The sequence below is a fragment of the Cololabis saira genome, chromosome 18 (assembly GCF_033807715.1).
Source record: "Cololabis saira isolate AMF1-May2022 chromosome 18, fColSai1.1, whole genome shotgun sequence".
Taxonomy (NCBI): Eukaryota; Metazoa; Chordata; class Actinopteri; order Beloniformes; family Belonidae; genus Cololabis; species Cololabis saira.
Window position 1 is genome coordinate 25231404 of NC_084604.1, and position 51952 is coordinate 25283355.

Sequence of the window (51952 nt, forward strand, 5' to 3'; positions counted from 1 at the left end):
AATGGCAAAATAACCAGCAGGGGGCAACATAAGCGCAAGGAAGTGGTTTGGGGGTGTGACCCAAAACCACAGGGGGAGCTGTCAACAACACTTTTCTTTTATTCAAACTTCAGTCCAAATAAGTAAACGAAATGTGACTACCATGACAATAGACGTCTGACCGACAATCACAATCACAATGAAAACTACATAAGGCTGATTTGATTTAGTCTGAGGTAAGATAGTTTATATAATTTGGAAGAAAAAGCTGGAAAATTAATTTGATGACAAACTAAAACAAAAAGTCAAATCATTATGATCATTTTTAGTATATTCATCATCATTCTTATTGTCACTGGTAGAATTTGTTGTACTCATAGTAGTTGAACTAACAAACACACACACACACACACACACACACATATATATATATATATATATATATATATATATATATATATTTATATATATATATATATATATATATATATATATATATATATATATATATATATATATATATATATACGTATAAATATATGTATGTATGTGTGTATATATATAAATACATATATACATATATATATATATATATATATATATATATATATATATATATATATATATATATGTATATATGTATATACACACATACATACATATATTTATACGTGGTGAGGTTAGTTCCCCTCTATATATATATATATATATATATATATATATATATATATATATATATATATATATATATATATATGTTTATGTATATGTCTGTGTGTTTTGTTTTGTTTTTTCTTCTCGGATGGTATTGTTCTGCTCTGCTATGTATCTCAGTTATGACATTAGGCCGTCAGTGTGGGACCTGACTACCTTTATTATTTATCTCAGTTATTATGACATTAGGCCGTCAGTGTGGGACCTGACTACCTTTATTATTTATCTCAGTTATGACATTAGGCCGTCAGTGTGGGACCTGACTACCTTTCCGGTTTCTCGCAGGTCACTCCCTCCTCCTCCGGCAGCAGCAGCAGCAGCTCTGTACGCGCTTCAAATTTGGGAGTCGCTCCGAACTTGTCCCGTTTCTTTCGTTGTTTTCCACCAGATTGTTTGGGTTTTTTTTAAAGCGATAAACAGGTTTTAATATTTTAGAAGTGTCCGCACAGGGGCGGCTCTCCAACGGGAAGAATTCTTGTGTTTTTTACGCCTTCAGTTCAAGAGCAGCGGGGGAGAAATGTCCAGCTGAGAACTAGAAATCTTGAAATCCACGGGGCCTGTTGTTCTAATGATTGATCAATGCTGCCACAATGGCGTCAAAGGTAGGCCTGTTGACTTTTCTTAGCTTTTTAGAAGTGTCAAATCGCTTGTGTGGTTTCCTTTGGCTTCTCAACATGGGTGTTTTTTTCCAATATCTCTGGAACCAATGGACTCGCACAGTCAGAGTTGTAGTTTCCGACTTTTAAAGTGAACATTTCAGTCGGTGAGCTAAACACGAAGAGTAAAATACATTTGCATAGTTTGCCGTGGAGGCGTCTAGTGGTTGCTTACGGTAAATGTGTTCGGGTTAAGTGTGAAATCATTGTTTTTGTTAGACACGGAAAATGTGCCTCATTAGGAAAGTGTCTTGTGACATTTTACTACCTCCCCAGTGCGGGTCATTTTTACAACAGTGGAATTCTGGGAAATGTAGTCTTTGGCATGCAGTGCTGGAAAAAGAACCTGGCGATAGATGTGTCTTGTAAAAATTATAATGATGCACTGTAAAAAATATTCTGTTAAATGTTTGAATCATGTTATTAAAATGTCGTTTCAGTAATAGCCAACATTTTTAAATGGAATAGATGTAATCTCCCTAAAGTAGAAGTCATTAAGTGGAATAGTTCATTTCATAATGACAGCAGATTGGTACAATTGCTACATTTCAAAAAAGTCTTTAATTTAATGTTGTTGCTGAGAAATGTGGATCCTTAATTGTATTTTTTTCAAATAGTAATATAATATAGCATGTAAGTATCCCCATCTATGCCTGTAGTAGTAGTAGTAGTAGTAGTAGTAGTAGTAGTTATAACAATATTTCTTCCTCCTCCTTTTTCGAGCATGACACATTTTCTATAATATTTATGAATAGTCGTCTACTTTGTTTATAATGGTACATTTATTATTTAGTGCTTATTATTGTTCTTTTTAATTTTATTGATTTATTGTTCTGCTGTTTTATTTATTTATTCGTTTTTTTGTGCTTATGTTCCAAATAAAATATATCAATCAACAATATAATACAACAATATTCATTTTTTTCTTTTTCCTTTTTGTGTTTTGAACAGGACTCAAAATGCTCCATCATATCTTTTGTCTATTTACTGTTTGCTACTATTTAAATCTGGGTACAATTCTCTGTCTGGCATGTTCAAACTTGGCCAATAAAGCTGATTCTGATTCTGATTCTTGCATAACATTCTGACATGTACACAACAGTAAGTTCAGTTACATTAGTGCTCCGATGAGCTAGCAGGCATACATTTCTTCGACTTTTTTCAGGTCATATTTTTTTCATTTTGTCTGTTTTTTTTGCACTTAGTTTTGCCCTTTTATTTGATTAAAAATTGTTTATTCTTACTGATTGTGCAAATCACCTTAACAGTGAAGCTTTGATATCAAATAATATACACATGATGTTTTAGTGATGCCAGTTTGGAGGCAGGTTCCACTATTTTAGCAATTTATATATGCAGTACAGACCAAAAGTTTGGACACACCTCTCATTCAGACAAATGGGGAAGTGTGTCCAAACTTATGGTCTGTAATGTATATATTTGTGAAAATATTGCAGTACTTGCATAGCCCAGCTAAATTGTGTGTGTGTGTGTGTGTGTGTGTGTGTGTGTGTGTGTGTGTGTGTGTGTGTGTGTGTGTGTGTGTGTGTGTGTGTGTGTGTGTGTGTGTGTGTGTGTGTGTGTGTGTGTGTGTGTGTGTGTGTGTGTGTGTGTGTTTGTGTTGCTTCTGGACAGGACAATGAACAGTGGATATTTATACATACAACAGACCACTGTTTATTTGCCTGGCCATGAGGACAATTGTGATTGTTATATTGTTATAAACTTTGAAGTTTGATTTTCGGCTCTAATAGTTCCATGTTTGGAACTATTGGATATATTGAAACATATTTATAAGCAACACTATTATTATTTTTTTTTTACCATTAGTTAAGGTCATAAACGTGAGAGTATTATAACCTATTTGAAAAGTAATGAAGTAAAACGTGAAGAAAATGGATCTGGCCACAGATTCCAATCATTTCCAAATCAATATTATGCAGTGCAGCTCTTAGACGAAGAGAAGAGATAGTTGGTTGTTGTGTCTGCGTTTGATTTTCAGTACAGATGTTCTCAGTACCACATGGTGACTGAATGAAATTGCCGATATCACATCTGGGCATGTTTAAAGAAATAGAACCAGCGTGTCTATTTTATTGTTTACAGTTGTTAACTGCAATGTTCTGCTCAGTAAAGGATACACAAGTTATTGTATTATATTCCTTGTACCTAACGAGAAGTATCCAGATGATCCTGTTTATTTATTTTATGTAGTCCCTCTATTAAAACATGTTTCAGCTCCTTTGACTCCTGGGATGTGGGAAATCTGTTTTCACTTCATCTCTCTGGTAAATGACCAAGTTTGTGATGAATAGTGTTTAAGAGATACACAACATTTTTTTTTTTTTATCGCTAGCTCTTATGTGGGTTGTGTATATACTATAATGGGGCCCTGGGGGCAGGACGGATTTATATAGTGGGTCAGTGTGGATGGACGTCTAGGCTCGTGTTTTAAACTCAATCAGGTAATGCCTTGAATCTGGCCGTGCTGTGCTTCTTGAAGCTACGTAATTGTGACCCTCAAGGCCCAGAAGAACTAGTTGGGCTGGTTTCGTAGTGCCCTACTTTCACTTTAAAACTGTTTGATTGCTACAGGTGTGACTGTGTGTGTGTATGTGTGTGTGAGTGTGGACATACATGTCTGTTTTAAAAAAAAAAAAAAAAATCTTTTTCCATAACTCATCCAGTTAGGCTTACTGTCTCCTCTGATTTGTTTTCAGGCACAGGTTTTATATGACTTCACAGCTGAGGCTGGAAACAATGAGCTGACAGTGAGAGAAGGCGAGACAGTTACCATCACGAATCAGGTAAGCAATACTACAATTTCCATGACTTTCCCCTGTAGGTTCCCGGATTTTAGACGCTCAGAGGTTTCAGAGGGTTATGACGTTTTCCATATCATTTCTTCTAGTGTTTAAATACCTTTTTAGTTAACTTGTTTACATTAAGGTTGCCTGTGACATATGGGCGTCAGTTTTGTCACAACTTCCACTGGTGAAATTGTTTATGTAGTAACTGCTGATATTTGTGCCTTAAATTATTACTGAAACCAAGGTGTCTGCTTGAATGTCAGTAAACGTTTATGAAGCTGCTCCTTTGACTGTTGTAAAGATATACTCTCGTAAAGCCTGAAATCACAAGATCTGATGCTGTATTTCAGCTGTGTGCGCCACGTATATTTAAAAAGAAAGGAAGGACAAGAGGGAAAAACACTGAGTAAACATTATGTCATTGAGACGGTTGCCAGAAGTTCAAAGGTCACTGACTGTGTACTGACCTAAATAGTTCTCTAATCTAAGTCTGTCAGGAACTACTCTTTTGAGTTTTCCTAGTCAAATAAATGTTCTGTGGAGGAACTTGAATGAGTAGAAAATAACTTTATTGATTGTTGATCAACCTTGTTTTATATCCTAACCCAAACTCCTTACTTCTAGGTGCAAGTTAAATCTGTCTAGCTTGAGTTTTGAATACTTTGTTTTTATATTCTATAGCCCAGAAGACCAGGATCAGGCATCACTCAAATATAGTCAACAGAAAAAACAGGAACAATCGGATTTAGGCCTCAGTTTTCTGCACAGTGAAGTTTAAGGTGATTATTATTAGTATTATAGTGCAGAGCAGTTCTCTTTTAATGCAGCTTTTGCTAAGTTTCCCTTCCAGTGTTTTGTGTTTGTGAGTCTCTCCTGCCCTGTGCCAGCCCAAACCATTCATGCTGATATTTTCCTTGGTCTTGCGTCATTTCAGGGCATCGGAGGAGGCTGGATCGAAGCACAGAACTCCAGAGGGGAGATCGGACTGGTGCCTGAAGATTACATCGAAGTAAGTTAGACAGGATAAGCAGTCGTATTAGGTGTGAATGTTAATTCAGCAGACATCTCGCCAGATGCAGTGTTTTAAAGTACATTTTTGTACATTTTCTTGTCAACGGGGCCTTAAAAAGGTACTTTTTGCTCATTCTCTAGAGGGATTTATCTGGTATCTTCCTGCTCAAAAGTAAACTCACAACAGGATGTCCCTCTGTCAGGAGTATTTGCTGATTATGGTGTTTTTGTGTGTATGTGAGGGGGTGTCCAGTAACTCTGACTTCATGAAGTGGATATGATTCACCGGAAAGTCATGCAGAAAGAGTGTGATTAAAAGTGAACTCTGCGTTTTTAACAGTCTTGCCTCTCTTCAAACACTCGGGGAAGCAGCTGAAAATATAACGTTTGTGCGTGCAGCAAAAAGAGACTGGTGCCGGTACAGTCAGCGTGCTTAACTTTGCAAACAAGTTCATGTGAACGAGTGAACCTGCTTGACCTTAAGTTACCGTCCCAGCTGCCCTCAGAGTTTGTTTTTTTTTTTTTGTCTTTTTTATGTGTAAGCGGTAAAGCATATGTGAGAAAGTCACCAAATTGTGCTGTCACAATACGCTTGGAGAGCCAGGAGGTGTCTGCCAAGAAGACGGTCACATTACCACAGGAGAATGCAGCTTCAGAAATCATTATATCACGGTGGAATATCTGGATTTGCTCACTTAACGTGACTTTTTTATGTATTATTTGTCTTCTGTCCTTTCATTTGCAGTTCAGTAAGCAGTTTCCCGTTTCCTTCCACGGAGCAGGGACCACAGCACCTAGTTCAAATGCAGGAAATGTTGGATCAGCGGACCTGTCTTTCTTCGACGCATATGCACCTGCATCAGCACCTGCACAAAACCAGGTAATGTATTTAACTATTGATGGTCCAGGCTCTGCTTTGGTTTCTCAGAATTCATATGTCCGGAACCAAGCAGCAGTGAGTGTTAATGAATACAACAGTGTCAAACCCAGCACACCTGTTGTCTTGATCCTCCTGTTTATAAATACATAATGGGTTGATGTTGCAGAAGAAGCAGAAAGCAGAAGTTAGCATCAGCGAAGTTACACTGACGTTTGTGACATTGGTGTGGGCCACAGATGCAGAAGTGAGAGCAGCTGGTGCGGGAGATATATACCACACTCATGCCATTTTTAAAAGTGCTGCAAGGTGTTTGCTTTAGTCATAAAGAATGAATAGGAATTCAGTTAAGTGAAATGTTCTCTCCTCAGCAGACAGGAAGTTCCCAAAAAGAAAACGAGCGCACTGCTGGATCAGTACATTTGTTGCTCAGTACGTTTCCGAGTCGAGGCAGGAACTGTGTCAGCGATCATCTGCCGTGCCCTTTAACTCTTATTCACCCGCATCCCAGCACATCCACATCAGCAACTTTAACCCAACCGCTGCTCAGTGTTTACCTCCACTGCTGACGCATAGTGATGATGTCACCTTCTTTTCCCTCAAGGTGGATACTGGGGACTTGAGTCCCCAGCCCGACACCCCCGATACCCCAGTTTCCCCCTTCCTTTCGTCCCCTGAGGAGGTAATTGCCACTTGGGGTGTGGTGGGTGTGTCCAGGAGGCATGTACCCAAGCCTTTCATGCCCACAGCTGTTTTCAGCAAAAAGCCTTCTAATTCCTCCTCTGCCTGCAGAAAGCATGATCTCACCATCTCCGTTCACCTCCACAGACACACGAGATGCTCACAGATCACACCAATCAGCAACCATCCCCTCAATCCCACAGCAGATTCATTGAATCAACACCAAAGTGGAAAAAGATCAATAATCCTTATTTAGTCTCTCACCTACAGTATACGGTTAGCTCCAGAGGTATTTGGACAGTGACTTCAGTAAATATATATGATTTCTACCGTTTTACACCATCCTGATAGATTTCAAATAAAACAATCAAAGTATAAAGTTTCGGCTTTAATTTAAGAGGTTTCACAAAAAAAATATTGCATTTACTGTTGATGAATTGTAGCCATTATAAAGAAAATATGTCCATCTTCAAGGGTTCAGTAGTATTTATACAAGGAGTCATAACTGAAAATATGACCGTGATTGACCGTTTCTTTAAGTTCTCTCTACTTCTGTAAGCAGTCAAACCAAAAGACACCAGTGAGCTGGCTCCATTGGCAGCCAAAAATGCCCCTTACCATGACACTGCCTCTACTGTGCATTACACATGATGCTTTGCTGTTCCTATATCAATAATCCTATGGGTGGGGTTGGCGAAAGGGCCTTTCTGTGTGGAGTTTGCATGTTCTCCCCGTGTTCCCTTGGGTAACTAATGTGAGCTACCCTCACAAAAACATGCAACAGTCCTGGGCTATACATGCCCCCTCTGGCCAACCGGGGCGCCAGATGGGGTGGGGAGGATCTGGCCTGCTCACTCCTCAGGTTAAGAAGAAGAATTGAGCTCAACCTCCCGGGGTTGGTAGAGGGTGGGCAATGCTGACTAAAGCCGGGCATACACTGCGATTATCGGCTCGTTCTGAGCCGATTTTCCAGTCGTGCGACTATTTTTTGGATCGGGCCGGATTTCGACCCAATCGTTGGTCATGCCTCGTGCAGTATATGTGGGGTAACGACGAGAGATTAACACCTCACGATGAGCTCCCGATCACAAATCGTGTGCTTGCAAGAAAATCAAACGTGTTTGAAATCCTGGTCGCTCCTCGTGAAGGAATCGCACAGTTGAAGCAGCTGCGACCCGATTTGCCTCATCCTTTCGCAGATAGCATGCGCAATCTCTGATGTCACGTCAAAAACTATTATTTGTAGTTTAAAGTGTTGCAAATTCACATTACAAATCATGTTTTAATAGCAGAAAAAAAAGGCCGCATTTCCCAAGTCTGCCCAACCATACGCATGCGGCGACCCGTACGCGGCGACCCGTACGGGGCGCGTCGCCGCGTACCCTACGCCGTAGGCTCTGCGTTGGTGTAACGCGGAACCATAAATCAGCCTTCAGTGTGTGCTCTGTCTGCTGTTCTGAACACTCCTTTCTCTGTTGTGCTCATTTTGCTGGGACGCCGGATCCCTCCGCCGACACAACTTTTGCGGTATGCGTTCATTTTTGTGTCTAAAAATGATGCGCAGTGCCCACCCAATCAGAAATGGTACAGATATTTGGGGATTTTTTAAATATATATATATATATATATATATATATATATATAAAAATAAAATTATAAAAAAATTAAGGATCCCCATAACCTTTGATTGGGTGGGCAGAGCCCACCCCTGCCCCAAAACCGGCCTCGAGTTCCAGTACACAGAAGTCCGACGGGAGGTGATCGTATAGTGTGAGCAGACGGGTCGCATCCGAGCATCGGGTCGTACAGTGTGAGACCATTAATTGTGGGCTCTGAACTTTTGAACTCCGCGATCTAGTCGTGCAGTGTGAGATGGGGCAGTCTCAAACGATTTAAAATATTGCACAGTGTATGCCCAGCTTTAGGTAGGAGATAAAATGGGGGGAAAAAAAAAAAAAAGGTAAATGTGAAACTTATGTGAAACCTCTTGAATAAAAGCTGAAATTCTATACTAGGACCATTTTAATTCAAATCCATTGTGATTGTGTAAAAAGGCAAAATTTGAAAAATAAATAAATACAAATAAATAGCGCCACTGACCAAATACTTCTGGATCAAACTGTTGTTTTCTAATTTCACTAATAAATCATTTAACTGGACCGCTCACATGTATTCCAAACGATTTTCCCAAATATAATGAACATCAGTTCATTATATCAATGATATATAAATAAATGATTATTTTTAAACTGATGTTTTGTAAAGTTAAATAAAAGTTATGCAACACTGCTGAACAAAATAATGTGCTACGGAAGTGATGTTTCAGACTACATGATTGTGTTTATGACAGAATTGCAGCAGTTTGCTTTGAAACCTCTAATTCTCCATTCAAGCCGCTCAGGGTTCGTTTAGCTGTAATCTAATTTGAGCCCAGAAAAGAGAAACACACTTTGTTGCATGCATGTGCATGCAAATTCAACAAGCATGGAATGTAGTACCATTGTGAGCTCCTGAGCGCTGCATAGAAACATTAACGTAAATGGGAGTAGTTGTTTTGCAAGCATGTGTTTTAGACTCAGCGTTTGGTATTATTTAGATGAAACCTGATCCATAAAGCAGCATTTACAAACTACAGTGTTCCCATGGGGTTCATTTAGCTTTCAGCAGATTCTTTGCTAGACGGCAGGTCTGCGTTACATATTTGGAAAAGCATGATGTTTTAAAACTGCTGTCAGTTTCTCCTTAAACAGAATCTCTGCCTCTCACTCCGACGGTACAGTCCACCCTTTCATCTCTCACGGTTTGGCTTCCCATCTCTTCCAGGCCAGTAACGGTAATGATCCCTGGTCGGCGTGGAATGCAGACCCTTCGGGAGGCTCAAACAACAACAACTGGGCTTCTAACCCGGAGGGCACCCAGACTGGGAAGAGTGCTCCCGACCCCTGGGGCTCGGTGTCACAGGGCCAGTCTCAGGGGTACCAGGGCCCAGGTAAAACCATCATTTCTTTTTAAAAGTTACAGCTCTGTTGTACTTGAAGTAATGCTGGAGTTAGCTAAACTTATAAGGTGGTAAATCAATAAATGTCTAGAGGAAGCAATAATTCAGCCGTGCAGATGTAATATTTTCAGGTATTTCTATTCTTGTCCAACACCTGGTATAACTTTGATATGCATACCATTCTGTACCTACCGGTAGTATAAAGTATCACAAGATAAAATCACTGCTTACGTCCATCTTCATTTATTGCGGTTTGTATCTGGATTATATGTTTGGAGTGTAAAACTTCGTTAAGGAGAAAAATGATGGGAGATAAAGCAGTTTAGAGTGAGACCAGATTATGTTATAATATATGTATGTATATATGTTATAATGTAAGCACTTGGAGCAATCGACCTACATTCAAATAAAGTGCTATTTATTTATACACAATGGTGGTGACCAGGAGTTCTGCCTGAACTTTTTATACACTATTTGTACACTTATAAAGTAAAAATCCTCTTACTTTCTTTCTGTATAAGTCGAAAAATTATCCACACCACATGTTAATTGCCCCAAGTGCTCATTTTAGTTGCCATTTTGCTACAAACATATTCTTTTCTCACTCAAAACTGCTTCGATTCACTTTATCTTGGTTCCTAACAAAGGTTTACACTCATTGGTACCTACTATTACACCAAGGTTGTTGTTTTTTCTTTGAACTCAGGAATCACTTTGGCCGCTGCAGCTCACTCCTAGTTTACTATTATGTTTAACGTGCTAATTCAGTTCAATAATTTCTGAAAATGAAATTAAAAACAGTTTAGATCGTGGCGTCCCCATTTGGATTTAGGAGCAGGACAGTGATCTGTTTTGGACTTTTAAAGTCATTACGATCACATACTGGCCGCAGTTTGGAGGTCTTTACTCATTTTTTCATTCAAACTGAGCAGGTCAGCCTCAAATTATAGTTTAACATGTTCAGATTTTTTGGCTTGTGAGTTGGTTTTGTATACAAATATTGCAGAGGTTTTGTGTGTGCTTATTTCAGTTTTTTTTTATTATTATTATCAACGTTGCTGCATCACAAAGCAAAACATTCAGAAGAATGTTTGAGCTTTTTTTGTGCCAGAGTCCAGTTCTCCAAATGTTGAGTTTAAGGTCTCTGCCGGAGCGAAAATAAGAGGAAAGAGGAAATCCTGAGTTGTCGGTTGTGCAAACACGACGAACGATTTAGCCATGAGACAGAAGGTGTATTTAGATGTATCGAAGAATGCACGACTGTCTTTCTTCTTTAATCTTTCAAACATGTTTAACTGCAAGTGCATTTTAGATTGTGCAGATTTTCCCTCTAAGTAGAACACAAAGAGCAATATAAGAGATGATTTATTCATTTAATGAAAGACGAGACAAATGCTCTAACTTGTCATTCATGCTAAGTTGATGACTCCTCCAGGCTTTCACAGAAGTGGCTTTACTCCTTGGGTTTTCAGTTTTTCTCGGTTCTTTCTCCATTGAGATGCTCCAGCAAGTGGACGGGACCATCAAGTCATAAATCTGTTTTTGCCAGACTGTGGAAAAGTTAGCCTCACTCATGACTCAGACGGACAAATTACTTGTCCTGGATTTTAAATTCTCCATTCGCTTTTGTAAAAGGAGAACACGTGAAATAAACTGCAAGTACCCAAAAAAATTAACAGATTTTTTTCCCCCCTTTCTTTCTCTTTTGCCAAAGGCATCTGCCCATATCCTTACCTTATTGATTACACAGGTATAAGTCTGTCTCCTGCTGGAAGCTTCTGTGCGTGCGTGTGCGTGTGTGTGAGTGTGCGTTTGTGGACTGGCAATAAGCGGTTGCGACATGTGAAACTTTCTGCAGCAGAGATGATTCACATTCTTTTCAGAAGCATGCGTTTGATGTTGGATATTAACACTAAATTAACCGTGCTGTAATACGAGTGTGCACTTCCTTATGGATTTTTAGAGACTTGTTTTTGTTTAACAGCATGTTTACTCTAAGCAGACAGAAAGGTGCAGGGATAAAGCCTCAAATGCTTTCTTTGGGCTCATACAGTTCTTTGGGCAGATAAATCCAAGCTCAGCTTCGGTGGACTGGCAATGTTTGGACAAGTCCGGATCAGCTTGTTTAATACTTGTTTATTTAGAGGCTCTTTAATACTAAATGGTACTTTTGCATCTGAATTCGGACGAGAGTAATGCAGCAAGCCACTTATATGCATGCGTGGAAATGTATTTCTTATTTTTCTTAGGCTCAATTCAGACTTAAAGGTTAGATTTGTACTTTTTCAAAATATTTTTTAATCAAGCTAGCAACTGTAGTGTGCTGTAAAGCAAGCTTTGATGTCAACTATTCACAATTTTGATTCAACACCTAATGTGTGGCAGACAAAATATAACCAAGGACAAATGTAACCCATCATGAAACAGATAAGGAGTGTTGTATCTGAGGTTGGTGAAGCTAGAGTGTCTTTAAAGGTAGGGTAAGCAATTATTTTTGGAGGATTTCTGTAGGAGGAGACCTGTTGATGTTTGATTTAAAAACAAAAAACAGAAAGTTAGCTCATCCTTCTCCTTCCCTGCATTGCTCTCCAAGGAAACACGCCCCATCATGAAGATGAACACTCCCTCTGCCAGTGATTGGTTGTAGCAATGTTTATGAGTACTGGCAGTCGTCACCATTTTTGCTTTTAGTTTGTTTTCAGAGCTAGGACTGTGTACCTCATAAGGTGTGCAGCTTGATATTCAGTGAATGTGACCTTTAATGCACGTCAACAAGATTTGCATTTTGCTATAAGTTAAAGTTGCATGCCTTCAAAGTGCCAATACGTCCATGAACTCTTGTAAAAACCTAATTATTTTATATACATATATATTTATATCTAGAAGGATTGTAGCCTCTCATTTACTTTTACATCTTAGGACAAAACAGTGTTTTAGTTAAAACCAAGCTTCTGCATCTCACACCAATCACACGTCTTTTCTCACCACATCACATGAGGTAGTGAGTTGTGTATCTGGGGAAAAAATGGGTTAAAAAGTGTTTCTTCACCCAAGGCTCAGTTTAAGATGATGGAAGGAAAGGCTTAACATACAGACTTTTACCCCAACTCCTCCAGTCTTTCCCTGTTTTAGATGGAAACATCAACAGACACTAACTTAAATGGCTAGGAACTTTCTCTAGGCGTAATGAACAACCTTTTTATTGTGACTGTGATTGGAAACTAAAATCTCGTGGATCTTTCTTCAGGGGCCGAGGATGATGAGTGGGAAGATGAGTGGGATGACATGAAGTCCACTGGTGGTTACCCAGAATCCGAATCTGGAGAGGGTGGAGCAATGCAGAGAGGTGGAGCACATGGGTCCTCAATGAAAATATCCCTAAACAAGTAAGAGTTAAAAACTTGGTAACCTCTGCATGGCAATTTCAATTAAATTCAATTCAAAGTCTTTATTTTCGAACATGATAGTGTAAGGTAACAGACATGTTTGAACATTTGAACAATGGATAGGGGAGAGACACCTTTTTTTTGTGGTAGCAGCAGCAGTCATGACATGTTCGAAAAGGGATAAGAAAAAGTAAAAGACCTATCAACTCCTACCCCTTGAACTCAATACTATTCATTCAGATGGAAAAGGACAATTTAGAAAACAGATGTACTTATTTCGTGCAAGATTCAAAGAAATTGATGTGGAAACTGCATTTGTTTTTGAGCAGGTTTCCAGGGTTCTCCAAGTCCGGTCCAGAACTCTACCTCCTTTGCAAGCAGCTTGTAAAAGGCAAAGAAAAGCTCTCAATTTATGTGAGTAATCTCAATTGTGCACACAAGTGATCTACACTATTGTACATCATGTTTTTGTATATCATCAGTGGTGCGCTAACGTAATCATCATTTTAGATTCAGATTCAGATGACTTTATGAATCCCTTTGGGAGGTTCCCTCGGGGAAATTGACAATAAGATTGATGAGATTTTATTGAAATTATTGAGGTTTTATGTCATACCTCCTTTACATTACTGAGTATCATTATCACAGTTGCATATTTTACCTTTTAAACATCCTACTTTACACAAATTACAGACTTTGAGTGTTGTAAACCTTTGCTTTTCATGTTCAGGTGGGAGAGGTTGGTCCAGTGTGGTCTTACCCAGAAAGCCAGCTAGACTGCGTTGTAGCTGATCCCAAGAAAGGCTCCAAATTGTACGGTCTTAAGAGCTACATTGAATACCAAATAACACCCAATGTAAGTATGCAGAAGATTTTCCAAACGGATCCGGACTGGTGTCCGAAAGCCGCTTGACAATTAATATGATCATCCCTTTTAATTTAAGCTTTAAATTATTTCAGTTTATCCGTAGTTTCCATGACCATGTTCTTGCTTTGCAGACCACGAACCGGCCAGTCAATCACAGATACAAGCACTTTGATTGGCTGTACGAGAGGCTCCTGGACAAGTTTGGCTCGGCCATCCCCATCCCGTCTCTACCAGACAAACAGGTGACAGGTGAGCGGCTGACTCTTACATCATATGAAAACGGTTGGTCAGTGTGTCACGCTCGACTGAACGACTGAAAAAAAGTAATTTTCCCGTTCAAGGACGTTTCGAGGAAGAGTTTATTAAGATGCGTATGGAGCGGCTGCAGGGCTGGATGACCAGGATGTGCAGGCATCCCATCGTTTCCAGCAGTGACGTGTTTCAGCTCTTCCTCACATACAGGGATGAGAAGGTAAAATCAACGTATTAAGAAATATTTGATTTAAAAAAAAATATATAATTTTTTGCTTGTAACAGTCATTTATTGTTTATATGAGATGATTATTGAGTGATTGTTGCAGGACTGGAAGATGGGGAAACGAAAAGCAGAAAAAGACGAAACAGTCGGCGTGATGATCTTCGCCACGATAGAGCCCGAAGCTGCAGATCTGGATCTTGTAGAAGTGTAAGTCAAATTCAGCTTTGCAAATAACAAGAGATAGTTTGGGATTGATTTTGCTGAATGCTCAGTGCATTTGTTTCCTTCTCCCAGGGAACAGAAGTGCGAACAGTTCAGCAGGTTTACCAAATCCATGGACGACGGCGTGAAGGAAATCCTCACAGTGGGAAACGAGCACTGGAAGAGATGCACGGGACGTATGTTCACACTGCTCTGGCGCTTAATAAGCGTTTACCTGACATAGGCCACACCTCCACTTTAATCTGTAATGATTGTTTATTATTAAAATCCAGTAAATTGTTTTGTCAACGTGGAGGGATTCCCGCTGTCTTTGCATGTATATTGATTTCATCTCTTCAACAGCGCTGCCAAAAGAGTACCAGAGAATCGGAAAAGCTTTCCAAAACCTCTCCTCTGTCTTCACCAGCAGTGGATACCAAGGTATGAACCACCAGCGCGACAGAAAGCGCACACTTCCAGTTCTCTCGTCTCACTCCAACGTCTTCGGTTACAACTTCCAAAGATTGCTTTAACGCATGCAACGTTCATAATGGGGAAAGCAGAAATAGTTGTTATGCAATCGTTTATTATGTGTGAATGTGTTCTGAGACAAAACGGTGCACAGGTGCTGCTTGGAAGCGCATCGTAACCTCTTCTCTGCTGTAGGTGAGGCCACTCTGACTGACGCTTTGACAGCAGCGGGGAAGACGTACGAAGAGATAGCCGGGCTGGTGGCAGAGCAGGTATTCTCTCACGCTGTTAAACGACTGTAATAATGATGCTCCTCGAGAAGTTGCAGAATCAGGCTGCTTCCGTAGCTCATCTGTCAGAGCGTGCAAATGCAGACTGAAATGGTTGTTGCAGTTGGCCAGATCTCTGGTCTGTGATGACCTTGTTCTTTCTCTCTTCTGCTTTCCTGCCTGCATCAGTCTCTGAAAAATGAATAACAAAAGGCCATCATTAGTTCTCATCATGCCATGATTCAGAAAAGTACACCAGGAATCTTGGAGACTTGTTCTGTGATGGAGGGTGTGGACCAGAACTGTTACACTTCTGCTTATTTCAAGGTTTTGCTATCGCCAGCGTCAGTTCACACAATCTCAATATATCAGTGAACATTTCCTGATTAAAGCTCATGTTTATGTCCCCGTTGTCGTTAGTTGGTGTCATCTTTAACCCAGCATCCTGTACGCGAAGGATGCATCTGTAAAGGCACACACTGAGGACAAATGTATTTTGCAGCTTTTCCTAAGATGTGACACTTAATTTGTTTGTTTTTTTACTTTTCTGTGTAATAAAGTCAGTTCTTGGCTTTTTTTTGATGCCCCAGCAGCTTCCAGAGGGACAGTTCATCTGGTAAGCTGCGGATGATTTTTGCCAGTGCTCTTTTAGATTCGTTGGCTGTAGTTTAGTGACACCTGTAATACAGTTTAGTGTTGAAGAGAGATAATGCCTGGACATGGATTCATCTCAGGACCCAGAAGGCTGAAGCAGTGCAGTCTATCTGTTGTGTTGTCTACAGAGGCTGTTGTCAGCTTTGCCTAACAGGGTCAAGGATAAGGAAAGAATGTGAGCGAAGCAGCCTCGTGTACGCATACCCCACTTAATATTTACTTTTTATTCAGTGGGTGTTTTTATTCCACTGACACTCTGCTCAGCTCTTGAATCTTCATTTGAATCCATGGTCTTGTTATTCCAGTGACTTTAAAGTTGACCCTGTATTTTCTATAATCAAACTATATTTCCTGCTCTGTAGTTAAGATTAGCCAGTTTAGCCCCAGTTTTAGCTATCTGTTATTGACCTTTTTCCTTTTATCATTTGTCTCCTCCTGTTTGTCTTGTCTATGTGCAGCCTAGAAAAGACCTGCACTTCCTCATGGAGACCAACAATGAATATAAAGGCCTTCTTGGATGTTTCCCAGACACTATCGGAGTCCATAAGGTACATCCTCTTCTGGTGACTAAAAATATCAGGAGAGTTGTTTTCAAGGACGCGCTTATTAGAAAATATGATTTGATATTGGTATGTTAATTAATTATCAATAGCATAAACAATAAAAAGATGATCTGTTGATAAAACATTTGGCAATGACGTGACTATATTATGGAAATACGTTTTCCAGGGTTTGTATAACTGAATGTTCTCACTCTGACCATCTTAAATACTTGTGTGTGTATATGTGTGTGTATATGTGTGTGTGTGTGTATATATATATATATATATATATATATATAATCAGTACAGACCAAAGTGTATCTGAGTTGAGAAAGAACTTAATCAACTAATCACCTGCTGTGCCACTGGTTGCTATGTTGATTCTTGTCACAACAGGCGTAGAGAAGAGCGAGTTAAGATGGTCTGGGAGAAGTGGGTGGAGGAAAACCAAGCAAAGAGCCTTTAAAACTTCTTAAATCTCCCAAGAAACTAATTTCAGTGAAAAATAAAAGTAAACAAGCATATTTATGTAAATGACACTGATGTATTTGTGTGTTTTATAGACATTAGCTCAAGTTTAAAACACCTCCTGTTTCAGAGCTTTTATGTAAGCTTAAAAAAAAACAACGTATTCAGTGTTTTGGTTAGAGTACTTTTGTAAAAAAAATGTTTTTCTTTTAGGCCTCAAATTTGACACAAGCATTTCATAACACATCTATCTTAAACTAAAACCAATCCAGGAAACTAAAACACTTCCAAAGTCTGAATTGAAGCAGCAGGAGCTGCAAGAATGTTGTTGTTTTCGTTTCGTGTTGAGACAACAAATGAGGAAGTATAGGAACAGTGAATTGTGCGGCTTTTTCTTACACTTGGGTACTTGGGTACAGAAGATTGTTGCGGGTTTCGGTTCACTAATGATTGAAGAATTGCGTAAACCCCTCAAAAGAGGCACAAGGTTTGGCTGTAATCTAACGGTAGACTCCGGGGCTGTTATGTCACAGGCAGCCATAGACAAGGTGAAGGAGGCTGACAAGCTGGTGGCTACCAACAAAATTACCCCTCAGGACAAAGTGACCATGGCGAAACGCGCCAGCACCATGTCTTACGCATTGCAAGGTACCACACTGTCTTGATCAAAAAGGAATGTCAACCTTACAGTTCATCAAAGCACGCTGTCTCACCTCCCTGGTTTCCTCTCCCTTCTGGCACAGCGGAGATGAACCACTTCCATAGCAACCGTATCTATGACTACAACAGGGTCATGCAGTTGTACTTGGAGGAGCAAGTGAAGTTTTACGAGACGGTAAAGGCATCTTTATTGACCATTATGTCACACTAAATCTGAGTCAATGGCAGTTCGTGTTTTCAGTTCTTCCTTAGATAGAAAGTTAAATGGATGTTAAACTGTCACATGATCACTGTCCACTGTTGTATTTACGGGCGCTTTTCTTCCTGACCCCCCAGATTGCTGCAAAGCTGAGACAAGCACACAGTCAGTTCACTACAATGTGAAGGCAGTCTCGCACTACAAGATGGGAGGATAAACCAGATCAGCATCTTTTTTTTTTTTCCTTCTTCTTCTTCTTTTGCTTATGTTGCATTCTTTACTATACTTTTAATTTAAATTTCGCTTTTTTCACTTTCTGACCTTATTTCTTATTCCACTGCCCGTCCCAACAGCCCCAGCTTATGGTAGTTGTTTCGTCCGTTGCTCTCGCAGGTTCATGCACACATATGTGTGTGAGAGCTGAAAAGGCTGGCCACTAGTGGTTTTCAGGAACAGCAACACGTGATGCTTGATTTACATCCAGCCTTTCCTCTGTCCAAGGTCCACCGCTTGTAACACAGGAAGTTACCATCCTCGTAGCACTCGGAGCAGCCAGGATTTGGTTCATTGCAGGAGTTAAACTGTGGTGCATCTTTTACAGATGATTGTTTTAAAGCAATACTCTGCAGTTTTTCAGTCTTGCATGTAAAAAAAAAAAAATGGTTCCGCAAATACGGAAGCGCTGTAATCTGCACGGCAGCGTCGCGATGCGCTCACACCACAAAACCAAAGCTGTATTCTGCTTTATCATTAGGAGCAGCCAGGGAGTTCATTTGTAAAAGAATAAAAGCTTTACTGTCTACGTCTCAGCAATTAACAGATTTATTTGACAGTGTATTTTTTATCTTTTTGGCTTCTATAAACACTATTAATGTTCACCGGCTTTGTGAGTAGAAGCAGAGTTTCATTCCTCCCGAGGTTTTGGTCTTGGAGGAGTAGTCGGAGGCGGAGTGTGTCCACTGCTGGCAGTGCCTTAACACCTCTTCATGCTGCACTTCCTCAAAAAAGCTAACACAGGAAGCTCCACCTTTTTCCTGGCTGATCCACATTCGTTTGCCTCTTTTGAAAAACTAGCAAAACCTTAGATTTGCCCCCACCACCACCCCCCGCCATGTCCACATGCCATGAAACTGCAGTTTACATATCGGGGGACAAATACAGAGTGAGAGAATAAGAACCCGGTTTGTTTGTTTCTTCTGAAAGTCGATAAATCAAATCTCTCTCTTGTGCGCACACAAAGATTTATTATTTTTTCTTTGACATGAAGTTGTAACTACGAGTGTTGACAGTCGTGCATTATGACATATATGAAGTTTTCTTTCTTCCTTTTTTTCACTGCCCAGTTTTCAATCAGCCTCTAATCTTTTTCACTCTTCGTTTTTTCTTATCACTTGATACATAAAAATATATATAATTATATATATATATATAAATACATATAAAAAATTATTCTATTTGACCTATTAGGTGCTTCTTGTCATTAAGATAATGTTTTATGTATAGAAGTATTTGCTATATGACACCATTTGAAAGAGAAGCACAGAAATTTGTTTGATTTATTAAACAATGATTTGTATTCACGGCTGGTGTCGTGTGGTTTTTGTCTGTGAATGGGCGTGTGAATTTGAATGAATCCTCACGTTGTTTCCTATACGACGCTCGGCGCTGCTTCCCTCACATTGAGGCCTTCATTCACTCCAGCAGATTCTTGCGAGGAATGAAAATGAGTCGGCAGCTTGTGTGAACAGTGCGCTATGTGCAGTCCCGCAGTGGGGGAAGTGAAAGAGGCCATTTACACCACGCTCGGGCTGCAGCTGGACGTTCAGGCCGCAGATGAAGATAGCTTATCTGACTCGGAAAAACTTTCCTTGTCCGTCAGCTGCTTTCGAGTTCATGTAGCTGTTGTGTTCGTTGCTTCACTGGAGCATGAAATGTTTTTGTTTCCCACGCTCATTTGCAATAAACAACTGTTTAAAAAGAAAAAATGAAGCGATTTGGTAAATGCAGTTTGAAATTGAATAGATGCAATCCTGCACAGACTTTCATGTTGGCCTGCTGTTAACTTTGCCTCAGCTCTTGCCAAGTGTATTTGCACAAGCTTGCCAGCTTGCTAAAGGTCTTTGGAAACCCCTGTGTGACGTTATGAGCACACAAGCAACACTTGGTAAATTGCACACAATCACTGATTTTTTTGATTTTTTTTTTTTCACTGAAATGCCGTCTTCCGAACAGGTAAATATCATATCTAAACATGCGTTTATTCAAAGAGCAAATCTCTGCTATTATTAGAAACTGGTGAAGTTCCAACTGTAAGTTTATATGTATCATGAATAGAAATATCAGGTCAAAATCTTTTTTTTTTCTCTCTCTCTCTTTTAGCAGAATGAAAATGGTGCACATTTTTCAATTTGATGATCAAACTTCTGCCAGCTTGAATATTGTTTAACTTCAGTTTGTTGAAGGCATGACAGTTGCAATTACTTTGTTTTTGTATCCATTTAATCTTCTTTGGGAGAGACCGTGATGGATAGTATTTAACATGATCCCATCAGGAACAGCCAGAGTTGGAGGTTAACTAAGAGACTGAGATGGTTTGGACATATAAAGAGGTGGAATACTGAATATTTTGGTAAAAGGATACTGGAGATGGTGCTGCCAGGCTAGAAAAACCGGGCGAAGACCAAAGAGCACTGCTGCTGTGACAGAGTAAAATGGAAACAGATTTTCTGCTGTGGTGACCTTCTACAAGGAAAATCTGAAACATTTAACTTTTCCACAACAAGCTTTGGTGCTCGTCTGTCATGTTGGAACACCGAACCCTCCCAGCTGTCTTAATTGTTTGATGTTAAGTACAGCTCTGGATCAACGCTGCTTCTTTTCCAGTCTGCCCACATTCGCATCCGTCAGTCCCACTGGTGCTAAAGTTGGCTGCCACGATTAAAGAGCTCATGCAAGGGATCCGTTCAGTATTTCAGTCTTTGTGTCATCTGACCACAAGAATCTCCCCATAGAAATCTTTTTCCTTGTCCATGTGGTCTACTGCAAACACAAATGGAGCCTGAATGTGTAAATGTTGGCACAGCCTCTTCAGTTCATGGTGCTGCAAAAGGTGCTTGACTGTAGACGATGTTACTGGTGTTCCAGCACGTTCCAGGTCTTGGCAAACCTGTGCTTCGGTTGTTCCTCACCATTCAGACTTATTGCCTCTAGCTTTAAAGTTATGGGTGGTACTTATTGCAGCAGAGCAGGTTGGTGGTTAGCACTGTTGGGGCATGTGGAGTATGTGTTTGTGGGTTTTCTCAAGGTACTCTGGTTTCCTTTCACAATACAAGAACATGTGTCATAGACTTATTGGTGATTTCTAAATTGCCCAAATGAATGAATGTGCATGTGTGGGGTTGTTTGCTTATATGTGGCCCTGTCATAGACTGACAGGTGACTTTGAAATCTGCCAAGAAATGTCTCCAGGTGTTATTCCTGAGTTGTGAAAAAATGTTTTGATCGCTTTTTTTTCTTCTCAAATCTGCACCAAGGCGTCTTGGACTATTCTATTGTCATGTGTTACTCTGTCAAAGTAATCTTAAACAGTTATGTTGACAAAGAATTAACTATAACTTACCAGCTTTAATCGTCATGAGCATCACTGCCATAATCGTCTTTGATTAATGAAAAAAATCAGCTTGTGTACCAAATCCCCACGTTTTTGTTTTCATGTTAAAGATACAAGTAGAGTCTGGAAATAGAAAAGATGGATTTGTAGAAATCATGAAGAGCCCTATTTTTCCATGAGTGAATGACACCTTCCAGGTGGACCTAAATGAAATCCTACATGGGTTCAAACATAAGTGCATTCTCATAAATCCCAGCTTAAAAACTTTTTATTTCAATAGCTTAAGTTACTGTATATTCATTGCTGGATCAGCTTCAGAGAGACTGCAACTGAGAGGAGTAACCATAGACGGAAAGAAACGCACGTGTCATAAATAAAGAGTATGAGATGGGGATTCATCATTTTTGCTTGAAACTTGCCCAAACTGTGGGTTGCTTCATCCAAATCATGCAATTTCCTTTTCTTGGCTGGTTTGCAAAAAGTCACAAATAGTATCAAACTAAAGTACAAAAAAAAATAGTATAAAATATGTCGTATTTCGAGTGTCCATTTGCATTTGTTTATAGTTTGAAAACAGCAAAAGAGGTTCCACATGCATAGTCTTGTCTTTTTGTCATTGACTGGAAATCCTCAGCACCGTGATTCTCCAGTTGCTACACAGGAAGTCTTGTCATGTGCAGCGAGAGATGCAAGTTCTTGCATCCAGACTGTCGTCCTGGTGACCGCAGTTCAGGGTGACAGATGTGTTTGGAAGCTCCGAGGTCGGATCATCATGCTGACTTTGCGTAGGGAGTAATAATCCGAGTCTTTCCAGGAGTACCAAACGATCCCATCGGGACCAAGCGGGCCCCTCCCTTTTGGCGTGTAATGGCCTCCCTGGAGGATAAAGACGATGTAAACAGTTGTGCTTTTTAAAGCTGCAGTATGAAGAGTGACCTATGTTGTCCTTACCCTGTAGTAGACGCCATTGAGGTTGGCATAGAAGCACTGGTTGTACCACCAGCCGCCGTGCGAGATCTCAGCACAGATGTTGCCACTGTCTGGTGTGCTGAAGCTCTGCTTGTCATGATACCAGCTGAAAGAGTCCTGCACTGTACCGCTGAAGCCTGACACGTGAAGGCGGTACTGATGCTCCTCATCCTCCACGCTGAACATGTAGATTAACAGAGAACAAATAATTAGCTAAAAGACACTGGACGATTGGCAGCAATCAGCTCTAAAAGTTGGTGTTTGTCACCTGCATGCGTTAATGGCACCGACCTGAAGCTCTGGTAGAGGGCGTATTTGTGCTGGATGCTCCAGTCCTCCAGGTCGATGCGGAGGACGTAGTCTCCCTGAGTGCTCAGGTCGTGTATGTGGTTGTTGCCCAGCCAAAATTCTGAATGTAAGTCACCGAATCCATCTCTGTAGTCCCTCCAGCTGCGGTCAAAACTCACTGAGCCGTCAACTCGCCGCTGGATCACGGTCCAGCCACCACCTGAGGTGAAGAGAAAGCTTCGTATGAAGTACTGCTCGGAACTTCACTCAGTCTTAGACGTCATGAAGAGACAGAAACCATGGTACTCTGTCAACGTTTATCAAGTCCTCAGCTGGTTTCATTATCCTTAAATGTCAGCAGTTTTCATCTAGTCAGTATTTTCCGCACTATAAGGCGCACTGTATTATAAGGCGCACCTTCAATGAATTACGCACTTTAAAACTTTTTCCACATATAAGGCCCACCGCATTATAAGGCGCACTAAATATATGGTAAAATACCGTACTATAGTGGCTGGGGTTGAGTTACGTATCTACCTGATGGAGCTGTGCTACAGGAAATGCTACAAAATCCTACAGCAAATGCAAAAAAAAAAACAAGAAGAAAAGTACCGTATGTCAAACTTTATTAACAAAATAAAAACCAGCTTTGCTCCGTCTCGTCAAAGTCGCCATTATGCGAGTCAGCGTCGCTGCTGTTGTCTTGAACGTCTGTGACGATTCCTGACGTTTTTAGCGCCGTTACTTCGGCGACACCAACTACATTACCCATAATCCCCCTGACTACAGTAACAAAAATTACCGTAATGATCATATACAAGGCGCACTGCATTATAAGGCGCACTGCCAGTTTTTGAGAAAATTAAAGGCTTTTAGGTGCGCCTTATACTGCGGAAAATACGGCAGTTTTAATCAGCAGAAAGTAAGAACAATCTCTTTGGGGCTCCGCAAGGATCAGTTCAAGAGTCATTAATCTTTAAGCTTTCAAGCTCCTACATGGTATTACCAGGAATTGTAGTATATTTGTCTATTCGTATGCTGTTGATAAACAGTAAAAGGGCTTTAAAAAGTGTCAAAGTGACATTGATACCAATTTCTGGATGTCCAGATACTTTTAATACCTGAAAGGAGATACAGCTCAAATCCCAGTGCCAACATCACAACTACCTTCGATCCCCTAAAAGACATATCTAACGCTAAACTGAATTCCAGTTTGAAAAGCTACATTCATAGCCAGCAGGTTAGCCGTTTGTAATACTCTATTTGCAGAGCTGTCCCTACAGTTTTTGGGCGAAATTCATGTAACTTAGAAAGCAGCAGTCACAGTTCTGATGCATAAACATGGAAGACTCCAGTCATGAAGTCATTTCTTTGGCTCCCAGTTCTCCTGCAAGTCCGAGAAGCACTTAATGGCTTGGCAGCTCTGAGCTGCTCACCGTCTAAAACCCGGTCAGGTCTCTCGGGTCATCAGGTGTCTTTTAGCTGATCTCAGAATTAGATCCAAGTCTGTGGAAGATGCTTTTGGTACCTGTGGCTTTACACTCTGGAAAAAAACTGCCTGCTCACTTGAGGACCATCACATCTCTGTCAAAAGTCCAAAGCAAAATTTTCCTCATTCTCACAGGTATGAAATTCATAACCGTGAATATCTTTTAAATCTCCCTTGTCTTTGCACATCCATGATGACTCACCATCTGTGTCCATGTCACAGTAAACTTCCACAGGCATGCCAGCCATGGATGGCATCACAGTATAGAGCCCTGATCTTCTCACTCCGTTGAAGTAGACAGAGGCGCAGTCTATGGGACAGTTCCCCACGTGATGGATCTCTGAAAGAAGAATACTAGTCAAGATCAGCCCAAAGTTTTTGGCTCCCTCTGCTGACGGATCAGCACACGAGCATGTACCTGGGTGCAGAGCTTCTTGAGTGTTCAGAAGAGGATTGGGTCGGACGATATTGATGGAACATGCGGGGCTTCCATTCACTTTATCCATTAACAGTGTCAGATTATGTAGTTGGTTCTATATAGAAGGAAAAGTGAAACAACATTCAATCGGAAACAGTCAGAAGCAATGTTTTGCTCTGATTTAAAAGGAAAGATGCCCTGTGAGTACCTGCAGGTCCAGGATCAGAGTCCCCTGCAAATGCAACAAGGAGGTGGCTTCCGCATAGTGCACCTCCAGTTCATGGAAACGCTGCTCCAGAGAGATGTTCAGATGGAGCCTCTCTTCACTCTGCCACAATATGATTGGGCACACAAACTTACAAATGATTGCATACATTAACCTCTTACAACTTAAGACTTTGACTTTTGATTAAAAATATGAATGAGTTAAACGTTATACACAGAATGAACTGATGCTCTCAAGACAAAAAACAAAGTCAGAAGTATCAGTATGTGGTCTATATCTTGCTTGAGCAAAGATTACACTAACTCTTGTCACAACAAAACCCTGGAGCCTTCCGCCACGCCCCGTTCTTATGTACGACACACAAACACATGTGCCTAGGCTTGCCACCCGTCCCGTAAAATACGGAATTGTCCTTTTATTTGAGAAAAAAATGTTGCGTCCCGTATTGAACTAATACGGGACACGATTTGTACCGTATTTTCATTAACTTTTACACCATATTCTAGTTGAATTATTAAAATAAGTTAACTTTTGAACCATATTCTAGTTGAATTATTGAAATAAATTAACTTTTACACCATATTCTAGTTGAATTATTGAAATAAATTGACTTTTACACCATATTCTAGTTGAATTATTGAAATAAGTTAACTTTTACACCATATTCTAGTTTAATTATTGAAATAAATTAACTTTTACACCATATTCTAGTTGAATTATTGAAATAAATTAACTTTTATACCATATTCTTCACCTGTAGGCTATATTATACATCCTGGCTGATGTGGACATACATAGCATAGGAGGATATTTCAGTTGCTAGTATGGTTGTCTGTCTGTACAGTCATGCAAGTTCAATGCTATTAAAGCACTTTAAACTTTAAATCAAAGCATTTAGTTTTTTCATATAAAATAAACACATTTTTATTCAGTTTAGAAGTTTTGGGGCTTTTTTTTTTTACTCCTGCGCTGCTGAAATCAGGGCGTCCCTTATTTCTATTTCTGAAAGGTGGCAACCCTACATGTGCCGCTTCTACCATCCATATGTGGCCACTGACTGGTCCAGCTGAGACTATAAGCTTACCGCCTGAGACGTATGAGGCGACACGTGGAAGAGTAGGAGGCTAATCCTGTTAGTGGCTAAGGTCAAGGACATGCTGGGATGGGAGCCAGCTTGATGACCAAGCACCACGATAGAGCACAGGACAGCACACAGGTGACGCTATGCATTTCCGGCTCTGGCTGCGTGAGCCACAGCCGGTACAGTTCTCACTCTCTCAAATTAACTGCAAAAGTTAACTTCAGACATTTTAATTTATTGAAATTTTTACTTCCCAGTCGTCTGACTCAAATGAGGGGGCCCTGAACAGGGAGAGAAAAAAAAAAAGTCTTCATATGAAAAGGCATGCTGAGCAGAAATGTGGGCGTTCTAAAAAAAAAAAAAAAAAAAAAAAAAAAAAAGGCAGTGCCATTGTCACAACATCCAGTGAGTCACTAGGCAGACTAAAGCAAATACTTAAAGCAGTTGAAGGGATTGCTGCTGATAGTTGACCCGGCCTGCTTAGTCACCTGCAGCTCGAGGACTTTGATGCGATGCCGGTGATTCCTCAGCTCCTCTTGCAGCTCAGAAATGGTTTCTTTCAGCGTCATGATCTGCTGCTTCCTCTCCTCGTTCTCGTGCAGCCAGTAGGAGACCTCATCTGTGCAGCGAAACATATCCGGACACCTCCGCTCGTCCATCTGAGGCAGAGTGGCCACCAGCCGACACGTCCCATCCTCCATCAGCTGTTAGATGAGGAACATTTCATCAAAGCCGCACAGCAAGAAGTGTAAAAGCAGTTTTTACTAATAATCCCCTAAAAAGCTTGTCATTTCTGTAGGTTATTCCCAGTACTCGAGTTGAGGGGGGATGAGGGGGTATGTCATCCCCCCTGAAATAAAAACGGTCCAAATCATCCCCCCCTGTAAAACTGCCATCCCCCTTTCCATCCCTTATGTCATTTCATCAATTAATGTGGTTTTACTGCTATTTTAGAGTCATCACCAGAAAAATAACACCAGAAAAATAACTTTAACAATTTTCCCCTGTTTCAAGTAAATTTTCACTTAAAATAAGTAGGAAAATCTGCCAGTGCGACAAGATTTATCTTCTCATTACAAGCAAAAAAATCTTGTTCCACTGGCAGATTTTTCTACTTATTTTAAGTGAAAATCTACTTGAAACAGGTGAAAATTGTTGTTTTTTCCAGTGATGAGTCTTGTTTTAAGTGTAATGAGATTTTTTTTTACTAAAATGAGACATTTTGACAAGAAATAAGACAAATATTCTTGTTAAGATTTTGAGTTTTTGCAGTGATCCATTTTACTTTACTTTACTTTACTTTACCTGTGAAGGACAGAGTCATATTGATAAGTTCAGAAAACAGTTTTTAATTGTTGTGTTTTGATGTATTTGATGTAAGCCCAGTGGATATTTAAAGCTTACAGAAGGCTGCATTTAACTGCTGCTATGTCATTCCTGCAGTATTTCTGCAGGTGTTTTGGTCAGCGCTATTATTTGTAATATATTATATTATTTGTAATCAGCACAAATTATCTGTCCCCATATGATAAAATCCACCATCCCCCCTGATTTTTTTTTTTTACAACTCGAGTACTGGTTATTCCACCCCAGCACATGTTAACCTATATAATATACTGTTATTTCAGGATAACAATGTTAACAGGTTAATCATTGAATCTGCTCGTCACTTTGTTCAAGAAATATCAAATAAACTGTAAATAAGTGATGGTTAGTTGTACAGCAGGTTGCATCTTGCTTTACTTCTCCCACGATATGTAGTGTAGGTTAGTTAGAAAAAAGTTTTTCTTTGACTTATTAAGTTACGAGCTTTATATGAGAATATAAAACAATACGTCTCGTCTGGGCTGACTTCACCTGTCCTGAAAGGATTTCTGTGAAGTAAAGTACAAAATGAACGCTGTGATGCAGGTCTGGTGGAGCCCGTCGTTCACCAGCGCTCAAAACTCGGCCTATGGGTTCAATATAAAGATTTAACACAAACAAACTGTGCATTAGTGTAAGTGTGAATGTGGCTTGTTCTGTAAAGAACTTTTATTAGCCAATAAGAGTAAAAATTCTATAAATGCAGTCTATGTACCCTAGTAAATGTAAAAAAAATACTAAAAAACTAACAATGAAAGGGTAAACAAACAACATGATGGTTTATGGTGGCTTGATGTGCACGGGAGTCTTCCATTTAATAGTCGTCTAAAGAGTAGGCGTGTGCAGATGGTTAAACGTAAAACACTTAGCAGGTGATTGTCTTAAAGTCATGAGAACCCAACACTGATCCTTTCCACAGCTGCCAGCACAGGGCAGTGGTTGGTCCAGATCTTCGTGTTATGGCTTTTAACACGAAAATGAATAGTCTGGACGCTGGAAACATAGTAATGCTGGGATCATGAGGTTCCACATCTCATAAGAGTGCAGCTTTTCCACAAGTTACAGATCATGGAGTTCCATTCTACGATCCCAAAGCACAACCAGTTTAGCAAAGATGTGACATTCAATTTTTATTTCATATACTATAAACCATGACAGTTCATGCGTTTTAGTTTGGTTTGTTTGCTTCATTTCATTTGTTAATGTCCTTATATCAAGATGCGCTGTTTTCTTTTTCTTATTGCATTTTTACCTTTTCTGCTTTTAACACCTTACCTGCCTATATTGGACTACAGATGGAAACTAGCCTTGTGCTACAATCTGGCACATTTACATATGTATATATGTTCATCAATGTGCATTGTCCTGAGAAATAAATAAATTAAGTAAAGTAACAGCATGAGATAATCATGATACTTAAAAATGTTGAGTTCTGAGTTAGAGATGATGAATCTCTGGAGGACGGAAGGACCTGAGACGGTAAAGGCGTACTATCCCTGCCTGTTTGTCACGTCATTGCGTACTGAAGGTGTTTACCTGGTTCGTGTACTCGCCACACTGGGAACCTCCACCGATGCGTGCTGTGAAAGTGTTCACATCGTCCGCTTTGGCCTCCGGGAGCAACAAGATGAGAAACCAGAGAGCAGAGCACATCCTCCGGCTGGGGGGGTTGGTTGAGGTCAGGAAAGCCATTGCTGCCACGAGGTGAGTCTGTCCCTGCCTTGTCAGTGAGGGCAGGCATGGGACATGGGAGTGTGTGCTTCGCCATGTGAGGCTCTGCTGGCTCTCCCTGCGAGGAACACAGTTAGGAAAACAATCAGGCGATGTTATCATGTCACCTGAGAGCACACAAAGCCAAGTTTCGTCCATGACGTGTGCAGCCACAATCTTTGCTTTTCTTCACAACATAAATTGTAAATGTATTGTTGCTGTTTGTCAGCTGCAGTTAAAGCCCAACCTCATCTCTGTTTACCTCTTTTTCTCTCAGATCTTTCTTTCTCTACAGTACACACATTTGCAAGTATAGTAAAACTAGTTTCCGTCCGCCGGGCAAATCCCTGCAGAGAGTGTTAACTCACCCCAGCTACACACCATCTTCCACCCCATTCCTGGCTCACATTGGGCCAACGGGGTTATTTCCATTTTCCTCTTCTCCCTGTCTGTATCTCCCTGTGTTGCTTTCTCTCACTCTGTCTTTCCCTCTCGGTGTAGACATCTTAGTCCAATAATCCACCTCTAAGAGGATTCACGGCACCTGAGAAATGGTAAACGACCAAGACAAATGCCGAGCGGAAGCAGCGATGAAATTAGGAGCAAGAGAAAGATGTGCAACATCATGAAAGGTTTATTTTAATCTACAGCAAATATCCATGTTTTCTGTAACAGAACCATAATATCCTTGATCGGTTTTATTTATTGTTTTCTTGGTTGTTGTTGCTTTTTTACTTGATTTCAGATACTCAGATAGTCTGTATTGAACTGTGTTTCTTGATGAGTGACTTATTACTCTTATTTAACACAAAGATGACTAAACTCATTTTGGACAAACTTGACAAATGTAAATGCCATGATTTGATGTGAGAATTAGAGGACTGAGGCAAAGTCATGGGGTCTTTGCATTGCTGGAACACCTAATATTTGCAATATGTGTAACATGAACCAGGAAAACGCCTACATGGGCAAACATAGAGAATAAACATCACCTGCAGGCACCAGTAATCCTGCTCTAAGCTGCAGGTAATGAAGAGTGCTGTGAGGAGTATGACGGGTGCTGATCCAATTACAGTATCCGAGCTGCACTTTCCATTTTTAAGTCCTTGAGTAGGCTATAACTCAAAATACATGATCTTGCTGGGCAAAGGTTCTCTAACACTCTACCCGCAAGTCTTTGGGGGTTGTGTGGAATAAAAGGTGGCATAGCTATACAGGAAAGTAGTTCAGACTAAAGTTCCTGGGCCCAGAAGTCTTGTCTCTTGTCTCTTCTTTTCCCAGTCCTCCTGCCCATGATTTGAAAGTCAGAAAAACACTTCTGAAGGATATCTCTAGTCCTAAAATGCATGTGTAAGACTGAAGAGGTGTGCTGCAAGAGAAAGAGGCATATTTGCACTTTAGATGCCTAAAGGTGGTTAAAAAATGAAACATATCCAATTTTACAAACAGCAACAATGTTCATCTGATAGAAATAATAATAATATTAATAATTAAAACAATTAAGAAAACAGCTGTATATTGCAATAAAATTATTAGTTCTCCTCTACCCTTGTCTGGTATTTAGGAGTCAAGGATATGAAATAAGGAAATAAGACAACAGGAAAATGCCAGCTTGCTTTACTACTTACAAATTACGTAGCACAAAAACCCTACAACTACCTATGACAGGATTAATTGTGCTGACGACAGGAAACAAATTAGACTAAGAAAACCCAACACTTCCTCCGAGATCTCCACTTGGCTCAGTCCACTTTCACAACCAAGATGCATTACAGTGTCCAACCTCACGAGGGCGCTATCCTCATCCAGATCCTTATCGTCAGAAGAAACAAAAACTAGACATGAAAGCAAATATAAAAACAAATACTTTGATGAAAGGCAATTTACACAAAACTCATGGCACCAGATCCCAAAATAAAAATCCAGTCAGACTAATAGGTAAGTAACTATATTTACCCAGCTGAGTAGAAGACACGAGCATTTTAGGTCAGTTTTGGTTACTCGGTTATCCTATGTATTAAATCTGATTAATCTATCAGCTATTTCCAAAGTATTTCAGAAAACATAAAAAACTCCCAGGAACTGACTGTGTCTGGCTGAGCCGATCCACATGGTGGCGCCACGTCACAGCTTTCTAATCAGCTGTATTTAACGTTTACGCTGCACTTTCTCACTACAATGGCCATCAGAAATGCACAACAAATAACTGAACAAGGATTCAAAGCAAGAGAGGAAACTGTTTACTTTCAGTTTCCCAAATCAGACGCTCAAAACAAAAAATAGTTACAGTATTTAAAAAAAAAATGATACAACAAAATTAATTTAGCGAATGCGTAGATACCTGAGTAATATCCATCCCTCAGGTTCAGGGCCACAGGGCTCTGCTGAAGACTATCTGGATCCTCTTCTGGTGACAGGAGGGGAACACGACCCCGGACAGGTCGCCAGCCCATTGCTGTAATGCTCAACCATTCCTGCTAATATCATTTATTTCTTAATTGATTTGTCAAAAGAGAAGAAATATTTGGGATGTCTTTCCTTGTTCTCTCTGCTGCAGTATTTTATTGCAGTTTTACATTAAAAAAATGAAAAAAAAATATTAAGTACGGTTCACTGAAAACATAGTAATGGTTCCTTTGCCCCTGATATTACAGTCATTTATCATAAGCCACTGGATCAATATTCGTATTCTTGCTGAAATACTGTACTTTCCTGCCTGGCACTGGCCCCAGGATCGAAGACTGCTGACAGGGTAAAAACACCTTAAACATCATTAGATTGTGTAACTTCAATAACTATAAAAAAATAGAAAATTATGTTAAATTTTGGGGCAGTTGTGAAGTCTATGGTGATTCATGAGTTAATAATAATAATAATAATAATAATAATAATAATAATAATAATAATAATAATAATAATAATAACACTTTAACACATCTAGGAGATAATTAAGGAATTTCCTGGTTTCATTTTCACTCAGAGTTGTGTGTCTGGGCGCTTGTCTATTAATTCCAGTATGAAGTCTCTTTTCTTCAGCCAACTCTTTGAGGATCTGTCTTGCTCTTCAGCTATCAAATGTCTTGAATTATAGAAAGCTTTCAAAATCTTTGACAGTAAGCAAGCAGAACAAATTGCAGGTAGTACATGAGCTAAAACCCATCAAAAAGCACAGATGCAACTGATGACACCTATCAGATTGTCACCTTGTACACTGTCAGTTGCACAGAAATAATCTGTAATTCAAAAATAGTAAACTTCAGTTTTTGCCACAGCCGAAACAACCTCCGTGTTATAGTAGCAAGATAATGAAGCACTGGTTTCTGCCGCCAGCTGAAAAATGAATTGTGAGAAAGATGGCATGTTAGTATCTTTTGTCACAATGTTGACATGGAGCTGAAAGGAGCTGACGCTGAGTGATGTGTCAGTGTGACAGGAGGCAGGATGCAGGGCAGGTGGTGATGATTTAACAAGAGGGTTGAAAGGGGGGAACTGTAGGTGGGAACCATGTCAACATGAGTTGTTGTTTCCAAAGGTAAACATGAGGTGTTTTACTCTGACCGACGCTAACTGCTTGCGCTGTACCCAGAAACCAATCTCGTGTGACTTGGGGGTAACATTTCCTCCACTTCAGAGATAAGTTACCACTGGAAGAGCTATACAGGAACCCATCTGCCGGCTGCCGATATCAGTTTAAAGGACATCCAGATCATAATTTTCTGTTTGAGTGCAGATAAATTCATTCAATTAAATCTTTGGCAGACGATAAGGTTTTGAAACCGAATAACATCTGACACATTTCAGCACTTAGGCTTTTGAAAATGATCTGTTTCCAAAGAAACATGAAACTTTAACAGTCTCTCGTAGATCAGATTTTATAAGTTCGAAGGTTGTGGTTACATGTCCTCATCCTCCTCCACATACACTAACGCGAGTGTGGCCTATAACAGCTTTGATAACTCCATATTATGATGTTTGGATATCAGAAGCTTCTGGCAGGATTACCTGACATCATGAGGGTTAACTGGAGACACACCTATGAATGCATTTTAAAAGCACACTTTCCAACACAATGGCCTCATTGCATAACATCCTGTGAATATGAAAAGAAATCAACCAAGGCACCAGAAAAAATCATAATGGATCTCTACAAATCAGGTTCATCCTTCAGTGCAATTTCACCTGAGACTCCCATCTTCATCCGCACAGACATTAAGTATAAACAGCACGGGAGCGCAAGTCATCATGCCGCTCAGGAGGGGAACAGTTTCTGCATCCCAGAAATGAGCACGTGTTGTTATGAAATGTGAAAATGAACCCGAGAACAGAACAAAATAGATTCATTGCTTAAACTGGGAAGGGAGCATAATTTTCCACGACAGGTGCTGAAACTCCATGCAGAGAGAGAAAGTCTCTGCTCCAACACCACCATAACATTAGCACAGTTTGCTGCTCCACATCGACACAAAGATCCTATGAGTTTATGGAGGCATGCCTTGTGGGCTGATAAGTCCAAAACTGAACTGTTTGGTTACAGGGATCATTGAAATGTTTGGAGAACACCATTCCAGCTGAGAAGTATGTTGGTGGCAGCATCATGGGAGTAACAGCACAAAGGTTTCCTCAACTTTATTGTCAGACATGGAGAATAAACTGTTTATGTCTTTTTGCATATGACATGCAAGCATTTTTGTCAAGGGGAGAAATATCTAGCATCAGTAGTGAACAGATTACAATCTCTTTTAAAACAGATTAACATTTTTTTGTAATTTCTCAGACGCAATTCCTAGTTATGGCTTGTGCATTTAAAGAAAAATCTGAATAAATATGCAATGATAATATATAGTATGTGCATGCTACTGCACAGGGCAAAAAGGGGTCACTGGATGGTGTCAAAAGATTTCTTTGCCAATTAGAGTTTAAAAATAGAAGACGGCAAGGTTAATGGTGTCAATACCATCTGCACCTCAATGCATGTATTAACACTTACATCACTAATGCACACTGATCATGTGAGATGAACATACTTCTTTCATCAGTACATACAGTTGGTGAGTGAGTTTCAGTATTGAACTGGATAATAACCCCTGGTTGTTTTCTTTGAACATATCAACCATCATTACATGTACAGATATTGAGCTCATGTGCTATAATGCTTTCAGAAAAGGGGAATAAAATCAACCTGTGATGATTCCAGCCTTCATACACGCTGATTCCGTCTTTGAATCTTGGTGATGCACTGCAGCTCTTAGTGGTCTGCCATTGATCCTGATACGGGCCTGATGCCATGTCAAGCGTTGCTTTTGCAGCAGCCGTTTTGACGGTTGCTCATTTAGAATTCATGAGGAATTTAAAAACTGCACCCCAACACCCACCTGCAAGCTCCGAGTCAACCTCATCTGAGGAGCAAAGTTATTATCTTTGCCCGACCCCTGTTGTGCTGAGACTGCCGTTTCCTTTTCAGGATCCATGAGTTCAGAGGCAGTATTGAATATTGGACATATTTTACCTTCACACCCTTTGATGAGCTGTATTCTTCCTGTCTCAGAAGATTACATCAGGATGTGGTGGGGCCTGATACACACAGAACAATGAAACTGATTCACTGGAGAAGAAGGAAAGGAATAAATACTGCAACGGCTTAAAAGAGGAAGGCTATGTGCCAAATAGGACACTCAGACACCAGTTTATGTAAACACTGCTCTTACATGCACATTGTGAGAAAGAGTGCTGGAAAAGTGCTGTTGTGCTTTTACCAGAATTGACAAGGACAAACTTTCTTCTTTGGCTGCTTCAACCAAGTCACAGTTATATAACTGCTAAGATTTAATTTTTTGTCAAATGTTAATCACAAAGAAAGTATTAACACCGAAAGTAACACTGTTGCTATCCTCTTTTGACCAAAAAGGTAACAAACAAGCTCCCCGCCATTTCTGGTACATCAACAAGATAGTAACCTTGGATGTATGTTCACTTACATACTACGTATGTAGCTTTATTTATATTTTTCATGAATGGTGGGGCTCAAAAGTTAGTAGGTTACTGAATGAAAATGAATGTCGATATAAGCACATATACTGTATGTATACGTTAACCTTTATGTTAACTATCAATCAAGATTCATCCATTACATCCCATAACCCCTGACCAGATCACAGACACTCAAGAAACCTTACAGATCGACATGCCAAACAAATAACGGCTCCACTCGTGATTTTGATGTTATATCAAATGATAAGAAAAAATAAAGTCAAGATAAATGATAGCAAAGATTTGCCCAAAATCACAAAGCTAAGTACTCCCTGAGAAATACTATGGACTACAAAAGAATCCCACACAACAACAGAGATGAAAGCATCACATAACAAACATAATAAGATATAGAAAAGAGGAATAATCTTGGATGTGCTGTGTAAGAAAAAAAGATATCCATGACAGAAAAGTAACATGGACCACAAAAACAACTTGAGATACAAAGTTGTTGCAAAATGACAAAAAAGGGGCACATTTAAGAGACGAAAAATAAAGAAGTAAGAAAAAGACGCGGCCAATAACACTGTTGCCTTTCAGCTGAAAGTCTCAGTGGACTTTGTCTGTGGAGTCTGAATGTTCTTTCTGTACAATCACATGCAACAATATCACACACATCTTCACAATAAGAAAGGGCCAGAAGTTTACAGAAATGTAGTAGCTGTACGCTGTATGATCACAAGCTCAATAAGACTCCCACTTTGACAAATATATGTACCATCACACCTGAGGAATGGCCAGTCTGAATATCATGAATCAATCGTAGCACTGTAAAGAAAGCAAGAAAGAAAGCAGGAAAAAAGGAAAGAAAGAAAGAAAACCCTGCAGGATGTCTCCTTACTGACATTTTGCTTCGAGGCTGACATTTTCTTCAGGAAAACCGAACAGCAAGGTAGTCATTAGAGACGGACAGGAAATGTGTTTTCGACAATTAAATGGTAGTGGCCCTTTAAAGTATTCACCACACAAGTCATACTTTTACAAAACAGTTTTATTTTTGGCTCTTGATGATTGCTGGAGCACTTTATTCTTACACAATAGACAGAAAACCAAATATTTAACAACTGCCGTTGTTCATTTACTGTTCTATTTCATTTCCAGTGGGATTGTTTTTTTTAGCTCTCCTGATAAAGTCGTGAATGTCTTGAGAGACTTCCAGTGTCCACATCATTCAGTCAATACAATATCAATCATTAAGCATCGCATGCACCATTTCCTGAAAGGCTATTCATTCGCGTATCCACCGCGCTGCAATAAATTCAGGGAGACAGGAGTCTTAATCTGCTCTATTCATCACTCTGCTCCCCTTGGTACCATGTGAACCTTATTACCCCAGAGCGCTGCAGAGATGGGCTCAACTTAAACACATAACTAAAATGCAAAAAGAGGGAGAAGAGACGAAGAGACAGGCCCTCAGGCATGAAGAGTCTGACCACATGACCGTATTTTACAATTGGATTGTCCTTTATAAATCTCTTAACATCCTCCAAACAACACTGATGTGTGATGACTCATCCGGACGCAACTGCTTGTGTCTTCTTTAGCTTTGTTGAAAAAAGATCTAATGTTCTGGGTGGGTTTGACTTCATAACTGCATTCTCCACAAAAAAAATCCCTGTTCTAAGCATGACACTTACTTGTGGGGCAGCGAATCTGAAATAAAGTTTTAATTACATCTTGTTTTATGGCTGAAGAGCTGCAGGTGTGTGTGTCATCCAGAGGGTAAGATGACCTGTTGTTTCTTCATGTCGAGCTGACATTCAACTTTCCTCTGCATCGTCTCGGTCCAACCTGATGTATCTGTGTCTCCAGAGGATGGACCTGGGTTGACATTCACTTCACGGTAAAGAAAAAAGCATTTCACACATGCAGCAGTGCGCCAGTGTATGCTTACATGCTGCAAGATGAGTGTGTGTGTGTGTGTGTGCGTGCGTGCGTGCGTGCGTGCGTGCGTGCGTGCGTGCGTGCGTGCGTGCGTGCGTGCGTGCGTGCGTGCGTGCGTGTGTTGAACTGCGTAGAAACGTGGGAACAGACTGATTTGATAAAATGTGCATGAGGTGGACAAGCTGCTTCAATTTATATTACAGAGAAGGTTTTTTTTTTTTTTTTTTAAACCACTTTAAACTTAGAAAATGCAGCCAATATGCAGCACGGACAGAAGCACAGCATGAATTATTAGTGAGTGGATATTCATTTATTAATAAGAAAAAGGTAACAGTCAACAGAAAACATACAAGAAAGAATAAGAAAAAAACAAACCCCCAAGTTTAATTGTCAGTGTAAATCAATATTCGTATGATGATTTTAGAAAATAATTTCCAAAATCCGAGTGAAATTGCAAAAAAAAACAAAAAACTGATTCTTCCAATTAAAAAGGACCCCTCAGACTTCATAAAAATGAATTAAATATGATGGTGTGCAATTTCAGTCCCAGTGATGTTTAATAAAATAGTTGCAGTGTTTCTTCTAAAACCGGAATCTAAAAACTGGACTCCACAAAAAAAATTGTTTTAGTTTATTTCATTTTCTCAGTGAACAAGCTTAGTTTTCATTGAGATACAGCACATACAACAGCTGCAGGTGTTGTTTTATTTTTTTAACTCCTGCACCAGATGTTCTCATGTCTTCCTCATATTGCCTCTGTTCATCCGTTTTTATTCTTGCGCAGAAGCAGTAAAGTCAAGAAGCTAATCATTAAAGCTGACCTGTCTTGTCTGCGTCAGTGTGCCTGCCATTTATTGTTCCTGATAAGGTGCACATCAAAAGCAACATGGAACTATTACTGGACATTGAAAAGTGGCAGATCGGAGAGACGGGGGAAAACACGCAGGTTGTGATGCTGATGCTGATGCTGTCCCCCCTTCCATTCATCCATCCAATACCTTAAAAGTTTAAATAATGGCAAGGTAAGTTTTGTCTTTTAGGATGTTATACCAGCACAATGAAGATACTGGAACATAGTTTTTTTTAATCTTTTTGTTCGTCTATTTTCTTAAATCATGCTATGCCATAGAAAGGCAATGTAGTGTGGGTTCTTTTTTTGCTTTTTGTCTTATTGGTAATTTGAATGGACATGATTGACAATGATCAATGAGACAAGAAGACATTCCTGCAATGGCTCAAAAATAACAATATCAATGCTTTATTCAACAGATTTTTCTCATGTGCATCCCACAGCCATGTCCTCACAACATCAGGTTACTAAGCTCCGTAAACCACCATACACACAGAAACGAATACTTTGAGATCCTTATTCACTGTACATGGCTACTGTCAAGTTAAATGAAGTGCTGAATGAATGTTTTATGAATGTGAAATCTCTAAGTGTTCCTCCTCTCGCCTTGCTGATGATGCAAAGAGGGATTTGTAGTTTTCCCTTAACTGCATTATCCATACTGACTTTTGTGCTGCCTCTCCTCGTGCTGCCCTGACTACTGAGAAAGCATAAGACTGTCTCCATCTCTACACACAGTCAGCGAAGTGAAAGAGTCTCAAGGACCGAAACGCTGACCTAAGTGTGCAAACCCGACAATATTCATATTAACTTTTGCTCATTCAGCCCTGACAGTCTCATATGTGATGTTCTTAAAAAGCCCAGAGAGAGAGAGAGAGAGAGAGAGACCATGATTCTCCCATACCCCAAAACCTCTCTGTGGGAGTAATAGACATTTAATGCAAGAAAACAAGCTACAGAGGGCTCTGGAGACATTTTAGGCATTTAATTGACCAATACAAGCCAGAACATTTACGAATACTACATTATATTCAACTAAAAGATTCTTGTTTTGTTTTGTTACGTATGTTTGAATATTAACATATAAAGACAACTGCAGAACTACAGAACATTTGCAATGTTGCTCCTAAAAAAAAACCTTTGCGAAAGAAGTAAAGACAAATGTCCCTTATTGTTTCTATAGGTGTAGGTTACCATAGCAACCACATTGATTTGGGATCATCAGGGAAGGCACACAGATGAGCTCTCAGGCCATAAGTGTGACTCACACCTGAGGAGATTTATGTCATCAAGTGTCAAGTAACTCTATGTTATGTGGATGAAAATGCTCAATCAGAGAGTCGGCGCGCATGATCACACTTCCATGTTTTCTTCACTGAATAACAGCAGCTGCAGCGTCTCTGCTGGGTATAAGCAAGCCAGTAATTAACACAGCACGGTGAGGCTGAACTCTTGCATGATAAAGTCATAGCTTTGAAAACCTGAAAACAATTCAGATTGTTTGATTTGCATGTCAGGGTTTGCACAGTGGGTTTACACTGTTTTTAGTCCCCTGTGCTCTCTGTTCAGCAGCTTCTCAACCGCCTTTATCCTCCATTTAGGTCTTTTATACAGTAAAAGCTGGAGAAAGCTGGACAATTAAAAGCCTTCTCCAGAGCGGCCCCGGCTAACAAGCTTTCCCTTTTCTTGCTGGGAGGCGACAAAACTAACCACTGGAGTGGAGTCAGAAAATAAAATGTTTCAGATTAAAATTGAAGAACACAATTGAAGTCCAAAACCATTTCTTCCCATGCCAGGCAGCTATTACTCACGCAAAAAGTAAAGTCAAATTGTCAAAAGCACTACCCTGATTGGCTATTTTTGATAAAAAATACTACTTCATTTCCAAGACTGGTAATTTAATACAAAAAAAGAAAGAAAAATTGCCACAGTGAACTCTTTTGTCAGATTAAAAATAGTTGTTCACAGTCGCCCTCCTCTCCTCACTCATCACCTTTCCAGGGGAGACTGTATGAAACCGTCCTTTCAGTGCAGCTGCAGCATCAAGGTGTGCAGAGACAGGCTGTCTCCGCCAGGAGATTGGCTGCTTTTCACCTCTCGCAGGGCGCAGGTGTGTCTACTGCTGCTGATCAACATCTGACATCTGGGATAGCCTCCAGCCCTCCCGCCATCTTAGATAGGAGGAATCAGGTATAAAAAATGGGTGGAAGCCTGGAGTGGGAGATAGCTAATGTCCTATGAGGAGGGATCTAATTCATCAACTGTGTCCCTTGTTACTCTGTTTTCTCTGAAACAGGCCTTCGTGATGAATCTCCGGCTGTCAAACTGGGAGGAGAAATATATGGAGTGAAACCAAGTCAAATCGAAATGAATTATTTACAGTAACAGACAAGTGAGCCAGTGTCGGGAATGCTAAATTGTTCACTAACTCAGCTACCATGCAGTGTTTGTAACATAGAGGACTCACTATGCTAATGCATTTTACTACCACTTGAATCCAGTGATTCTTCATAACTATGTGATGTATTTCACAGTTGTAAATAATAAGACTATGGGTCTGGTACTCCCCACATCCCCAGCCATTTCGGCTGTTATTGCATGGCCCAAACCGTTGCCTAAGCATTTAGTCACATTACTTCACTTTCAACTCCAAAATATTACATTTACTGTATGGTCGACTCAGTAACTGATCTGGGTCTGGCGTTCGGCAGGAGGGTCCCCCCTTATGAGCCAGGTCCTGCTCAAGGTTTCTTCCCCACTAAAGGGGAGTTTTTCCTTGCCACTGTTTGGCTTAAGGCTTTTCTCCCACTAGGGGAGTTTTTACCTGCCATTGTGTATGTCATAATTGCTCGGGGGTTTATGTTTATGTTTATGTTTATGTTCATGTTCTGGGTCTCTGGAAAGCGTCTAGAGACAACATCTGTTGTATTAGACGCTATACAAATAAAATTGAATTGAAAAAGTTGAAGCTGATCACTATTGACTGAATGGAGTTCAAGTTGTCAGGAATCGGTCATATAACCTTTCACTGATTGGTGGATGGAAACATATCATGTGTTAATGCATGATCAGCTGATCAAGTGCATTTATTCCTCTAAAAAACAATGAAGGTGTATCAATATTTTCTCCCCGTTTCTGCATTACAGCTCAAATGACACCAGCATTCTCTCATCATCAATACTGAAAAATCTTTTTTATTCTCTATATTCGCTAATTCTTTCCATGTCAATAATCATATGGACACTTTCCCAGATTGACACCCATCTAGCATTAGCTAATTACTTTTTTTAATCTAATTTAGGCATGTTGCAGTGATGTTCAAGGTTGTTCTTTAATCTCAGTCCTGCAGTAATGGCAGCATCTACGCAGAGTGTCAGTGGAGTCATTGTTGATTATCAGCAGGGTGTGTCTGTAATGAAAGTATACATTTATCATGTTATCCATACATCCCATACAGAAAACCCATCCACATGAGGTATTGTTACCATTTAGATAGGGACTGTATTAAAGTGGGCAGCCCGGCACAAACAGAACATGATCAAGTCCTACCTACTTTACTTTCTGACCCATGAACATCTTCTTCAATTAAACATGCATGTTGGCTTCCTCTTTTCTGAAGGCCACATGCTCAAATTAAGTTTAATTCTCTTTAGTCTTACCTGTTAAAATGTAATTGTAACATTTGATCTTCTATGAATACAATTATGTGGCCAACGATGCAAGGGCAAGTGATTGTGAGTCAGTCAGTAGATCTGTGGTTTTGATCACTGGTTTCATCAGACAACATTTTAAACAAAATCTCACAAGAAAATGTATGTTGTTTGCACCAAAAACTCAAAATGTTGTATATTCATATTCCATATCCGTTATCATATAGTAACATATCTTCAGGCTGTTTGGTGTAGCCCAGCAGCCACATAGTCGCTCTTGCACTAAAACCAATAAATAATAAAATGTGTAATCCCCAACCATGAATATTTTTCTAACCCTGAACCATTTATTATGGATCATGCTCATTTTAAATCTGTTTAATTTTAGCTGCAAAGCCTAAGAAAAGGCACATCAGTGATTTTACTGCTGGATTAGACTGTAAAATGTGTTGAGTAGTCAAGACCACAAGAATAAAGTGATATAAATTCACTCCATTTGCTGCCACCACGGTGCGGATGATGAAGTGATTCATAAATGGACTCAGGCAACTCAACCGACTTACAGGCTGCTCAGCATTTCACTGCTATGAATTCATAAAAGCAGACACAACCACCAATGACATTTTGCTTGATATGACCTGGTCACCACGGCAACTACACACGCTTTTGCAGAGAGGAAAGTGAGGAATGCTGAGGTAGGAAAAAAAAGAGAACAAAAAGGTAAAGGGCAGTGAAAAATGATGTGTAGAGACAGTCCCCTTCCTGCTCAGATGAAGGTGATAGAATGCATAAAGGGACAGGGAATGGAGGTGTGCATCAGATTCATGGCTTTTGTGATTTACAGTAAGTAGAAGAGCTGCCATAATCTCCATGTGAAAGCATGTCTTTCCACTGTGGGTCTTTAATTTACAGCTCCCCCCGCATACTTTTGGGAAGCAAACACGGCAGCAATCTTTTTTTTGTGATTTCTGCAAATGTTAAAGTGACTGCATTATGCTCATTTCCATTTATCTCTTTTGAATCTTTGGTGCCTCTAGAGTTCCACCAAAGATTTAATCTTACCTGCATTACTCCAAAAGGCTTTAACTATTTGGACTGACATAACTTACAATTACAAGCTTGAGAAAAATGAGAGGATCCTGCCACAGACTCAGAGTTCAGTTAGTGTTCACTTATACATCTTATACTTATACTTATACTGTACTTATACATCTCCAGGTGTCTTGTGACCGGTTTCATTATTGTAGAAAGGTTCCTGCATATACCGTGACCACATAAGGAAATTGTGATCCATCTTCTTAAAATCCACATGCAGAGATCTCACAAAGTTTTCACAACCTACGAGTGGATCTGTAAACGGGCTGTGATACAACACTCCTGTATATTGTCTTGCACAACCTTCAGCAGCAGTCGCTGCCAACAGCCGGCAGTACTGCTTTCTCTGAGACTTCTGCACTTCTGCCGACAACTATTTTTGCCAGCTCTTCCTCCGTCAACAGCTCTTATTGTCTCGGGTTTGAAGGATGCCTTTTCCCTGCAGCTTCTTTCAAATCCCTCTATGTTCAGAGCAATCGAGATCAGGGCTCAGAGGCGATCTATCTAAAAATGAATAGCCCAATATTTTCTTATCAGCCATGTTTTGTTGTTATCAAAGACAGCGATGTACCAGATACTTTGAGTTAGGTTTGGATGTTTGTTTGCCTGGTTTTTTGTCTACCACCTGTGACAGTCCTCTTGATTTCCCTGGGATTGCATTTCCACTTCCATCAATGTCTTGGGGGATGGGCTACAGCCCCATGGACCTTTTAGCTTATAAATTGTAGTCAGTAATTCTCGAGAAAGATTTTTTGGTCTTTGTCACAGAATGATGCTGCCATCCTTATAATGAAGTTGGCAGCGATATTATGTCTGCACACAAAAATACAAGTGCTAGTAGGAAAGTACAGCCAAGATTTTCTTGCAAATATAACACATTATATGTAGTCTGCCATAAGAAAATGTCATCTGTATACATAGTTTGCCTATATATATATATATATATATATATATATATATATATATATATATATATATATATATATATATATATATATATATATATATATATATATATATATATATAAATTAAAGTTAAAGGCTCATTCTAAATGGAAGAATATATTGAGGATATTAATCGTTTTTCCCATTTGATCCAAACTGTACTGCAGGCAGCATGGTGGCTTATTGGTTAGGACTGTTTCCTTTCACCAGGACACAGATATGGTTAGTGCCATCAGAACCCTGTGACCCTGAATATGATGAAACAAGATAATAGATGGATAATAAATGGATGGATGTTCTCAATCGCTCCGACAAATCTAATATCTCAGCTCCATCAGTGTGTGAACTTGGATCTTCCTTTAAGCCACTTGGGTAACCTTAATAGTGCAATGCCTCTTCTCCTGACCCCTCAGGAGTGAAGAGTATGTTCCATCTCCTCCGAAGGCAGTTCTGTCTCTCTCCCCACCACCAGTGGAAATGCATAAAATATCCAGATTTCCTCCTGAGACTCTATTGTATACATAAACATGACTAACAACAACTGCCATGAAGATTGCAGCTGGTTTTAGGAGCAACGGAGCAACGGAGCAACGGAGTAAGTAAGTGTTCACTGCTAACTTAGCGAGAATAAAAATGGAAACAACTGATTTCCTCTACCTGCTGCAACAGAACGCCTGGCAGCCAATCTTCGCCACTGGGACCTCAGCATTTCACAGCCTGGCTTATCAGTGACTGGACAGATAAAACCACCAGCTAACAGAAAATGGAAACATTTAACTCTCACAATAACAGTCTAGCCTGTGGTAAGAAGTGGAAATATCAAAGGTCTCCCTCCTTCGTCTGAGAGCTGTATCACTGCTTGCTGAAAATTAAATCCTTAAATTAATTCAATCACTATGTGGGATGCAAATGTGGAGGTTAATCAGGGGGTCATTCACGGCAGCGGATACAGAAGAAGCCTCTTGATGTGAGTCTTTTGTATATTCATCAGTGTCATGTATGGGATGTGATGAAGAACAGGAGTTTTGAAACGCTTCAAAATGTTGATACAACTACTGCAGTGTTGTGCAGAAGAACAAGGTTTGAAGAGGTTTATGTAAGACCGGAAGTTAAATAACATTCTTGCGCTTCACAATTGTCCATAAGCTCTGGGCACCGATGCTCTTTCAAAATAATAAATACAGCTTAATCTATAAGAACATGATCTTTCATACTCCTTTTTATTAAGACAATGTTTTTCTTTAAAAAGTTGGCTTGTCTAGACTGCTGAGTGTTACTAGATCACAAAAAGCCCTTCTGTTCTCTGTTGCTGACAAATTGTTCCTCTGAAAAAGGTTAAGAACTTGCGATTTCTCTTTCACTGCTTTAATTTTCAGTATTTCTTTGGCCCCAATGCAATCTGGTGGTGGAGGGAAACTTTCAACATGTAATGAAACGGGCAGCACCACGGGGTGGTTGTTAAAACTGCCGCCTCACAGTACGAAAGTTTGAACCTTGGCTGGGGCCTTTCAGGATTTTTTTTTCTAACAATTCAAACTTGTTTATGACAGGTCAGCTTTCAACCGTGCTTGCATTGTAACTGTGAGTGTGGGTTTGTTTGTGTGTGAGCTGTGAAAGGCTCCAGCCCCCTGCCAACCTGAACAGGGTGGGCGCTGAGTGGTATTAGGTGAAGGTATGAATTATCGATAAATCTGAATCATCTTAAACTTGGAGTTTTCAAGGTTGATGTTTTTAAAAAAAACCTCACATTTGGTTTTTTGAAAGCACAAGGATATAATCTGTCTTATTTCTCAAAATCAATACCACTCGCAGCTTCTTTCAAACATAAGAAGTCTTATATTTACTGCAGATATTCTTCAACATGAAAAGCAATTTAAGGCGTCTCTCAGTTACATATGGGCTTTTAAACTGCATCTGGTGGGAAGAAAAACGATTATTTTTTTGTCCATGTTAGGAAACCACAGAACAGACCCAAAAGCAGAGAAATTCCAACAGAAGGGTTTATTGAACGGTGGTCAGGGAACTGAGAAATGGCCGACGAGGAGGAAATGGGAGAGCTGAAGCCGAAAGTAGATGGGACGGCAAGCCATGTGGGCTGACTGGAGAGTGGTTGACCAGGCAGGCCGGATTCTGGCAGGTGGTGGTGATGTGGTCCAGAACACAAGGAAACAGGTTAGGGATGGAGGCGGACAAACTCGCAAAATGAAGATGATGAGCTGTAAAGAGGCCTGAACGTAACGATAACAACAATCTGGCGAAGCCTGGATGTAGAGCTGGGGTAAATATACTGCTTGAGTTCAAGAGTGGATTGGTTGCAGGTGCTTCAGGTGGGTAGCTGGTGATTAGGGGAATGGCCACTCTCATGGAGAGACAGACAGGGGAGGGGAAAGCAGGAGCAAGGAAATGAAGGCATCAGCAGGCTATCACAGTCCATTCTTTTGAATGGTTTAATTTTTAATAATGATAATAATAACTAGAAAATTTCAGGAAATTTTGAAATGGGCATGCCCTACTGCCCATTCGTCCCCTCTCGCTGCTTTGGTTTGGGGCTGTAGTGGTTGTGTTTAAGGTTGTTTTGGTTGTGTCGGAGGTGGTTCTGGCCATGTTTGGGATTATTAATAATGGCCCATAAACCAAACCAAGGCCTGGATGCACGTTGCGATTCGGGCCACATTTACGGATGATTTATTCATATTCTCCCCCATAAAAATGCATAGGTTTTGTTGCCATGGTAACAAGCCTCATAGGCAGGGCTGCACATAAGTGGGCCGCCAGAGCGCATGCGCCGTCAAAATCCACAGTGCGCTGTCAATCTTGTGCTGCGAAGCGCTTTTGCGTACCAACAGCTGGGGCTCATATTATTGGTTGTGGCCAGACCGGAATACTAATTAAAAAATCTATTGGGAGAGCTTTTCCCTAGAAATGCCACTCAAAGTTGGTACTGGCCAATCACAGCGCGTCCCCCTCCATGCTCGTTGCGGCGGTGGGTTGGGCAGGAAGAGAGGTAAGGATCAGCTTTACTGAACAAACCCCGACACGTCTCGTCAAAATGTCCAAGAAGCAAGCGCCATTAAGTAATTATTTTGGCGTTCCACCACCACCAACTACAAAGAGACGCCAAACTGAACCACTACCCGAATTGAACAGAAAACATGTGTTTCCCGAGAAGTGGCTGCATGATGTTACGCGGCGACGCGTACCGTACGTTCGCGTTCCCGCGTATCCTACCCCGTAAGCTCTGTGTTGGTGCAACGCGGAACCATAAATCAGCCAGTGTCCGTCACTGCGTGCAGCAGTAGCGTGCCTGCACCAGCAAGACGCTGCTCTCTGATTGTGGCTCACAATTTATGAAAACCCCAAATAAAAAATAAATTAGAGAATATTTTATGAAATCAATAAACAATTCCATCATCAAAATTATAACAAATAAAAGGTTCAATATATCTTGCTTTGCATGTAATAAGACTAGGTAATATATTAGTTTCACCTTTTAAGTTGAATTATTGAAATAGATTAACTTTTACACCATATTCAAGTTGAATTATTGAAATAAATTAACTTTTACACCATATTCTAGTTGATTATTGAAATAAATTAACTTTTACACCATATTCTAGTTGAATTATTGAAATAAGTTAACTTTTACACCATATTCTAGTTGAATTATTGAAATAAGTTAACTTTTACACCAAATTCTAGTTGAATTATTGAAATAAGTTAACTTTTACACCATATTCTTCACCTGAAGCAATATTCTACACCTTGGCTGATGTGGACATACATAGCATAGGAAGCTATTTCAGCTGCTATATGGTTGGCTGTATGTACAGTCATGCAAGTTCAATGCTATTAAAGAACACGTTTTTTCATATAAAATAAACACATTTTTATGCAGTTTAGAAGTTTTGGGGCTTTTTTTTGGCTCCTGCGCTGCTGAAATCGGGGCGTCCCTTATTTCTATTTCTGAAAGTTGGCAACCCTAGGTGCAAAATATGCCATGAGCATTCCAATCTGGCCGATAAAAACTGTAACTTTTATACTGACTCTACAGACTAACACGCACCATAATTTGTTAATTCATCTTTATAAGTGAATAAATATCGTTTTGCCTATAACTTATTCCTGCATCCCTCTTTTATCGATCCGGCGAGACGGGTCACCGCGTTTTTGGAGCCCCAAGTCACATATCCAGGGGCTCCTCTGAGCACCAGACCAAAATAATTATGTGCAGCCCTGCTCATAGGATAGAATGGGCTTCTATATGAAAATTTGACTAGTTGAATATCTCAAAAAGTGTAATAGCTAGCATGATGAGACTAAAATATGTTGTAGTACAACGCGTCCCGGGTTTGTCAATCTTGTAATTATGTCTGTACGATAAACCGTTGCCTAGAAACAAGCGTCCAAAATAAAATTGATTTTTTTTTTAAATTGAAAGTTAAATATCGCAAAAACCGTAATAATTAGCATGATGAGGTTGTACGGTCCTTTAGTGCCAATCGGGCCGAGTGTTTGAACGATGTCTCTACGATAAAGTTCGGCCGAGCAATAAGCGTCGGAATTTTCGCTTTTTTTTTTTGCTTTTTGCCATCTAGCGTTGCCACGGTAACACTTTTGACTGAGAAAAGCAATCCCCATTGAGGCACGATGGAGACGCATCTAACGATGTATGCCATACATGGGTGCACATTGCAGTTCGGGCCGCATTAACGGACGAAAAAAGCGCGCGGAATAATAATAAGAAGAAAAGGGAAACCTTTTCTGTATACTAATATATCGCCTTTATTTTCATGTTTTCCCTAATTTTTTCAGGCATGTTTTATTTTTGGGGGATTTTATTTTTCCATATCAGAGCGGGGTCATGCTGTGCACCCGCTGCTGCGCAGGGGGATTTTTGCGACTTTAGCTTGTTAGCAAAATGCTAGCAACATTGCCCTTTGGGCCATTTTGGACGATTGCAATATGGTCATGCGACTACTTGGCATGCCCATAATAATAGATAAAAATGCCTTTTATTTATAGACATCTTTCAAGGTACCCGAGGTCACCATACAAGTAGAAACAATAACAATCACATATGGTAATGCAACATAAAACAGCAAAACAATTTTAAAAAGTCCATGGTGACCACATAAGCGGATGAAACTGTGAGCTGGATGAAGGACGATGACGTCAGACTCCGAGATTGTGTGTTGATATGTAAAAGTTCAGATAGGTAGTGAGGGATGAGGCCGTGGGTGGACTTGAAAGTAGATAGCAAAATCCTATATTCAATTCGTGATTTGGTGGGAAGCCAGCGAAGCTGCTGCAACACAGGAGAGATATGATCAATGGAGGGTGTTCTTGGGATAATGCAGGGAGCTGAATTTTGGTCGAGTTCAAGTTTGTTGATGGATTTAGCTCCACGAGTTCACAGCTACGTGATTGGCCTTTGAAAAGGATGAACAGCCCAAAGCAAATTAAAAAAAGATTGTGTCTTTAAACTTAACTGTGAGAAGAAGGAGATTTCTTCAAGAGGGAAAAAAATCATGAGAGGCTTTTAAGTTCAGCAGAGTATGGAAGACATGCGCTCAGACATGAACCTGCAAGGTTCATGTCATGTATTCAGACCGGATCCTAATTACCTTGACCTAAACCTCATCACAGAAAACATACCATCATTTTCGTCTGGTATTTATTTTATCTTAACCAAACAAAAAGCTTTTACTGTATGTGGTGACACTCCCTGAAAGCTAATTTTCTAAAAGCAACAGGGCTTTTTCTCATCTCTCCCTGCGTCGAGTGTCAGCAAGCGGCAGGAGTGAAGGAGAGGACATCCCCTCTGGAAAGTGCGTGGCGGCCGCATCGTGGAGAGCTCATCTACAATAATGTGTTATTTTTGGAGTGTGTGTGTATGTGTGTGTGTGTGTGTGTGCAATACAGGCGTAAAGGGGTTCTACACTCCTGTTGCCCAGCAACCCAGGCTGCAGTCGCTGAAGTCTCTTCGCAATGGCGCTTGTGTCATGGCCATTTAAGGTGCAAATGCAGGTCAGTGAGTACCATTCATCTTGAATCAGCATCAAGACTGAAAACTGTTAGATGGCCATATCAGATGGAAGAAATCAAGGTTATTCAATGTTATGTAAAATATAAAGCAACGGAAAAACTATTTGTTGTGCAAATTCACTATCACACTTTAGCTTCGTTTTTTTTTTTTCCACACCTGAAGAGGTGTTTTGTATGTCCCTGTATAAAAGGCGCAGGTGAAAACAGTTTTAAATAACTTATTTTATTCCAAAGTAAAAAAAGAAAAATTTGCACCTTACAGAATCACATTTTTGTATTCTTCATTGAGTTTCCCTGATGTGAGGTTATTGCTGTTAGAGCGCTCATTTGTGAGGACCAAAATGTTAAGGCATAATCACTAATCACATTATGTTGAGACAAAGACATGTCTTTATCACATCTTTGTGTGGAAAAAATTTGTATGAATACCACTGCAGCCCCCCTCCCAGACTCGTCCCTTCCAACAATAGAGGCATTTAAGTTGCTGCTGCAGATGTGTTAATTTCTTCTTGTAGTTCTATCTGTTATTACGAGCACATCGCTTGTTAGCATTGATCTTTTCTCTCATCATATAAAGTTTTGTGTGCAACCTCGTTCCTTGTTTGAAAATGGACCGCACTTATTATAACATCTTTCAAATGAATTTTAGGTCCTAAATGCAATCCAAATGTGTTTTTGATAACACTTTGTAATGAGAGACACGATATGAAGAACGTATCAAGGAGGAATTGCTAAATAACCATTATTTAATGATGGGCTACATTAATCTAATTGTAATAAATCAGTGATGATTAGTAAATGGTCAATTAAGCAAGATCATTTAAAGGAGCATGAGGCTCCTTTTAAGAAATGAGACTCTCTAGCGCCACCCTTCACCACGACGGCCATCGGGGGTACTGCAGCCTACAGTGAAGCCGGCATGGGAGAACGGGGAGAACGTGCATGCAGCGTCATGTGACGTCACATCCGCAGCCCAGCGCGGGAAATTCCGGCCCGGAATTGCAGCACATTTTGCAGCACACAGCCTGTTCAAGGCAATGGAGAGATACGGCTAGAGGGCTCATTCTTTTTGGTTTGGAACGCTTCATCTGACATTATTACTAGAAAACTTAAAACGTATACAAATTTTTTTCATAAGTCCTGCCTCAATCCTGCCTCATGCTCCTTTAAAAATACCTAGAACCACAGAGCCTAAACAAGCCGTGTCCTCTCTTAGTTCTCATGTAAACTTACTGTGATTTATTTTTATGCCTAAGATACAATTTTTGTTCACTGTTTTATTTGGAAACTGTTGTTTTTTTTGTTTTTTTGTTTTTTCACTGAAACGCACCCGTTCAATTGTGCCGTCAGTGTTTTCAACGTCTTGCACCATCTTCTTAAATGTTTCCAATTTCAACATACTCTAGATGGAAAAGCATTTGAAACATTTTTGAAAGACTAATGTTTAACACCCTCGCACATCTAAAGACTTCAAAGAGTTTCAAGTCCCAGATTTAAGTGATATTGCTTGGTCACTATTCATTTGCTGTTTACTGTACACAGTTGATCCAACAATAATTCGAACTCCCCAAATCTCTGCCATGAAACAAGAATATATTGTTGCAAATAATAAAAGTATGTTTCTTTTTACTTTTGTTTTTACATTATGCCAAAACATGGAAAGGACTGATGAAGGGATGCCCCTTACGTATACAAATTATCTCTCCTTTTTTAATGCATTTTTCTTAACCACAGGAGTTGGAAAAAAAGAGGGGACCTGATTGTATGTTTTTCCGGAAAAAGTGACTCTTACATACAGGCACAGAGACTGGGATAAAGGTAGAAATTTTCCCGTAAATAAAAGCCAGTATGCCTACAGAAAATGTATAGTGATCCAAACAGTTTTGTAGTTGATTACAAGATATATTTTGTTTGTTTGTTTTTCATATTGACAAAGTAAGGGTTGAAATAAACCAGATTTGTACAGAGATTAGTCTCAGTCACAGAGGTGGACAGAGTACTCGACCCCAGTACTTGAGTAAGAGTACAAATATTACTGGTCAAAATTTACTCCGTTACAAGTAAAAGTAGCTCAGTCAAAATATTACTCGAGTAAGAGTAGAAAAGTACTTGCTTTTAAAGGTACTTAAGTATCCAAAAGTAAATGCTTTTAAATTTACTTTAAGTAAAAGTAAGAGTAAGAGTAAATTTCTTATTTTCCACATCAGTAAATTACTATATTTTTTTCTAAATTAATTTAAGGATCTTTTAACTCTTGTTTCTGAGAATTAACTCTTTGAAACCAGCTGCACTGATGTGCTGCTTTTAGAACCACAATGTTATATAAAACCTACAGAAACACCAAAAACAAATCAAATGAATGGGATCATAAGAGGACA

The 51952-nt window shown here is 39.9% G+C and overlaps 2 protein-coding genes across 5 annotated transcripts; one reads left to right on the top strand and one right to left on the bottom strand.

Moving 5' to 3' along the window:
* Window positions 1–983: 983 nt before the first annotated feature.
* On the top strand, window positions 984–19502 carry snx9b (sorting nexin 9b). 4 transcript variants are annotated; one of them, XM_061746372.1, is made up of 19 exons: window positions 984–1295; window positions 4070–4156; window positions 5094–5168; window positions 5916–6050; window positions 6652–6729; window positions 9552–9717; window positions 12974–13112; window positions 13439–13526; window positions 13843–13968; window positions 14112–14229; window positions 14322–14452; window positions 14562–14665; window positions 14753–14856; window positions 15023–15100; window positions 15326–15402; window positions 16512–16601; window positions 17597–17711; window positions 17807–17898; window positions 18060–19502. In XM_061746372.1, the coding sequence occupies exons 1-19, from the start codon at window positions 1284–1286 to the stop codon at window positions 18105–18107; spliced, it is 1863 nt and encodes a 620-aa protein (XP_061602356.1). In that variant the 5' UTR covers window positions 984–1283; the 3' UTR covers window positions 18108–19502. The 4 variants fall into 4 exon arrangements, with proteins under 4 accessions (XP_061602356.1, XP_061602357.1, XP_061602358.1 ...); XM_061746373.1 differs by having other exon boundaries at window positions 985–1295; window positions 13442–13526; XM_061746374.1 differs by lacking the exon at window positions 6652–6729 and having other exon boundaries at window positions 985–1295.
* Window positions 19503–21588: 2086 nt separating this feature from the next.
* si:ch211-203k16.3 (techylectin-5B) lies at window positions 21589–29589 on the bottom strand. Its single transcript, XM_061746736.1, has 9 exons — window positions 29447–29589; window positions 28905–29157; window positions 26492–26707; window positions 24905–25024; window positions 24697–24811; window positions 24481–24618; window positions 22793–23009; window positions 22484–22679; window positions 21589–22408 (listed from the first exon to the last, which is right to left on the bottom strand). Exons 2-9 carry the CDS (start codon window positions 29058–29060, stop codon window positions 22262–22264), a joined length of 1305 nt encoding a protein of 434 aa, XP_061602720.1. The 5' UTR covers window positions 29061–29157; window positions 29447–29589; the 3' UTR covers window positions 21589–22261.
* Window positions 29590–51952: the final 22363 nt, after the last annotated feature.

Bases quoted from the DNA above. Each gene is read 5' to 3' on its own strand.
- snx9b (XM_061746372.1), top strand. The intron at 13,113-13,438 runs GTAAGAGTTAAA...TTTGTTTTTGAG, and splicing joins ATGAAAATATCCCTAAACAA to CAGGTTTCCAGGGTTCTCCA. The intron at 15,101-15,325 runs GTATGAACCACC...TCTCTGCTGTAG, and splicing joins CACCAGCAGTGGATACCAAG to GTGAGGCCACTCTGACTGAC.
- si:ch211-203k16.3 (XM_061746736.1), bottom strand. From the start codon at position 29,060: ATGGCTTTCCTGACCTCAACCAACCCCCCCAGCCGGAGGATGTGCTCT. The intron at 23,010-24,480 runs GTGAGTCATCAT...TCTTCACCTCAG, and splicing joins CTGTGACATGGACACAGATG to GTGGTGGCTGGACCGTGATC. The intron at 22,680-22,792 runs GTCGGTGCCATT...CTACATGTTCAG, and splicing joins GCCCTCTACCAGAGCTTCAG to CGTGGAGGATGAGGAGCATC.